Source organism: Leiobunum rupestre, chromosome 8, assembly GCF_980474605.1.
Source record: "Leiobunum rupestre chromosome 8, qqLeiRupe1.1.hap1, whole genome shotgun sequence".
Taxonomy (NCBI): Eukaryota; Metazoa; Arthropoda; class Arachnida; order Opiliones; family Sclerosomatidae; genus Leiobunum; species Leiobunum rupestre.
The window spans coordinates 48200003-48272091 of NC_143391.1; the positions used below are offsets into that span (position 1 = coordinate 48200003).

Here is a 72089-nt window from a genome sequence, read left to right on the forward strand (position 1 = left end):
TTAAAAGCGTTGAGGAAATCAATTTTCAGTAAATTTGTAGAATTGAGATGTGGGTGGTTAAAGTAGCGGCGGGCGGCGTGGGAAGGAGCTTCAGCTCCACCACGGGTGCCAAAACCCAACTGAGTGGGATGTAGAGAAGGACCAAGCGTGGGAGCAATATGCGAGCAGGTCAGTTTAGCAACCAAACGACGAACAGTATGACCCACTGCGATTGGCCGAACGCCGCCGTCCTTTTCCTTTAGAGTGCACAGGGAGGCACCGTACAATACAGGGCAGATCTCCCGAGGAACGAGACCGCCAAGCATCAGGTTGCAAAGATTGGCTTTCGGTCTTTTAAATAATCTTCCACTTAATTTTAAAGTCGCGTTTGTAGGTCACAACATACCATTCCCTACGTTTTTTGATACGAATACCTTTAGCCTCATTTAGTTTTCACGTGTGCACACGTGCTTCTTCTTGTTGAAGAACTTCTAACAAGTAAACATATTTGGAGGATTGTGTCCAACTAGACGGGTTGTTCCAACCTTCCGATATTTTGTTAGTCCGTGCGTGGTTCGTAAGCGTGGCTTCGTGGCAATTCCAAGTAGATGGTGGGAACAATGGCTGTTGTCTTCGTAATCGAAAACCAAATTTTTGTTTTCTGGAGCGGCAATGTCTTAACTGCCCTGAGACGTAAGTATATTCAAAATACTCTAAGACCTCTTCCGCTAGTGGTGGTACACAGCTTCTTAAATATTTCATCCCTTCACCTACGAGGTTCAGTGGTATTTTGGCCCTTGTCGTAAAGAAAGAATGGCCTTGGATTAGGTTCAGCTGTCTTTGTGTATTCGTACAGCAAAACGAGGTCCACAATGCAAACATGATCCTAAGGTCGGTCTTTTAAACGTACAAGGCGAAGATGTCTCCGGCACGAATCAGAACTAGGAAGCATTGAACGCACTTCATCTGGTGAAGTGTTGACAACTGCTGCAAGAATTTGATTAGGTTTGGCCAAAGTCGATTCAGCTTCAGCGACGGCAACATTTTGACTACTGCTTTCACGGTTATGGTGTCTTTCCTCCGAAGGGTTGTTGTAATTGAAATCAGTTTTGGTTGTAGCGGGGCAACCATCAGACGCACGCTTGTGGGTTTTCCAACATATTTTTTGGTAAACATAAATCTTTCAACACATTATTTTTCACCGCGTTTTTTATTTTTTTTATTCAAAGAAGGAAGAAACAAGGGCTGATTGAGTCTGAGAATACCGCGAGCCCGGCGAAGATTTTGAGGCGTGAGTGGGACGTGGGGAACAAATGCAGTCCGCTCGTCCACCTGATTAATCAGGGCTTTATATGTGTAACGGCCACGCCACCGGGGGGATACGTGGGGACAAGGGTGGGTACACCCGAGGCGTGAGTATTCCGACCAACCGTTGGGGGATTGGTGGTCGTCCTCACACGGTCATCCACAAACTACCAGACGCTTGGGATTACAGGAGTACGCCACTACTCCCGGCCATCGCCTTAATTATTAGTTATATCTTGGGTGTCCATCGGGCTATTTTAGATAAAGTGATTAATAACTGAAAAATACTGAGGTTTTAAGGTTAAATTAAAAAATGCGATTTTTGAGTATTGTACATTTTGACCTACACAGTGAACATTTTTTCCTTGGACCAATTTTCCTAGTTAAAAAAATTCTTGACATTTTCTCCATGGTTTATTGACTCCTACAATCCTTGAAAATAGTGGAGAATAATCTTTCATTGTAAAAAATGTGAAGTTAGGGCAATGGAGCTCTTTCCACGACAAAGAGAAGATATTAGGGTAAAAGTGGCAGAAATAATCTAAGTTAATCTTTTTGGTACAAATTTTTTGTACAATTTGTCATTACTTTTGTGTTGGTCGCATTATTACTTTTAAATAAAACTTCGCCGTTTATCAACCACGATTACCCTCATTGAGCAGTTAATTAATTAGAAGAAATTAAAAAAATTCAATATTGGATGCGCCTTTTTTTAAGGTAGAAGTATATTCGGAACGTCGTTGGTACATCTCAAACTGATTCACACGATATTTAGGTTTGAAATGAGCGAAAACTTTCCACGACTCCACATTAGAATACGATTCCACGACGATCGTGAATCATCACGTTTATTTTGCCAAAGAAGGGAATGTTTTTCGAGCATGACATAATTGTAGATTGCTTGTCTAATTGAGTTCAGTTTTGAGCATAGATGATGTAGTAAACTAAATATGCATAATAAATATTTTTTGAATACCGTGGCATATTACAACTTTTCAAATTGGAAAAACTTGTATTTCACGGCATTCAATTATCAAATGAAACGGTTGAAAGTACAAAACCATGGAGTAACAGATAATTTATATATAAATATCTTATTACAAGTTCCACACAATCCCAAAGGTATTTGCGTCCATCGACAGAGAATACCAAACCCTCGGTGCCCCAATTAAAATTTTGAGATTGAGTTACAAGAAGTTGATTTTGTTTTGCGATTTTTGGCTTCAAATTTACACACTTTCCTTAAATTAAATTGGATTTTGTCGAAAATAATATTATTTATTAGACCTCGTCAGTTGCCTACTAATAAAGTCTGAATAAAGATATGTGGATTTTAAGTGAGATTTCTGCCCAGTTCTGATAAGCGATATCAATCTCTCAGGTCTTTGTCTTAATTATAGGGACTTTGTGGGCTATTTCGGGGCCAAATGTTGGACACGAACTTTTCCTCACCCTGTTAGGGATAGAATGGAAAATGGTACATCAATCTATAGGTGATGTCGGGCCTTTGCGGTTTCAATTTAGGGCACTAGGGCGGACAGAAATTGGGCATTCGTTGTCCCTCGCACTACAAGGGATAGGAAGGAAAATTTTTAGCAGTAGACAGGGAATATCAAGCCCTCATGGTCGCTATATCATGTTTCTTACTTGGAGGCCCATTTCCACGGAAAAAAATTTAAGTCAAGTTAATTTTTAAGTTTTTTTTTAAATATCTTAAAGCGCTATCAAAAAGCTCGCGGAACTATAACCCCGCTACTGGAGGAAGCTCGGCGTCGCAGGCTCAGGTTGTGGGAGATTCCGTCGCACTTGACATTGCAACAACCGGCAGCGGTTCGAATTCAACAAAAACGAATTCTAATCAAGATGGTCCAACACCCAACAACGAAGAAAATTCAGAAATAGCAGATGCAACGACCGTTGCAGTTGCCAACGAATCGAATTTTACCCCAAATGATCAACCACCAAACAATGATGAAAAGGAAGAAGATACTAACGCAAGCAGTACTACCAGTAATGCTACAGTGTCCACTTCCTCCGTTTCCGTTACTGGCCAAGCTGATACCAGTACTGAAAAAAGGCTGCTGGTCCTAATAAAGGCGTTATCCACATCACTACACGATTGCGCAATGCTCACCAATAAAAAAAATTAGAATTTTGTGTGAATAAATAGTTAATAAGTAATTTTTCCATAAATATATAGAAATCAATCTTAAAAATATCAATCTAAGAGAGTACATGAAAAAAATAAAATATTCTACTGACAGGGATAGATTTGTTATATCTTTCTCATTACAGTTAGACCCCAATATTGATTTCGAAACCATTTTCTAAGCATCACTCCTCTAGACATAATAAAAACAATTAGCTACCAACCTTAGGCCCAAGTCACCTAGCGACTGATAATGACTTTAATCAGGTGGCCGGGTTACTATGCGTAGGAGGGTGGTGGCAAGCCTTTCAGGCTACGCGAGCCAACAGCTCCCTACACTAACTATTACCGTTAAACTCTAGAAATTTTTTTAGAAAGGGGAAACCGAAGAACTCGTTGGAAAACCCCTTTAATCAGTTGGGAGATAACTTGCAAACTCAACGCAGAAGGAGTTGTTCCGAGTTTTTACCCAGTGCCACAAGTTGGGATCGACCCCGGCACCACTTGCTGCGATGTGAAAGCGCTAACCACTCCGCCACCCAACTGACTTATCATTAAGTCAGAAGCCGAATTTTTGACTGCAAATATAAATTTAAAAAAAATTCTATCATTCATATTTACCAAACAATACTATTTAATTTTATGATGAAATAATTTTATATATAAATAATTATAATTCCAGAACACGTAATATTTTCTGTGCTAAAGCGTACTCAATTGATTTTTTAAGTTGATGTGAATTTCAAATGAAATAATTATTAAATTTATACTTCATTTCTATATGCCAGTGGCGTAGACTGCGGTAGCTGAAGGATTACTTAATTTTCAGTCATCTGAAATTGAACTTAGGCTAACAAATTTCTCGCTACGCTACTAATAAATTCTTAAATTTTATCATGTTGTTAATTTGACCTTTAGTTGAATGAATTGATAGTGTCTAAACTTTATATACAGGGTGTTACGGATAAGTATGTCAAAAATTTCAGAGATATTAGCTGCCAAAAAAAAAACAACCCAAAAATCTGGTACACCGACTTAAAACTGAGGAACTTTATTGTTCCCTTAACCAAATTGTTTTCATATAAAGATAATTTATTTATTTTATCTGTGAAGCGATAAAATTGATATTAATGGCAAAAGTTAATAATTTTATATTAAAGTATTGCTTATGTTACAAATAAAGTCAAAAATAAAATTTTGTCGTCACAAAAGCATTTAATTATCAAAATTAAAGATACGAACGCCAAATATTTTTCGAATTAACTAATTTAAAATTTAAAATTTTTCGCGTTTCATGGGACTTTACGCCTATAGCATAGTTAACTTAAAAACAACAACATCCACTTCTTCTACAATAACTTTTATTGTACAATAAGTGTATGTTGTTGTTTTTAAGTTATTTTATGTACAAGTGTCTTTATTAATTTTAATTTATAGCATAGTTCCCATTCCAAATGAAATTCTTCTAAGCTGATGAAATCTGATTACACAAATTAATAAAATAATAGAGGATTTAAGAGAGTTCCAGTTTCAATTATAACGTCATTGAAAATTGTCAGCAGATCTAGGTTAATATACGGACTAAAGATTTAATTATTAAATTATTTAAATAATTAACCAATTTACCTATTATATATCTTTATACCTATATTTTATAGCTTTTTAACTTATTTAGCTTTCCTTTATTAATTATACTTAAAACACAGTATAATTAAAAGAAAACGATTTGAAAGGATTCATTGAAGGTTTAAATCTTATTTTATTAATAAGCTATAGTTCGACCATTTTTTATTGAAATTTGGTAATATTATATTGTTTACTTCTTCGGTAATCATCCAGAAAGTATTCCTTAGACATTAACAAACGGGTATTTTGGTCTTGCTGCGACTTAAGTAATAGTCTTACTGACGCCTCAATTTAAATCGAGGGGTAAGTCACTCTTGAAATCAGGTGTACAAACAGAATGAAATCCGCAGTGAAATCACTGTGATCACTTGAAATCGCATGTAATCAGTAGTGAAATCCTAGAAATCACTGAAATCATCCTGAAATCTGTAGTGAAATTCTAGAAATCACTGAAATCATCCTGAAATCACATGAAATCTGTAGTGAAATCACTGATATCACATGAAATCAGTAGTGAAATCACTGAAATCACAAGAAATCAGTAGTGAAATCACTTAAAATTCTTGAAATCACCCCGAAATCAGTAGTGAAATCACTGAAATAGCTTGAAATCATGAAAATCCAAAATTCACCATGAAATAACTGGAAATCACCCGGAAATCATATTGAAATCGCTTAAAATCAGGAGAGTGACTTTAAAATCACGCGAATCATTATGAAAACATAAGAATTACTTTGAAATCCGAAAATCACCATGTATTTGACGCTAAATAAGCTTCGAGCTTATGAAAAATAGCACAATCTGCTTTATTTGTTTTGAACTAACAAGGTGTAACTCATCGATTTTGTTTAAATTCAGGGATTAAGTAGACCTTCATGTAACTTAAAAAACCCAAAGGGAAAAAATGCGATGGACTCTAGTTTTACCATGGCAACCGAAAACGTTTTAGACAACTAAAATAATATATTTATCTATGTAAATTAACATGGCAAAATCGATAATTCTAAGGATCCCTTATGAAATTATTCAAAAATGTTTTAAACAAAGGTGGTTAAATTTGGGTAAATATCCAATTTTGGGTAAACATCTAATTTTGCGTAAAATCTAATTTTGGGTAACTATCTTTTTTTGGGTAACTATCTTAATTAGAGTAATAATTTGGATACGTACTTAAATTTATGTAAATATTTTAATTCATTTTAATATGCAAGTTTGGTAAATATCTGAATTTGGTTAATATGCAAATTTGGTAAATATCAAAAATTGGGCCAATATTTAAATTTTGGTAAATATTTTAATTTAAATATTGAAATTAAATTGAGGTTAGTATTTAAATTTGGGTAAGAATTTAAATTTGGGTAAGTATTTCAATTTTAGTAAGTATTTAAATTTGGGTATTTAAATTTGATATAAATATTTGAATTCGGGTAAATATCTGAATTGTGTAAATATCTTAATTTGGTTAGCTTCGAAATTTGGGGTTATTCCACGACAAATCGACCAAATATTTTGGAATTTACCACCCTTCCTTTTTAGATTTGGATAAAAATTAGTCTAAAGGGTTATTCTGGTCGATAAAGCCGAATATATTTGGGTAAAAATCTAAATTCAAATGAGTAAATTAGGTAAAATTACTATAAATATCTAAATTCAGGTAAAATGGTAAACTTCATATCAAATGTCTAAATTTGGGTAGATTGATCAGGTACTGTAAATTGGGTAAATTCGTATCTAATGTCTAAAATTGTTTAGATTTATCAGGTACTGTAAATTGGATAAAATTTTATCAGCTACTGTGAATTGGATGAAATTTCATCAAGTTTTTAAATTGTATAAAATTTGAGCAGGTTATGTAAATTTAATTCGAAAAGCTTTATCAAGTACGTGTAAAATTCAAAGAATTTAGATAGTGAAACGATTTAAACAAATGTTATATTTAAAGTTAAACAATATTGTTTAAGATAATTGTAAATTTAAATGAAATATTTGAATGCATTTATTATTATATAGAAACAAATTTAGATATTTACATAAAATTAGATATTTACGTAAAATTAGATAGTTACGTAATATTAGATATTTACGTAAAATTAGATATTTACGTAAAATTAGATATTTACGTAAAATTATATATTTACCTAAAATTGGATATTTACCCCAAATTGGATATTTACCCAAATTTAACCACCTTTGTTTATAATGTTTTTTGAATAATTTAGAATCTTCGATTTTGCCATGTTAATTTACACAGATAAATATATTATTTAGTTGTCAAAAACGTTTTCGGTTGCCATGGTAAAACTAAAGCCCATCGCATTTTTTCCCTTTGGGGTTTTTTAAGTTACATGAAGGTCTACTTAATCCCGGAATTTAAACAAAATCGATGAGTTACACCTCGGGTAGTCTCCTTGTAAGTGCATGTTGAAATAGCAGACGCAGCACCGTAACCAGGATTTGATTTCAGGGCGGGCACTCTATGGAAACAAATAAATAAAAAATAAAAAATTGTACAAACAACCATAAGTTTAAGGGGGGGCACGAACCGAGACCCCCCCTGGTTACGGCCCTGAGCAGACGACTTTTAGATTTAAGTGTTTCGAGGTTGAAACCTGCAGCAGTTGTGTAGCTAGAATTTTGAATGAGAAGATAGCTTACATATATTCAATTGTAAACTCAACCAGTTAACATGTTTGTGGTTATTTTCACTAAAAAGTATTATAAATTTTATAGTGATACATTTAATCGTTCAATCAATGCCTGCTTACAAATAAGCCCAGCGACATATCTGCTATTTTTTTTATTATGATTCGAAAATGGCCGCCTGTATTTTTTGGCCCAGGGACGACTATATGTATTAAGACAGCCTCGAAGAAGGCATATTTAAAAATAAGAACTCTTAAGGAATCGAGTAAAACATGTGCAAACCTTAAGCACCTTGTTAATAATAAATGGTTCTTAGAGCAGGAACGCTGAATAGTAGGAATAAAGTGAAAAACGTAAAAGGAAATTACGAAAATGGAGATCGATCATCAAGAAACAGATGTAATCAATAATATAACCGAGAATCGGTACGAAATGAGTAAAATAAACTGGAATCACAATTTCATTAGTGAAATCAAATAAAAGTTAGTAAAATAGCCTAAAATAAGTGAAATCACCTATAATAACTACGAAATTAGTAAAATCACCTATAATCATTTTGAAATCAGTGAAATCACCGAAAATCAGTAAAATTACCGAGAATCAGTGAAATCAACGAGAATCACTTGGTAATCAGTGAAATCAACGAGAATCACTAGGTTATCAGTGAAATCACCTGTAATCTGAAATCCAGTGTACAACATTTTCTTTAGTGGTTAGCCCCTCGATTTAAATACTTTAACTGCCACTTTACTTAAAAAAGGTTTCTAACAATTCTAGACCAGTTTACCGAATTTTCGTTCAAAGAAAAAGAAAGTTTTCCAGAAAAAAATATACAGCGATGATTATTTGAATGATAATTAAAATGTATCATATCTACAAAGACGAGTGTCTTCAAAACGACAAATATTTCAAGTATAGTCCTATTGAAATTAATTAATTAACTATCTCCTTGTTCACGAGGGGATAAATATTTTTCTGGCTGTTTTATTGTCGACGTATTGGAAATTTGAGAGGCCAATCTGAAGTACAGATTTCGGTATAAAAAGGGGTCACATCGGAGCAAAGAATCACAAGCCACTACCGTTTGCTACCCTTCTTTCTATACATCATCTGTATATCTTTAAACCGACTCATCTTCGAAATGAACTCTTTGGTAAGTAATTATTTTATTCTGTCTGTTATAGATTGATTCGGCCTGAAATGCTTTCTTAAACACAAATTCCTTTATTTTCTTAAATTAGATTTACCTTTACATTATTTATTTTGCATTCAGTCCTAGTAAAAGTGTAGCTCTAAATTGGCCGTTAAAATTTCAGAGTTTGGCCAAAAGTATAGAATAGTTCGGAATAGCATTTCCTGTAATTGATAAAAAAATTTGAAGACATTGTTAACTTCCATATTTATGGTGGACCACCAAAATCCAAGTTTAGCGCGTGATATCAGACGACCTATCGATTTAGAACATATTCCGTTTAAATTCTAAAACAATTCATAATATGGCGGGAGTAGAGGCGTACTCCTGTTATCCCTTTCGTCTGGGAGGCAGAGTTTGTGGATGACCTTGAGAGGGCGACCACCTATCTCCCAACGGGTGGTCGCAATACTTCCGACACGGGTGTCTCCAATTATCCTTACTTTGGCGTGTAATGTTTCCTATATTTTAAAGAAACGGACGATTTCAAATTAGAATAGACCACTGGTCCAAAACGTCTGAATTGAAAGCTCTAATTTTGTTATTTTAAAGGTATTAGCTTTGGCCTTGCTGGTCGCCATCGCGGGCTGCAGTGCCTCCGTTGATGTTGGCCTTCCCGCTGTAATTGGACTTGGTTTGGGAGCGCTGTCTGCTTTGTCAGGAAAGGGAGCGGGTCTTGGAAGCGGAATTGGTCTAGGCAGTGGTCTTGGCTTGGGAAAGGATGTCGGCCTTGGAAACGGAATCGGACTTGGTCTCGACGGTGGTCTTGGAGTGGGAAATAATGTTGGTTTAGGAAGCGGAATTGGTCTTGGTCTCGGCAGTGGCCTCGGAATTAACAAGGCCATCCCCATCCCGGAAGTGTACATGCGCATTGGCAAGACCTTCGGACCAGCCGGTATCGGAGCCTCCTTCGGCAAAGATGTCGATATGGGATTCACCCGATTTGGAGTTGACAAAAGCTTCGGAGTTCCCGTACCCCATCTCGGAGTCTACAAGGGCATTAACACAGGAATCGGCACCGGGATCGTTATTAGTTAAAAACATGCAATCCATTCATTTATTTTGATGACATCAACATTTTGTACATACGCTCAGCGTTATCATAAGATAAACAAATAAAATAATATATTGATAGGTAAATTTGAATTTTTGTGATATATCAACTGATAGCAAGAGAGCTCCAGCATAGCTGTTAGTATTGGAATTCTAGGAGTTTTATGAATTCAACACAGTTTAAATAACCCACTGTCACCTGTTGCAACTTAAAAATAGTTTGTGTTATAAAACGTAGTATTGTTTTAAAACAGGTGCTAACCTAGAGTCTATTTACATCTTGTTCAACTTATAAAAGCGCACAAAGCGTTACTTCGTATTTCAGCGAAATATGCGATTTCCACTCCGCATAAATAAAAGAAATGCACGAGCACCCTTTATTCTAAAATATTAAGATGCGCGTGGAATTGTTTTAAACGAGGCATAAAATGAAATTATGATGAGGATATTTCAGTTAATGAAAAATAAGGAAATCCCGGAAGTTATTCTGTTATTGTATAATGATTGAATAAAGAAGGGGACAAGATAAAACTTATCATATCATAACTTTACTCTTTAACCCGGAATACTCTCATTGCGATACTTTAATTGTTTAAAAAAGGAAATTTAGGTTTATTTTGTTAATAGCTTTTTTTTCAATGAAAGTGTTTACTTTCACAAGTTAATTACAGGTCAAATTCGAATCCTCAATTGTCGAGTCGCGCAAAGACTTGGTGGTTATAAACGATGTGTTTCCGAATGCTTTGCAATAGAAGAAAATTAATTGAATTTCGGCAAACTTTAAATAAGATAAAAAGTAAAGTTTAAAGATAGTATCCGACTTATCGTAAAAAAAATCATTTTTTTAAAACTATTTGATAATTTGTTCAATTTAAGTTTGCCAAATCTCACGAAATAACGTTGTTATCTGGGTCTCTAACTATAGAATAATCTATGAAGGCACAAAATAAACATAAATATCTTAAGCAAATTTACTCATTCAGTATGTTTTTAATGATAGTATAATCTTTGCAGACGGCAAATAAAGTGTTCAATATGTTGAACAATCCGTTGACATGATGACAAGAGTGAAAGAAAGACGTCAACGTTCTAGGCTTCAATCGGGTTCGGAAACCAATGATATACTAGGTCAGCTTTACTTTAAGTATGAGGAAGCAGCGTACTCTTCAGGCATCAGTGGCTTTTGAAGCAGCGTTCTCTTCAGGCATCAGTGGCTTTTGAAGCAGCGTACTTTTCAGGCATCAGTGGCTTTTGAAGCAGCGTACTTTTCAGGCATCAGTGGCTTTTGAAGCAGCGTAATTTTCAGCCATCAGTGGCTTTTGAAGCAGCGTACTTTTCAGGCATCAGAGGCTTTTGAAGCAGCGTACTTTCAGGAATCAGTTGCTTTTGAAGCAGCGTTCTCTTCAGGCATCAGTGGCTTTTGAAGCAGCGTACTTTTCAGGCATCAGTGGCTTTTGAAGCAGCGTTCTCTTCAGACATCAGTGGCTTTTGAAGCAGCGTAATTTTCAGCCATCAGTGGCTTTTGAAGCAGCGTACTTTTCAGGCATCAGAGGCTTTTGAAGCAGCGTACTTTCAGGAATCAGTTGCTTTTGAAGCAGCGTTCTCTTCAGGCATCAGTGGCTTTTGAAGCAGCGTACTTTTCAGGCATCAGTGGCTTTTGAAGCAGCGTTCTCTTCAGACATCAGTGGCTTTTGAAGCAGCGTTCTCTTCAGACATCAGTGGCTTTTGAAGCAGCGTAATTTTCAGCCATCAGTGGCTTTTGAAGCAGCGTACTTTTCAGGCATCAGAGGCTTTTGAAGCAGCGTACTTTCAGGAATCAGTTGCTTTTGAAGCAGCGTTCTCTTCAGGCATCAGTGGCTTTTGAAGCAGCGTACTTTTCAGACATCAGTGGCTTTTGAAGCAGCGTTCTCTTCAGACATCAGTGGCTTTTGAAGCAGCGTAATTTTCAGCCATCAGTGGCTTTTGAAGCAGCGTACTTTTCAGGCATCAGAGGCTTTTGAAGCAGCGTACTTTCAGGAATCAGTTGCTTTTGAAGCAGCGTTCTCTTCAGGCATCAGTGGCTTTTGAAGCAGCGTACTTTTCAGGCATCAGTGGCTTTTGAAGCAGCGTTCTCTTCAGACATCAGTGGCTTTTGAAGCAGCGTAATTTTCAGCCATCAGTGGCTTTTGAAGCAGCGTACTTTTCAGGCATCAGAGGCTTTTGAAGCAGCGTACTTTCAGGAATCAGTTGCTTTTGAAGCAGCGTTCTCTTCAGGCATCAGTGGCTTTTGAAGCAGCGTACTTTTCAGGCATCAGTGGCTTTTGAAGCAGCGTTCTCTTCAGACATCAGTGGCTTTTGAAGCAGCGTAATTTTCAGCCATCAGTGGCTTTTGAAGCAGCGTACTTTTCAGGCATCAGAGGCTTTTGAAGCAGCGTACTTTCAGGAATCAGTTGCTTTTGAAGCAGCGTTCTCTTCAGGCATCAGTGGCTTTTGAAGCAGCGTACTTTTCAGGCATCAGTGGCTTTTGAAGCAGCGTTCTCTTCAGACATCAGTGGCTTTTGAAGCAGCGTAATTTTCAGCCATCAGTGGCTTTTGAAGCAGCGTACTTTTCAGGCATCAGAGGCTTTTGAAGCAGCGTACTTTCAGGAATCAGTTGCTTTTGAAGCAGCGTTCTCTTCAGGCATCAGTGGCTTTTGAAGCAGCGTACTTTTCAGGCATCAGTGGCTTTTGAAGCAGCGTTCTCTTCAGACATCAGTGGCTTTTGAAGCAGCGTTCTCTTCAGACATCAGTGGCTTTTGAAGCAGCGTAATTTTCAGCCATCAGTGGCTTTTGAAGCAGCGTACTTTTCAGGCATCAGAGGCTTTTGAAGCAGCGTACTTTCAGGAATCAGTTGCTTTTGAAGCAGCGTTCTCTTCAGGCATCAGTGGCTTTTGAAGCAGCGTACTTTTCAGGCATCAGTGGCTTTTGAAGCAGCGTTCTCTTCAGACATCAGTGGCTTTTGAAGCAGCGTAATTTTCAGCCATCAGTGGCTTTTGAAGCAGCGTACTTTTCAGGCATCAGAGGCTTTTGAAGCAGCGTACTTTTCAGGCATCAGTGGCTTTTGAAGCAGCGTTCTCTTCAGACATCAGTGGCTTTTGAAGCAGCGTAATTTTCAGCCATCAGTGGCTTTTGAAGCAGCGTACTTTTCAGGCATCAGAGGCTTTTGAAGCAGCGTACTTTCAGGAATCAGTTGCTTTTGAAGCAGCGTTCTCTTCAGGCATCAGTGGCTTTTGAAGCAGCGTACTTTTCAGGCATCAGTGGCTTTTGAAGCAGCGTTCTCTTCAGACATCAGTGGCTTTTGAAGCAGCGTAATTTTCAGCCATCAGTGGCTTTTGAAGCAGCGTACTTTTCAGGCATCAGAGGCTTTTGAAGCAGCGTACTTTCAGGAATCAGTTGCTTTTGAAGCAGCGTTCTCTTCAGGCATCAGTGGCTTTTGAAGCAGCGTACTTTTCAGGCATCAGTGGCTTTTGAAGCAGCGTTCTCTTCAGACATCAGTGGCTTTTGAAGCAGCGTAATTTTCAGCCATCAGTGGCTTTTGAAGCAGCGTACTTTTCAGGCATCAGAGGCTTTTGAAGCAGCGTACTTTTCAGGCATCAGTGGCTTTTGAAGCAGCGTTCTCTTCAGACATCAGTGGCTTTTGAAGCAGCGTAATTTTCAGCCATCAGTGGCTTTTGAAGCAGCGTACTTTTCAGGCATCAGAGGCTTTTGAAGCAGCGTACTTTTCAGGCATCAGTGGCTTTTGAAGCAGCGTTCTCTTCAGACATCAGTGGCTTTTGAAGCAGCGTAATTTTCAGCCATCAGTGGCTTTTGAAGCAGCGTACTTTTCAGGCATCAGAGGCTTTTGAAGCAGCGTACTTTCAGGAATCAGTTGCTTTTGAAGCAGCGTTCTCTTCAGGCATCAGTGGCTTTTGAAGCAGCGTACTTTTCAGGCATCAGTGGCTTTTGAAGCAGCGTTCTCTTCAGACATCAGTGGCTTTTGAAGCAGCGTAATTTTCAGCCATCAGTGGCTTTTGAAGCAGCGTACTTTTCAGGCATCAGAGGCTTTTGAAGCAGCGTACTTTCAGGAATCAGTTGCTTTTGAAGCAGCGTTCTCTTCAGGCATCAGTGGCTTTTGAAGCAGCGTACTTTTCAGGCATCAGTGGCTTTTGAAGCAGCTTAGTTTTCTGGCATCAGTGGCTTCTGAAGCAGCTTAGTTTTCTGGCATCAGTGGCTTTTGAAGCAGCGTTCTCTTCAGGCATCAGTGGCTTTTGAAGCAGCGTACTTTTCAGGCATCAGTGGCTTTTGGAGCAGCGTACTTTTCAGGCATCAGTGGCTTTTGGAGCAGCGTACTTTTCAGGCATCAGTGGCTTTTGGAGCAGCGTACTTTTCAGGCATCAGTGGCTTTTGAAGCAGCGTACTTTTCATGCATCCGTGGCTTTTGAAGCAGCGTACTTTTCGGGAATCAGTGGCTTTTGAAGAAGCGTACTGTTCAGTCATCAGTGGCTTTTGAAGCAGCGTACTTTTCAGGCATCAGTGTCTTTTGAAGCAGCGTACTTTTCACACCTCATTGGCTTTTGAAGCAGCGTACTTTTCAGGCCTTAGTGGCTTTTTAAGCATCGTACTTTTCTGGCATCAGTGGCTTTTGAGAGCACCGCTTAAAATTGTCTAAGCCTTCCTAACAAGAAAAATAAACAAACTATGGTTTTCGTGAAGTTTAAAAAAAATTGTGCTGTAGCTTCCCTGGAAGGGACAAACCAAAAACTTATCTGAACGTTCGTTCGCAAAATTTTCGATGAATTTACATTTATTTCATTCAAGCAAAAAAACAATCATCCCGAAGAAAAAATTTAAGTATGAAAACTTAAACAACATTGGACGTAATAGTTTTTTGAAATTTAAGCCAAATTTGAAACTTCATTATCAATGGTATAAAAATAAATTAAGATGTAAATACTAACCATGATTATTAAGTTATATTAATACTAAAGACAAAAAAATTTGGTTCTGATTATGTTTTCCTTGAAAGTGTAAGATAAACCGAAAAACATTATATTAGTAGGTACATTGTTGTGACATTAGCTAAAGGATTGGTACCTTCAGCTAGAGATACAGTACCACCACGTCCTGCAATGAAATTGCTTCTTCCAGTAACGTTAATACTGGCCGATTTGTAAATCTTGTGTAGTTTTAAATTTTTTTAATACCAAAAAGGGCTTTTAGTTCGATAAGAAATGTTACAAGTAAAATTACTCTTTTAGGAACTTTTACTTTTCAATATAGATTTGCGATTTCATATTAGTAAACGATGTCAGCAGTAATTAGACAGTATAATAATTATTTAAACTATTTTTAATTAAATAAAGTTGAAGACAAAAGCTATATTTAACTAAATATTAAATCCGGGTACACATTAATTTGAAAAAATGGCACTTTTCACGATTAAAGATTAATTTTGAAAATGTAGTTCGAAATTAAAAAACATTTGCTATAAGGTTACTTTAAATTCATTTGATATCGACTAATGGATTTAATTTAGCATAAATAACATTATTTTACCATAACATATGTATAAAATGCTCTCATTACCGCTAAAAATTACATTTTTCAATAGTGTTTTGATAATTTTTTAAACCAAGGGTCTGGTCTTCCGCCTAAGCATGCCTTTACTCATTTGAATGGTATAATTTTGGATAGTAATGTTATTTCCAATAAAGTTCCAAGGTAATAATTGCTAGTTTTACCATTAAATTAAGTACCGCAAAGGTAAAATGCTTACGTGACGTTCAAAACAATTGTTTCGAAAAAGCACAAAGACCAAGGTTGTCCAAACAAATCCTTAAATATAAAATGGAAAGATAATAATAATTATCTTTATTTGGTTAATTTTTAACATTTATACGCTACAAGAGATATGGGTTAAGTCAATGGTGGACTCTTAAGCCGCAATACAGGCATTGAACAACCAATATTTTCAGTATAGTTAGTATTTACATTATTTATGAGACTTATAATTGAATGAGTTGATTTTGAGTAAACTTCCAAGCTATGTAACTCCAATTTTTGTTATTGAGGAAATTAGGAAAGTCTTATCGAATGGAACGTATTCACCCCTTCATAGCAAATTAAAATAATTTTAATATTACTGCGGGACCACATATTGGATAAGGCCGTTCTTTTCCTAAATTCGATAATTTTTTTATTTAAAGATATTAAACGTGGAGCTATTTAATGATTTTTATATAAATTACAAAATTTTATAAACATATTTCTTTAAAGATAGGCGCTGCGTGCGCTAAACATGAAGCATTATCTAAGATTTTTAAAGCCTTTTTGTAGAAAAATAAATCTGTTTAAGTTGATGATCAACATGTGATATGACCCCATAAAATGATACCATAAGCTCTATGAAAAATGCGAGTGGCATTTAATAGTTCCCGGTTTTGTCTCAGGAGGTAAATAATAATTCTTTTACTATATAGTCTATGTGGGTATCCCAAGTCAAGTGTTTGTCTATCGATAACCCCAATTATTTAGCTTCAAATTAATACCGTAACGTAAGTACACAATTTGTCCAAGGGCTAATTCTTTGTTCAAAGGATCATACAGTATTTAATTTAAAACAATCGATAAAAGCTTTGAATTGTGTTACTGTTTTTTTTTTAATTATACGCAAGTATTGCTATTTGAGTCCGGTGGAGTGTATCATCTGCGTATAGAGATATATTTTAAATTTGTGTCCAAGTATGTTAAGTCATCCTGAAAAAGATTGGACAGTAAAGGCGATCAAATTGATCCTAGAGGTATATCACCTGAGACCATTTTTATCATAATTATTTCCTTCTACCTTTGATTTGCTTATTAGGTTCTATAGGTTACTTTTTATCAAGTTAATAGCAACTCCACGTAGACCCCTAAAGTTTAGTTTCTACAAAAGCATTTCGTGTATCAAAATGTAATGCCTTTTTAAATCGGATAAAACCACCATGACATATTTTTCCGCATCAACCTCCTCAAACATTTCGCTATGCACATTTAGCTTAGAAAGCATATTAAACTCAACAGGTTTTTTTAAGCCATTTGTTTGGTCAGAATCTAACGAAATTCAACAGTAGTGATATAGTTAGATGGTTTTTAAGTATCCACTTTTTTATAGATAACAATATCTATTATTTTTTTTATAATTGGTGGATATCGTCCGTATTTAAAAGATAAGTTAACAAGATAAATAGGAAAAATATAAAGACAAATTTAATTAATGTAGGTCGGATACGGTTGAATTTGGAAGCAGAGTCCTAACGATTTTTAATAATCATAATTTAAATCAAATAGACAGCGAGAGTTTGGGTTTCCAAATATTGACATGAAATGGAAAAATCAATTCCAGAGTTCATATGCCTCGGTGTGTTGAAGGGGTCATTGGAGATTGGAATACTCTGCTTTAATATTTTTTATCTACCTAATATTTTATTGATAAATTTTAAAGGTCTTTCGAACTAATGATTTTTGCAGGTTGTTTAATTTAATTTTTTTCTCTAATTTCGTATTAAACTATTAAATTAATAACTTTTTTACTTACGTATTTTGTAGCTTAAAATCTCAGCTTTTTAGCGTTGGCCATCTTTTTTTTGATTTTCAACTCCCTACGTACCGTAATTTTGCCGCAATCACTATACCATGTTTAGTAGTTTTTCAAAAAAATAGGTCGGTTCACGTAGCTATACCTCAAAAACTAAATTCCTGAGATATCTTTCAGCGCTATTTTCGTGTTCATTGGGTCCATTTAACATAATATCAACTCTCATATTTATCTCTGATTTAATATCTTGGCGACAACATCATCTTTAGTTTACCTCAACAAACGAAATTTCAGTTAAAATCGCCATTTTCAAATATTTTTTATTAAAAACCTAATTTATATATTTCGGAAAGAAAACTTTCTAGTTACTCACTATTACCTATATTTATAGTATAAATAGTTTCGTTGGTCTATCTTGAATAGGTTTTGAGGTATTCGTACGCACATACCGAGATTTTCGGTATTTCGAAAATGTACACCCAAAACATCATTTTTTCAAAAAATCATATTTTAAAAACTACGTTGAATTTTGGGCTAATAATTTGGATTTCCCACTAAAAATATATATATTACTGACGTGTAAAGTAACGTCGAAATCGCGCATGGTGCCGTGGGAATTTTTTTCCGAAAACGGGTGATTTGGCATAGAATTACCCAAATAGAAAATACGAAATTTAAAATTATTAGAACGCTCACGAAACGTAAAATATACATGCGAGATTCTATTTTATAGACAAAAACCAACCCATTGTAATATAGGTCTTAAACAATCAAATTTATATGGAAAACAAAAGTTAAAGTGAAAACCAAAACTATAAGTGAAAGCACTAATAAACACTGCGTGGGCTCATGACGACAACCCAAAGAAGCCGATAAAAACCAATGCAAATAAAAAATCGTAGACATGAATTATCCCCCACATTATTAACACTTTCGATAGACGAAATAAAACAAGTAAAATAACCCATAGAAAAATATATAATAATAACCCAAAAAGTAACAAGTTAATTCAAATACTCAGGAATCAAGAAAAAGTTAATCTAAATAATCACAGTAATAAACATTGTATTAGCAGAAATATGCAATAAAAATTTATAATAATAACCCAATCAAACAACAAGGTAATTCAAATACTTAGAAATCCAGAAAATGTCAATCCATATACCCACGGTTAGGAAAATAGTAATAGAAAAAACCAAAAACCCCTTACCTTTAACAATTCCAGGCTTATAACGCACACAAAAAAAATCTTAACTGAATAGTGAAGGCTAAACAAAAGCGCTTATCAAAAAAAATAAATCAACGTAACCACTTTAATAAAAATGCGCTAACACCAGTTTGACCTTTACAATTACATACGTTAAAAAATGTAAGACTTTAAAAACTATTAATAGGCCGATACTAATTTTCACATGCAAACTCTTTTGGCAAACTGTACGCATGTTTTGATATTTTCAGAAAAAGCCAATAGTTTGCAAATCCAATACTAATTTGCGAAAGACTTTGGCAAAATTTTATCAGATATTGATAATTTCAATTCTATGAACCTCAGATATCATAGTTTGCAAAAATATACTATTTTTTTCTTAAATAGAGCTAACACCCAAGGCACCACCTTCGACCACATAAGCAATGTTGCTTGTGCGTGATCAAGTAACAGGTGGCCGGGTTACAATGCGTAGGAGGGTGGTGGCAAGCCCTTCATGCCACGCGAGCCAAAAAGCTCCCTACACTAGCTATTACCGTTAACCTCAGCAAGTTTTTATGGGAAGGGGAAACCAAAGATCTCGGTGGAAAACCCCTTTAACCAGTGGGGAGAGAACTTACAAACTCTACGCAGAAGGAGTGGTTCCGGATTTTCACCCAGTGCCACTAGCTGGGATCGAACCCGGCTCCTCTTGCTGCGAGGCTAAAGTGCTAACCACTCAGCCACCCAAAACATTTGGTGGAAACCCTGCCATTTGGACGTTGAGACGTTTACCGTAACCCTCAGCATTCGGTCAGTCGCATAAGTCAAAAATTCATCACGTACAATCGCAATTCGCAAAAGAAAATAATACTACACCCAAAGATATAAAGAGGGCTCATTTCCCTAATTCCAAGAATCTGCAAACGCGGTGATTTCAAGAAACTGCGTACGCGTTCGCAGCCCAGACCCACAAACATAAGTCTATTTATTTGTACCCCGCTGCTCCGCCTTAAGCACTACAGCAGCCTACAAGACTAATCAGGCCTGGACAAAAGTGCCTTTCGCGAAACAACGTTCGAACAGTGAGACAAAAATCGTGACTGCCTCACATATAGCAAACAAACGCCCTCATCATATGGCCCAACAAAAGACGACACTATGGGCTGGCCAAAACCCACCCTCGGACAGCTGAGGACTAGAGTGACTTATTCTTCCACTGCAAACTACCCTCCCCAGTAGGGTATAGAATGTCGAGTATGGAACACCCCTGAGGTTCCAGTGACGTAGCGCTTCGAGCCCAACGACCCAGAACGCCGGGTATGGAGCCCCCCAAAGGTTCCAGTGACCCCATTAACCCACCAGATAGGGACCCACAGACATAAGTATATGTATTTGTACCCCGCTGCTCCGCCTTAAGCACTACAGCGGCCACCTAAAACAACCAGCCCCGGACAAAAGTGCGCTTTGCGAAACAACGTTCGGCCAGTGAGACAGCCATTTTGACCGCCTCACATATAGCAAACAAACGCCCTCATCACGGCCCAACAAAAGGCGACACCATGGGCTGCCCGAGACCCACCCTCGCACAGCTGAGGACTAGAGTGGCTTCCTCTTCCACTGCAAACTACCCTCCTTAGTAGGTCACAGAATGACGAGTGTGGAACACCCATGAGGTTCCAGTGACCCAGCGCCCCGATCACATGACCTTGAGAGCCGGGTATGGAGCCCCCCACAGGCTCCAGTGACATCATCACACCACTAGATAGGGACAGTGGGAAGGGACCCACAGACAGACAGACCGACAGAAACGGTTATTGTAATAACCCTCCTAGGGACTAGTCCCCTCGGAGAGGTATAAAGTTTATTTTTCAATTTTAGCCACGAGTGTGTATTTATTTGAAAGATTGTTTTAAAAGGGAAACCAATAATATATGTTACCAAAAATTTCCAAAAAATATCAAATGCTAAACCTAGATCATATTAATTGTACATATCTTGCCATTTAATATTTTTTATTCTATATTATTTGCGTAAAACAAGTTCTTTAAATTGGCTTTAATAATTGGCTAAGCTAATACCCAAGGAACCACACAGGCCTAAATCACATAGTGAATTTTAAAGCCAATAATTGGTGGCCGGGTTAAATTGCGTAGGAGGATAGAGGCCAGCCTTCCATGCAACGCGAGCCAACATCTGCCAACACTAACTGTAACCTTAGCAAATTTCCTTGGAAAGGGAAAACTCCTCTAACCAGCAGGGAGATAAATTTCAATATCAACGCAGAAGGAGTGGCTACGAGTTTTCACTCAGTGCCTCAAGCTTGGATCGAATCCAGCACCTCTTGGTACGAGGCCATAGTGCTAACCACCCTATCACCCCACCTATTTTTACTGTTAATTGTAAAGACATTTCCATATGAAATATCCAGGCTATTAAACTCTTAAAAAGATATGCTACTAGAGTATCTAGCCCCTGAAAGTTTTCCAGAAATTAACGAGGAACAAGCGAGTACCTACATCAAATGATGTACCATTCTCCTTTATATCATAAACGGAGATACACAGCCAATGCAAGGCAATTCCTACCGGTGCGAGGGTGGGTTATGCCTTTGAAGCCACAAAATTGGTCGAGTGACAACGGCAGTAACTGCTACGAGACAACAGCAAAGATAAAAAAGTGAGAGGTCATGACGCACGAGTCTTGATACTTAATTGTTATATCAGAATAGAGCGTACGTAAGTTATAGGGTTCCGCAAATTTAGAAATATCTCAATTAAAATTAAAATTGCTTGATCGACCTATAAATATACATTTTGTTATAAAATGTGTGTAGATTTCGAGCCAAAAATCACCCAAAAAACTTGGAAAAAGGTTAATGACCCACTTGTGGAGGAATCGTTATTAGCATATCGAGTTTAATCCTGTAATTTGACGTATCAAAAGCGATGAAAGGGTTTCGTCCTGAACAGAGGTGAATTCGAAACTGGTCAAACAAAGGACAAAGAAAACTATGGCATTTTGTGCAAAACAGCCAAACGAAGCTCATACAATAAAAACAATAAACCTTTCTAGACGCTTATTGCATTTCTCAAACATTCCATGGACCAAACTAAACAGAAAGAAACAGTTTAACGGAAGTATTTTGCGGAACGAAATATGGCATCAAGTATTAAATCTTCAAAACAAATAGTACTTAAGCAATCAAAAACGTAAATAAATAATTAACTGTTAAAATGTTATACGAAAAAATGTACAATGATAAATCTTTGTATCGAACATGTTTTATTTAAAAGTGCAAGATGAACAAGACAATTAACAGAGAAAATTTACTATAGTTGGTACATTTCTGTAAGTGTAATCTGTCTTCAAATCCTTAGCAACCTCCTGTGGCGCAAGTTTGAGTGCTTATTTGAGCAGCGCCACCGTCACCAGTTCCAAATCCACCCGCGGCAGAAGCGGAACTGGCATTGCCGTTACCAGCCGAGGCAAGGCCACTAGCATTTCCTGATCCGGCATTGCTTCCCAAGTCGGTACCTACCGAACCTTGGCCACTGGTTGTGATATTAGCTAAAGGATTGGTCCCCTGGGCTTGAGATCCAGTACCACCAGCTCCTGCACCGGCAACGCCACTCCCAGTCACGTTATTAGTGGCCGACTGACCTGCAAGCGATTTCGAGATTAGAGTTTTAGATCGTGTGTAGTTAATAATTATATTTTACAAGAAAAGCGCTTTGATATTTGATAGAAAATGTTATAAATAAAATTTACAATGCACAAAATTTTAATAAAACTTCGCCTTTCAAAACATATGCGATTCAATATTGCTCCGCAATTGAACACTAAACGTTGCTTTATTAATACCATAATAATTTCCTTCTAATCGCTTGAACAAAATCATTATCCACTCTATTGCCAGATATATAAAGGAAAATATTTCAACTATAGTCCAGATCTTATTGTTCCAGGAAAATAAGAACGAAAATGTTCACTTACCCATGGCTAATGCGATGAAGCATGAAGCGAAGAGGAGAAAAACGAAGGGTTTGAATGAGGAGATCATATTTGAAGGATTGTTGTAGTTTCACAGAAAACGAATAATGTTTGGTTAAAGCGTATTAACACAAGGAGTAATATGTTCTACAGACAGTTGAACGGCTTTTTTATACGGTTGAGTTAACCATTAAATTGAGAACCACGAGGGCTAAATTATCACGTTTCGTTCAAAACAATTGTGTCATATCTAAATGTGCCATCGAATTAGCGCACCAACCAAGGATAACCGAACAAACGTGTATACTGAAAATGGAACAACATCATAGTTTGTCCTATTTTAGGTGGTATAACCTTTTTATTTCGCATTCAACCTTGTTATTTACTACACAGATAAATACATTCTTCGTCTACAGATCATTAGTCTCGCAATAATTTTGACTGATATATGAAGTAATTAAAAAAATTACTGCGAGAGAAGTCGAACAATACGTTTGGTTAAAAAATTGCTTAATTGTCACCTTGTCTCTAATATAATCTACATTATGTGAAGAAATATTTTGTAAATAGACAATATCAACTATGAAAATATCTTGGCATTGAAGCTGGGGTGGTGCATCTTTCTCTGAAAGATAACCTTTTTTTTGAAGTCCACAAATACATTCGTTATCTTTATTTGTATACTCCCGCACAAATGCAACTGATATAGCCAAGAATGCCTTCAATAACTATGAGAGGATACGGATTCTTCGTATTGTAAGATAAAAATAAGTAGCCATTTGGATTAACGGCAGATAAATACAATTTTCAATTGAAAATAAATGACAACACCCGGAGTGGGGCATAATTGAACAAAACATTTTAAAATAAATCATTTCTTAAAATTTCGATCATTTTTTATATATACTGATAAACGTGCTGGTTTTATCTTGATGGGGTTTATAGTTTTAATTCGATGAAAATGTGTCATTTTTTAATTATTTTAGAATTCAATTCCTTATTAATCTTAGTTTAGACCTTTTACTCAAAGATCATATTAATGTAGTTTTATGGCTACTGAGTACACGTTTTTATCTTTTGTTACCTTGTCTTTTTTTATCTTTAACGTGAATCCTAAAAACGTTTTTGATCTTTATTAGCGACTTGCAATATTACATTTTATTCTTTACTCCATGAATTTCTAGTAAATTGAGAAACCAGTTTCTATATTAAAAACATTCCCACTTAAGTAAAAGCTTCTACAGATAAGACATACTTTGAATGGTCTTCGGAACCATTTTATTTTTTTCGGGGATTTTTCTTCTTAGATTAATAACATATTACGTTAAATATCAAAATAAATTCAACTTTAATTTGTCATTTAAACCTACTTTTTAAATTATTTTATTCTTTATACACACATCTTGCATAATTGTGAAGAGTTATTTAAAAGATTCCCAGGTGTATTCTCACACAGATTTATTGTTTTATGATTTGTATCATCTGAATTATTCACATGTGTCGTCATCCGATAAAAACTTGAAAAAGTTTTAAAAATTAAAAACATCCAACAGCTATTTCTAATTAATTAATTAAATATCCTAATTGAATTAACTATAAAATTTTTCTTCATTTTCTTCTAAATCCATTTTGTTACAACTAGTTCATTGTCAGTATAGCATCAACTCTAATGACTTGGAATTTGAGAACACGAATTTTGCCGTCGGCTACGCCGGGTAACCCCAGAGAAAAATTAGCTCTTGGCCGATTTATCTTTGGTTCGCCCTCAAATTTTATGCACCTAGCGCCATGACGCGGCGGGTTTAATTCAATCTAAAACCTATCCCGTAGGATGCAAGGTTCCTAGAAAAAAGCTACGCTTACAATTTGTGGGATGTCCTTGTGCAAATCTTTCTTACCCAGGTAGCAAAAACACGTATTAAACACGAGTAATATGATAGTGCGGTACACGTGTGGAAGTCACGTGGGGAAAACGGCGAGCCTGTCACCCTCAAACACGTGTTACAGCACGATTTGATAACGTTTTTCGCATGTGTGCATACACCGACCGTCCACGTCTACATACACCGACCGTCCACGTGTGCATACACCGACCATCAACGTGTGCATAAACCGACCGTCCACGTGTATATTCATCAATCGCTACGTGTGTAAATACGCACCATGCACGTGTTTAAAAACGAACCATGCACGTGTTTAAAAACGAACCATGCACGTGCTTACACACCCAATATTACGTGTTTAAACACAAATCGTTCTCGTGATCATATACTGATCGTCCACGTGTTTTAACACCGGTAATTTACGTTTGGGCGCCATTCAATACACGTGTTCGAACACATAATTTGTTCCTGTATAACACCTTTAATTGTACGTGTTCAAACACCGCAGTAACATTAAACGAACATCGAACTTCCATTCTTTAACCCTAGTAATTCTCATACATTCATAAATGAAAATATTGCGTTATTGAATATTAAAAACACCCACAACTTTATCATTTTAAATTTTTTAACATACTCGCCTAAAATTAAAAATGATTTATAAATTTTATGTCCAATATTATTTATAAACTTTCGAATAAAAAATAATTTCAAATAATTTTTTAATGATATGAATTTTTCAATAAAAAGCAAATTGAACAAAAGCCATTATTTTTAGGCCAGTGAATCCAAAAGTGGGCCGGTTTCACCTTTTTGGGGCTCATCAGTGCTGTGTAGGAACTCTGGCTATCCTCGGATATCTGCCGATATCAGTAAAACAAAAAACATTCAGAGTGCCCTATATGTGAGCAGTCCATTGCAACTTATAGGGAAATTCTTCACCAATTATTAAATGGCGGTCGCTATTCAGCAGACATCTTTTACGCTCGGGCTTCCTTTGAATTCCAACTTTAAGATATTTTTATCAAAAGTCAAAAAATTTAGGCCAGAGATTCCAACAGTAGACAAGAAAAAGACGTACAACGGTCAGAATACACACAATCCTTCTAATGTGTTAAGTTTGTTTGAGCTATTCACAGCAACCTGCAACGCCGGTATCAAAACCAAAATATATCCACGGTCACACATTACTTATTTACACTTATTTGTTACTTCTAGTCATACTTTGAAAGCATCGAAGATTCCTTCAATCACTATCACTCTTAATATTTAATTCTGATCACACTTATTTGTTACTACTAGTCAGACGTTGAGTGTCACACTTATTTCTTCTGGTTATACGACAAAAACTAGTTCAATCAGTTTCATACTTATTTGTTACTTCTGATCATACTTATTTGTTACTTTTGATTATTTTACCCAAATTTTATCATTTTACCCAATTTTAGACGATATTAGTTGGCTTAACATGATTTTATCCAATTTGAAACATTTTAGGTCAATTTACCCAATTTTGGTCTTTTTTCCCTTTTTGGTTAATTTATCCAATTTTTGTCGATTAAAAAAAATTGTCAAAACCCTTTTTAGGTAAAATTTTGTAAATATTTCTTCATTTATAAAATTCATTGAAATTTTACCCAAACTTGATGAATTTCTACAAAAAAGGCCAAATTTAGCATTTTAGTTGATATTTGAAATTTTGTTTTTGATTTTTCGAAAACTTTTCGACGGACCGAGCGCTAAGGGTTACGTTAAAGGTCGTAGAATCCAAATGGCAGGTATTCTACCAAATACTCACGGTAAACGTCTTATTATCAATTTATGAAATGGTCGGGTGCGATTTGAATCCAGGCCCTTCTGCCTGACATGCGAGTGTTCTACTATAGAACTACGGAAGCCTATTAAGCTTCACTGAAAATTATAAATTTAGCTTAAGTGGAAACGTATATTAATAGTTAATAGATTTTAACATTTTTTTCTTCTTTAAATATAATGATGTATCGTTTTCAATTTAAATTATTGCGTAGATAAAATTCTACCACAGAAACACCAACACATATTATACTACAACAATATTTAGAAAACAGCTTTGGTAAATGTCCGTTTTCCTTTACGCTTTTATAAACATATTAACGTCAATTTATTCTATGATATTTTTAATATTTATAAATGTCATAAAATAACAAGTTGGCAAGTCACAATTTACCTCTCATCGTAAGAATTGTCCCTAGTGGTATTAATTACTCGAGATGACCCTTAAAGATATATCTCCGCAATTCAGAGTTATTTACTAAAACCGTAATCCCGGTTCTATCCCTCCCGGTATAAAATTTTAATTATAATTAAAATAATTGAGATGAAACAACCGATTTTAATTTATTCAGAATATTATAAATAAAGTAGTTACAACAGCGAGTTAGACGTACTAAAGCAATGCACAATTTAATTTAACCCTATTTACAGTACAAGTTTATCAGTTGAATATAATACGAAACAAATTTTAATGAAAGAAATATCAACAGAGGGTATTTGTATTTTCTCGCTTACGAAATAGTTGCCACATCTTTAATGCTCATTTTATTTCAACACTCGCCCTTGATGAAGATACCGTAGTTATAGCTTTATTCGACATCTGGTAGTGGACGACTCGTAGACTTCCTGTTGACGTTGTGACATACCGTTCAGTTTCCAATATCATATAATGACTCGCACACCCAGGAAATCAATGACTGCATTAGGAATCGTAGATAACCAAATATCCACACCAATAAAAAATGAATTAACAAGAAGCGAAAAACTTGCCATTCGCAAAGCAAAGAAAGCCACTTGACTAAGCGTCAGCTCGTATATCAATGAATGACCGTAGGCGGAATAGTTAGGGCTCTTTATAAATAAAAACTAACGAACCCGGGGATTCTTTACTATCTGGGACAACAAAAGAAGAACTGATGAAGACACAGTTTTATTGTTTAATCTATACTAAGTAAAAAGAGTATTGGTACATTTTGATATTCCTCAGGGTATACGAAGATACAATTATTATTTGTAGACGAAACTAATGGAGTTTTTTATTATAATGTTTAAAAAAATTTCAACGGATTTTTCTTGTGTTTTTTTTTTAATTCCACCATCTAAGCGGGACCAGGGGTAAAAGTAGGGGATTTGGGTGGGGATATTTTCCTTGATTTTAGTAATATTAATATTATTTGTACTTTAATTTTTTTATTTTTAGCGCTTTGAGCACGTAGAGCACGGGATGGACCAGCAATTGTTTTAGCGTTTTTTTAGAATTTAGGCCAAAGTAGACGAATATTGGGAGATATCGTAGGTCTCGTTGGTATTTGGCCTACAAAATCGATTTCAACTCTGGTGCCTTATCGTTCTGTGGCTGGTTTTGTTGTGTTTATAAAAATAAATTCCCACAGAGTGTCGCATCATCTCTCGGCCTTTTGGCTAACAGTTAATGTGGTATCTGTTACGCTCTCGATCACATTACACTAACAAGGAGACTACCCGAGGCGGTTATCACCGATTTTGTTGAAACTCGGGGGTTAGGTAGACCTTCCCTAGTAGCACAAATCGGTTGGCCCGACTGCGGTGGTTAACGATCTGGCCGACTGGGTCGGTACGACTGTGATTTTTTGGACGCAATGACCTACCTGCCCAACTGTATGTTTTACAGTCGCTTTGTTGTTGGAGAGAGCAGTTGGCCAAAGGTTGGCTAGCCGTTGGCCAACCACTGATTTTACTACTGTTTTACCGTTAAAAACGACTGTTGGAAAAAGGTTGAGAAAGCAATGGCCAACGCCGATTTTACTGCCGTATTATCTTAAGAAATGACTGTTAAAAAGGGGTTGGATTACCCTTGGCCAACTGCGGATTTTACTGTCGTTTTAGTGTTGGATGTTTCAGGGAAACCGTTGTTGGAAACGAGGTGGAATTTGGAAGCTGACTATAAAAATACCGAACAACATATTGCACTCCAATGCTAAAAACAACCCTGAAAAAATTAAAATAAAACCTTGCCTTCCTAATAGTAATTTAAAACGGTATAATCGTGAAAATCATTTTATTACACAAAAAAATGAAACCATACAATTGGTTTAGAGATTGCATTTAATTTTTTTCTTGGAAAAAATAACTCATTTAGCTCGACTATTAATCACTGTCATCTGTGTCTTTCTTTTCTTGATTTCTTTTACTTCTACCGCCTTCTCTGTCAGGAGCATACTTGACCCATTTTTGGATTATGCCCTCTATTTCAAAAACTTTACTGCCCTTCATATTTAACTGAACAGCTCCTAAATTGGTTAATGGTTAATAGCTGAATTTTAAATGAGCACAGAATTTTAATCAAGATCGTATTTTACCAATTATGACATCTTTGAGTTTAAGCTCTTTAAACGCATATTTATTGTTAACTCCAATCCAATTAAATTTGAGAACCAGCTCGTGACACATCACATTCTTCAAAATCCTTCTTGTCATATCTTTCACCTTTTTCCCTCCAAAGGAAGCAAACTTTTTAACCTAAAAATGTATATTAGATTATTTATCTTTTAATTATCAATTGATTTTAACTCTTACAGCTTTGTCCTTCACATTTTCATTTTCAATAAGTTGTTCGAATTTTTCTACCTCTTCCAAAGTTTTGAAGGGAAACTCCGGACATCCGGGAATATTTAGATCTTCAAAATCAGGTTGAGCATTTCTGTCTTTCATGCAAATTTCAAGGGCTTTATCCATTTTTGCATTCAGATCAGTCAACATAAAAAGCACAGTTCTTTGAAATTTTTCCGGACTTAAACCTATGTTGGTTACAAATAAAAATTAAGAATCAATAGAAATGAATATACTATGTCATATATACCTAATAAATGATCACGTCTTCCAACATTCCTGACATTATAGGATGCTTTTGTACGAAGCGTGCTACTGCGGAATGTTTCATCTGTCCGGTAATCCTGCTGATCCGGATCTAAGAATTAAATTATTTTATAAGACTACAAAATGAAAAGGTTTTCGAAGTATTCAATGTAAATACCTTCGAAGGTTCTTGTTTTTCTCAAATCGTCACTCCCTTCATTCGATGAATATTTTCTCGAAGTCGAGTTATTGTGATTTTCAAGACATCTTGGTTCATATCGTTGTGAATTGTCTGAAAAAAGAAAATGGAAGCTTTAACTAAGGATATTTTTGAGAATAAGAATGAAATAAGCAACAAAATTTCGTTCAAAACCTTTGTTACAGTAGAAATTAACTTGTGGTCTTTCGGTATTCAGAGGAGATGGAGATGACATAAAGGCTGAAAACACTGGATTTGATGTTTGTGATGAAAAGGCAGCAACATTTTCTTTACTTGAAGTTTCTATATTTCCTACACTTACGCTAAGATTGTCTAGGTCAGATAGCATGCCTGGTTGTTGGTTATTAGTTCTAATGGTAGTAGGTAGAGTAATGTTATTATTTAAATTTACATTAGAGACAGTTAAATCAGTTAGAATTTTAGATGGAATTTTAACTTTTTTTTTAGGCACCACTTTAGGTTGCACATATTTACGAATTAATGTAGATCTTTTAAGATTAACTTGTTTAGAGGATTTATCTTGTAGTGGGGTGCTAACTAGTTTAGAAGAATAATCTTGAAAGGGGCCATATAGATTAGAAGTTTGTAGAGGAGTGGTGAGCAGTTTAGATGCTTGAACTTGAAGTGGAGTGCCAATTAGTTCAAAAGATTGATCGGATAGTGCGGTGCTAACTAGTTGAGACGATTGTCCTGGTAGTGGGCTGCTCATTAGGTTAGAAGGTTCATCTTGTAGTACATTACTACATATTGCATCAGTCTCCTTTTCTTTTGCTGTACAAGAAAAATATGTATTAAGATAAAAAGCTAGCTTGGCCATATCAATGTTTTAGATACTCATAACTTACATATCAATTCAATCGAAGTTTGAACGCTAGTGGCTGACAAGTCTGAAGAACTCTTACTAATCGGAAAATTTGGTGGTTTTGGCAACGATATTTGTCTCCTACCTGGTCGATTTTTAGGGCATTTTTTAAGAGATTCTTGCGTGTCATCTACGATGTTAATATCGTTAAATTTTATAAACTTTTGAAAAATAGATTTTATTATTCACCTTCATCAGAGTCTGACTCTTTGCAGTTTGCTACTTTTTCATGAGCATATTGCCGTTTAAGTATTTTTCTTTTTCCACCTCGGCCAATGTCCAACTCGCTTGAAAGGTCTGAAGTATATTCAGATCTCGTTAGAAGCTCACGAGCTTTGCTATACGGCACTAATAGAAAATATAGAAAGTCTTTTTTAAGAGCTGCCTTTTCGCTTTTACTACTAAATCAAACTTACTAGTTTTGGTCATTATTTTTCCATTATATAGCTTCCAGTCATCATTCGGTGTAGCACCATCTGTAATTAATTTAATAGCTTCGTGTTGTCGTGATGGTGGCCAATAACACGATGACCTATTTGGGCACCAAGAATAGGGAACAGCTTCCACAGTATCTTCCCCATCAAAGTTGAATATCACATACATTTAAACAAAAACCAAAGATCCTTCAAAAATAAAATATTGCCTCTCAGCAAGTGCAATTAGAAAAGTTATCAATCTCGCGAGAATAAACAAGGAAAAAATTTAAACACTAATACTAAACAAAATTGTAACACATTTTGAATGTTACCACTTAAGTTTTTACAATATAAAGGGGATATTAGTAGCGGTGCTAAGATCAGGCTTGGAATTTTTAAAAGGGTAAAACATTTGGTTTTTGGGGCTACCGTTGACAAGATGACTGAGGCATGATGGTGCTGTCTTGGTTATTAGTTTAGTTGATTATTACTATTTATTATTAATTTTCAATTGGTATTACTAAAATTTAAAAAAAATTCAGTTGAAGTAAATTTTTAATTAATTTTCAAATTTAAACCATTTGTGGATATGAGTGGATGTGTAAAATATCTTAGCACCGCTACTGACAGATACTAAAAAAGTTAAAATGATATTTATGCATAATGTAGGAGGGGAACTATGGTAAACAATGAGTTGTTTTTATTTGGATAATGAAAACACTTTCTTTCAATTAAATCTATGGGATAGGTTTTTAGTTGCTTGGATACTCTAGCCACAAATATTCCAAGCAGTGATGAACGCAATGGGTATGTAAAACTGTTGTCATGAAATTTACATATATTACCAACAATTGCTATATCTTTATTTTTGGATTGATAAAGGCTTTTTATTAAAATAACATCGCCAGTAGATAACTGAAAACAATTGTCAGGTGGATACGTAGATATTGTGTAAATAGGGGACACAAATTTTTTGAAAGATTTCGCATCATCAGGTAAATTGGCTCTACGGTCTCTAAATTCTTTTTTGAGCCCATAACGTATACCCTTTCTTTTGTTTTCTAAAATATTTTGACATTCACCCAATCTTTTAAAAAGTTGTTGCAATGGCTTATTAGGAGATCTTATTTTCTTTTTTAAAAGCTGCAAAAAATTTTCAAATGAAAAAGCACTAAAGAAGTCCAACGGACCAAATCTTTGTACGTCAGCTGCTAAGTGTGTTAGGGAATGGATATTCCAACTGACAAATGCATTTCCATAAAAATCTGGGGAAGAAGAGACAAACATCTCTAAGAGATCGCCGGCGTAATTTGAGAGATTTTTACTGTGAGTCGGAGAAGCTAATATATAAATGGCACACTGTAATAGTCTAAAATGATTGAGTACATCTGTGGAAAGAATACCCTTTCCCAAAACTGGACCAGTATACAACAAAAACTGTCTAAGTTCTGTTGCTTTCCAGCGATCGATGTATTTAAGTGCTCGCGGTTTACGGGCAAATTCACATGGAATATACCCTCTACAATTTTTGAGTTTCTCTGAAAAGTGTTGAACCAATTGACTGCTAAGACGGACTACTAATTTTCCCTTTCTTACCCAACTATGTAACATTCTTCTCATACAACCAAGGCATACCAAATGCATATAGTCAAGGGGAAAATTGGCTACCATGTTAATATCTAGCTGTTCTAAGGGAGAAGGCCTACCAGCTAAATGATGCTCTTCATTATCCTTGTTACGAAATGATTCGTTAGTACGAAGTGTGACAAGCTCATCCGAACCTTCTAACTCCAAAAATACAGTGTGGTTATCACATCTAAAACCTCTAATTGTACACTTATCACAGCTGAAAAACCCCGTATGTCCCTTTGTACCTTTCACTAAAGCCCTAGCTGGCGTATCCAATATAAATGGCCCATGTAGATTGCAACTGAATGTTTTACCCCCGTAAATAAAACCATTTGCATTAAGCTCGTCTAATTCATTTATAAATGGCTGCATATACTCGTCAAGAATTCCCGGTTTAGATTCCCCACAAAACACCCCAACAGGAAAAATATTGCCTAGTACACCTCCAGAGAAACTATAAACCCCTGCCAAAATTGGCCAAAAATTTACATTAGAACTTTTGTATAAAGGTAGGCCATCTATATTTATAGCAAATGAAATTTCATCAGCATAATTCGGGTGAGAAATTATAAATTCTGTCAAACCTCTTTGGAAACCAATGTGCCAATATTCCCCATTAGTTAAAGTTAATATTCCACTGCACTCTCTCTGTGTATGTAAAAGACTTCTAGAGTCTTTCGGTAGCTCATTATGGCCATGGGCACGAAGAATTTCTAGTAAGCTATTCAGCCTGACAGAATCTAAATTATGATTAAGGGCCCAGTTTCGAATGTCCTCTTTCAAATCTAATAAGCCATCTTCAGTTGTACTACTATCGTTAATCTGAATATCAGAACTATCATATGAGCTTGGAGACCCATTAGATAGATTTTCTAGACCTAAATAGCCGTTATCATTTTGCTCCTCACGATCGGTTTGTTCAATTGCCCCATTACTATCTGATGCTATAGAGTATTCAACTATATCTAAATTTGGTTGATAGTCTGGTGGTTTTTCATTAAAAACTCTATCTAAAATGCTTTGGACATAATTAGCTCTATTTCTTCGCATCTGCCGCTGACGTAATCCCCTGGGGATATAACTTTTATCAAAATCTTGCGTAGACTCATTACCGTTATTCATTTTAAATATAAAACAGTAGACCATGAAATCAGTACAAAATTGTATAGCTACTATTCAAATAGGAAAACATTATTTATTAATACTATGAACTACTTAATAAATATTCAAATTTAATGTTTTAATGTTAAGCACTTACATGTTAATTAACTATAGCAAAATATATTCAAAAATACCTCAAATATCTAAGCGACTGAATACCCAAATAATTTCAAAATTAATTACCTTTACAAGAGTTTGAAACTTGTGAAAAAAAAAGAATGAAAATTTAAAGTTCCACGATACAGTATAGATAAATGGTGAACCTTCTACCACGTGCTGTAAACAGGAATATTTAAGGTTATAACGTTAGGCAGTGAAATCTTAATTAAAAAGCTATAACCAAATATATTTAAAATAACTATAATAATTGATGGACTGAATACCAAATTAATTTGAAAATGAATTACCTTTAATAAGAGCTTGAAAATATAATGGAAATTGTTAAGTGCCACGAAAATAGCTGAATAGTAAAATGGCGACCCTTCTACCACGCGCTATGGAAAAGAACGAAAGAAAATTTCCTTATGAAAGTTTCGTCTTCCTCTTGACCACTGCCAATGTGCGATAGCTCATAAATAAAGTTGGCCGTGTAATCATGGTAACGTTTGCTTACTCTTGTCGATGGTCCTGCCATCTGTAGCTCATCTAAAAAATGTCACAATTGTTATAAAATATATTTTTACTATATTAAAATATTTAAAACTACGAAATAAAATAACTTACTTATAATATTATGATATTTATTTTTGTTAGCGATTCTTGTAATAACTTGTCTTCTATAATTTGATCTACACGTACGCTAAATTTTAGCTGATTCTGGTATGTTCAAAGTATGGAGTTTGCCCGTGATATAAACGCGATTTTAAAATATTTGGCTTTCACTATTTCGATTAAGTCCAAAATTTAAGTTCTAAAGATATTATGTGTAATAAAATAAGAAAATATATGTACTTTCAAGGATTAAAAGTATTAATATTGCATATATTTTAATATTATATTATTATTAGATATAATTTAAAGTTCATTTAGGTGTGATTTTACATTTATATAATAAAATTAAGTACAACTCGATCATTTAAACTTAATTAAAATGTTTAATTAGAAATTTATATTGATTAAATTTTTTTTATTAAATACAATACTTAATAATAATTAATAGTACACGATAAATACATGGCTGTTATTGATAAAAACGTATTTTATAAATGAAAATGTAGCAGTCGGTTTACTAGTTGGTTTACAGGTGGAAAGAACGCTGGCGGGTTCTGTGTCGTTTTATGGGTGGTAAGAAAACCAAACCAAAATCTACAGTCGGTAATAAGTCAGGCGCTGACCACCAGCCAACTACGACCGCATTTTCAACGGTCTGACTCTTTCCCAACCCTAAAACGGAAGTGCTGTGCTACTAGGGTTATGATAGTATGAAAATTGCCAAAGGGAAAAATTGCAATGAGCTTTAGCTTTCCTATGGCAACCCAAAATGTTTTTGACCTCCCCATTTAAAAAAGCATGGGATTTTCTGGGTTACCCAATTTTGTAAAAATTTAACCAAAATTTATCAATATTAGCCAAAATCATTGATCAATTTTACCCAAAATAGGTCAAATTAATCTTTTTGGGTATGTTTTGAAAATAAATGTGTTTCAAATTTTTTAAGTAAGTAAGTTCCCTGTGAAACTGAGAAAATCCCATGCATTTTTAAATGGGGATTTTTTGTTTTGAGAGATCAAAAACATTTTCGGTTGCCATGGGAAAACTAAAGCCCATTGCAACTTTTCCCTTTGGCAATTTTCATACTACCATAAGGTCTACCTAACCCCCGAGTTTCAACAAAATCGGTGATAACCACCTCGGGTAGTCTCTTCGTAAGCGAAAAATGCAGTATTCACTACGTAATGCTAATAGCGAATAGAGCCTTCTATTTAAATTAAGCCTACAATAGTTTCTTAATGGACAGGTTATAGAATCTTCTTAACCTTAACCTAACCTTACTTAAGATAACCTAACCTTAACTTGGTTTCCCTCCTTTACCCGCCGAGTACGTTTACCCTGTGCGCAATTTTTCATATGATGTTTTTAGAAGCAATCATAAATTAAGAATTTTTTGCCTTTGTAAATAGCTTACTACGTAAACAAACCTGCCCGACAAAAAGCTACTCAATATTATAGGGCGGTACGTAATACGGCAGAAACCTACCAGAAATACACTATATGTAACCCGAAAAGACACTAAAGTAGGCTTAATTGAAAGAGAAGGCTCTGTTTGCTACTAGCATTACGTAGTGAATACTACACTTTTCGCTTAGTCGAGCAGCGATCACTGTGCTCGAGAGCGTGACAGATACCGCATATACTCGTAGCCAAAAGGCCGATAGACTATGCGAAACTCTGCGGGAATTAATTTTTAAAAACACAACAAAGCCAGCCACAGAACGATAAGGCATCAGAGTGGAAATCGATTTTGTAGGACAAATACCAACGAGACCTACGATATCTCCCAATATTCGTCTACTTTGGCCTAAGTTCTAAAAAATGCTCAAAAATTGCACGTCCATCACGTGCTCTACGTGCTCAAAACGCTAAAAATAAAAAAATTGAAGTACAAATAATATTAATATTACTTAAATCAAGGAAATATATCCCCACCCAAATCTTACTTTTACCCCTGGTCCCGCTTAGATGGTGGAATTAAAAAAACAAGAAAATTCCGATGAAAAAATTTTAAACACTATAATAAAAAAACTCCATTAGCCTCGTCTACAAATAATAGTTGTATCTTCGTATACCCTGAGGAATATCAAAACGTATCAATACTCTTTTTACTTAGTATAGATTAAACAATAAAACTGTGTCTTCATCAGTTTTACTTTTGTTGTCCCAGATTGTAAAGAATAGCCACGAACCCAATTGATGAACTGCATTAAACATCTTTATCAGTCGAGAAAGCGTTTAAAATAAATTACGAAGTAATGACGACCCAGTTAAAAACCAGAACAACGTAAGAGCACGATGTATCCAACTCGATGTTTTCTTCATAAATGAAGTATTACCCTTGCAAATTAATACGCCAACAAAGACACAATAGATAAAAGAAAAACTGAAAAAAACGAAATAAATTACAAAAAACTAACGGGTTCTACCCTTTAATCATCTTATCTGCTGACTGCGCTAAAACAAGATTTGACCTTTAAATTTTCATACGTAAGCAATTTAGACTTTAACAAGTTCACATAAATTAAAAAAACAAAGCTCAATGGAAAATATCCACAGATATTGTACTCATCCGTTTAGTAAAAAACCCGCCTTATCATAATGGTTCCTTTACTTTAATATTTTCTCTAAGGAAATCAATGGCTCGGCGGTGAACTATCAGCATGGTAACGATGCGACCCAAGTTCAATTCCTGATCACGATCAAATTTTACATTAAAATACTGAAATATTTAATTTACGAATACCGTGAACAATTGGTGGAAACCCTGCCATTGGACGTTGAGAGGTTGCCGTTACACTCAGCACGCAGTCCTTTCCAAAAGTTAATAGGAAGTTGAAGAGAAAAAGCCCATACCAACACAACACAACAGACAAACTAAACAGACTCAACACTCACAAACGTCATAACACAAACTCAACACCCACAACCGTCATAACACAAACTCAACATTCACACCCTACACATAAACATTACAATAACGAAATATTCAATCACGCTGAGTTAAAACTGTTGCGACGGTGAGCGTTAACGAAAAAAACCATTCAAACCCAACCGCTAGTTAATCCGTTAACGCTCACCGTCGCACGGCGGTTTTGCCAACCCTTCGACTTCGTTCCCTAATTCCTAGCAACCGCGAACGCAGAGATTTCGAGAAACTGCGTACGCAATGATTAACCTTTGCACGGAGAGGTAAAAACGTGATGTATATTTTGACTTGCCAACTTGTTTTTATTAAGATAAAATATTCATCGTTCGTATCTAGAAGTATTCTATCGTCTCGATTTAAAATAATGACAAGGTGATTAAAATTACACAGATAGAGTAAAAAATTAATTTATTTGATTTATGGTTTCTCAGAGGTTACCTTACAACATAACATCGATCATTGTATTTAGAAAAATTGTTCGAAATGGCCCCCATTGGCGTGTAGGTAAGCTTGGACGCGTTTTCGGAAAGATTCTTGAACACGACGAAAGATTTCTGGCGTGTCGGATTGTGTCACAGGCGTCAATTATGCGTTGACGTTGGTCTTCAACGTCTCGAGCTTCAGTCTTGTATACCAAGTCCTAAATATGGCCCCAAAGATAGAAATAACTCGGGTTTAAATCAGGAGATCTGGCTGGAAATGCAACAGTTGCACCTCGGCTATCCACCTCTGAGGAAACTCCGTCGTGCATAATCCACATTCGTGGTCTTACTGCGAGCGGTACATCTTCAAATAGCTCTGGTAAATTGTCTTGTAGAAAGGTTTAGTATGACTCACCAGTTAGTCTTGGTGGTAGAAAATAAGGTCCAATTAAATGATCGCCAACAATTCCTCACCACACATTGAGACTAGACTGTACTTGATGTGACCTAACGGTAGTCGCGTGCGGATTATCTTGCTGTCACTCATGACCAATTGTAAATTGAAGATTCCAGCACGGTTAAAATTAGCCTCGTCAGAAACTAGTATCGTACTTAACCAATTGGCATCGTTAGTCTGCTCCTGAAACCCCTGACAAAATTCGACTCGTCTTTGATAATCGGCCTCATTTAAATATTGAACCACGGTAACCATTTGTAAATGGAATAGGTGGTACTGGTGTCCTCGAAGGATACGCCATACAAGTACATGGTTGACTTGCAATTGACGTCCAACTTGCCTCGTACTTCTCGTAGGATCATCCTCGAAGAAAGTTAGTACTTGTTCTTCCACGTCTACTGGAACGTCTCTTTGTGTAGTAAAAGGTCCCGTGGGTTGTATTTTTCCTGTTTCTCTTAAGCGTCTGTCAACCGCCGTGAGCGTTTGACAACTTGGAAGTGGTCTTTGAGGATGATGCAAGCGCCGCGCTTCCACAGCATTTCCCTGAGCATTCGTGAAGTATGCCATAGCATAGCAAGTTTAAGATACGAAATGTAAATTTAGTTATTAAGGCTTCTCAATTTATTGTTAATTTGAGCATTTTAATCGTCCAAAAAAACGTCTAGAACATGTGTTGTAGACTTAGCCTGTAAACTAAAAACATTGTTTTGTGGGTGACAATTTAATGAGACCATTGATTACACAAGTCAGGTTCATTCAGTTTACTAGCTTTTGGGAAAACAACACGGAGATGAGCTTGATACGTTCCAAAATGCCTCACAAGATATTAAGTTTTTACTTACTTATGACCTTAGAAGAATAAAAAAAGGAATTCAATAATTTTCTTTTTTGAATAAGCGTAGTCACTAAGAAAAATATTGTTATTGTTAAAATATATTTCTACACGTAGCTTACTTCATTCATTTTAATAACGCACTTTTGATACAAGTTTTGTTTTTTTATCGAAAAAGATAAGAAACCATTGCTAAGTAAATGGATACTATTGGATTCAATGAATAATATAAACTGCACATTTGCGCGTTTTTCGACGTTTAAGAGGCCAATTGTTGACAGCGGATACGGTACAATTTAGGAAAACGTGTAAATTTGTGCCAGACATCTCTCAAACACCCTGTAAATACTCGAAGATTCGCCTTGTTCGTGTTTACGCTAGTTTATGATAATAGTAATATGAAGCTACACAAATCATCACAACAGTCAGGCGTCCAACGTGCACAAAGCGTCGTAAAACTCACGTTAGGATCACTTTTTAAGGCATCTTGACGATTAAATCGATTTACAAATTATCATGGCGGTATTATCTCTTGGTTTTACCAGCGCGTCAGCTCTCTATCCCAGGCATTGCTACCTATGGTGCAATGCGTCAGAGATGCTGAATTTGACCGCTCTGTACACGTGACCTCCCTTTGTCCATCCTTGGGGTTAAACGGCTTGATGGAATTTTTTATGACATCGACGATAACAGCCCGTTGTTTTTGATGTATAAATAGGGTCAGGTTAGGTTAGGTTGATGTACGCGCGCCGTAGGCGCGTATGCACCGTTAAATACGAGGGCTCTGACCACGTTCACGGCCCTTCTATTGCTAAAAATTAGGTACAGAGTTCGTTTTTTTAATAGGTCTTTCTATTAATTATATCCGAGAGAATATTTGGTTTTCTACGTCACTGCGCTCAGGTTTTTTTCTGTATATTATTTTTCCGGGCTTCCTTTGAAATCCAACGTTAAGATAGTTACATCAAAAGTCAAAATTTCAGCCAGAGATTCCAACAGTAGACCGGTTTCGCCCTTTTGGGGCTCATCAGTACTGTGTAGGAACTCTGGCTATCCTCGGAAATCTGCCGTTGGATTTCAACGGAAGCCCGAGAGTAAAAGATGTCTGCTGAATAGCGACCACCATGCAATAATTGGTGAAGAATTTCACTATAAATTGTACTGGATCGCTCACATATAGGGCAGTCTGGTTGTTTATTAGTTTTACTGATATCGGCAGATTTCCGAGGATAGCCAGAGTTCCTACACAGCACTGATGAGCCCCAAAAGGGCGAAACCGGTCTACTGTTGGAATCTCTGGCTGAAATTTTGACTTTTGATATCCAAATTTCGCCAACTTAAAAAAAATCGTTGCTTATATTTATATTTTATTAAGCGCTTTTTACTTCCTTATGCTGGATAGTAGAGGTAGATAAATCCACAAAGGTTTGGTCAAAATCTGCTCCTAGCGAGCAACAATGTTTACGAATGGACATTAAATTTCCCATTGTAGTATTACAGTTTTGATTGAATAAAAGTATTCCTTAGGGTTAAATGTTTGAAGGTGACGCGTAATCATCCCGATTTTAAACTTATGGACAATCACTTTCTTAATGATAAGTTTGGGATTTAGTTTAAAGAAATTTAGTGTTAACTAACATGAAAAAATATTTTTACTTTGGTTTTTCACAACAATTTATGTATTTAAGTCAAGTTTCAATGTTATTGATATCTTTATCATTTAAAATTTTTGTAATCAGAAAATATGTCGAAGAATAATAATGAAATATATTTATTGCGTTTCCAATCTGAAATGAAGCAATCCTATGAGAGACACCTCTGTCTGCCTTGTGAAAACTCTATTTTACCATTTTATCTCAGTTATTTATAGTTTGGCAGACAAAATATACATTTTGCGTCTTTGACATCAAAGGAAAATTCTAACAGAAAAAAGCTAGAATCAGTCACTTTAAGAACAAATTTGATTGGCTAATTTTAATAATGGAACATCGTCTGATTCATAGCTCTATTTCGGTAGCTACGTACCAATAAAGAACACTTTATGGACGAAAGGTGTCTAATCGACAAACATTATTTTTATCTTAAACTCAAATATGTCTCAAAACATCGTGGGCAAATTAGATTTCGCATACTGATTCCCAAATTCATGTATCGGTGATTTTTTTTCAGAAATCGGTTTCTTCTTCAAAGCACCCCGGTATTCACGGAAAACCGAATATAAGGGTTTATTAAGGCGTAATCCGCGGTAGTTTTCGGAAATAAGTAAATATCTTTTATATCTGTTTTAGATGGCACCTCAAAGTTTTGTTAGAAATGATTGAAAAGGGTAGTTACGTAATAGACAATTATTTCCTGCTAAATAGGAGAAACAAACACAGCACTTCACAACAGAAGAACGCAACCCTGACGGGTCGTCCATTTTATTTTGTATAGTTTTCATTTCTTAGATGCTCTAGCGCCTGCTGCCGTCGGATGGGGAAAATTTGGAAATTGTCTTCCACTTTCCGAAAAAAAGGGGAATCGTAAACGCTCGTTCAATGAAATTTGTACACAGCACTGCGTTACCGTGTTTAAAGGCTAACTGGGCTCTCCTTGTGTTGGGCTATTGTGTTGGTTGCTACTAGGTGCTACTATCCAATGTCAGAAGCAGAGATTGAACCCGCATCCTCTTGCTGTGAGTCGAAAGTGCTAACCGCTCCGCCACCTAACCACAATCGGTCTATACATACGTGTTTCATTTGAGTAAATATTCGTTTTTGAAACCATGTAGGGATTGACAAATTTCAAAACGTATAATTCTATACTTCAAAGCCATAAAGAAGGTCACGAAAGAATCACACAGTTTTGAAACCCCATATTAAAATCCGATATTTACTGCCCATGCCACCCGAGCCATTAGCTCCCTATACTTATAATTACCGTTTACCTCAAGTCTATATGGAAGTGAAGTTGGATTCGCTGCTGGAGGACAGGGTGCCGATGGAGCCAGCGCGAAGGGTGAATGGTGAGGTGGGGGGCTCCGTTCCAATGGTAGTGGCGTTGGGACGGTAACCGAAAGGTCGTAGGTTCAATTCCTGCCTAAAGTTATTTAATTATTCTCAGTCACTCTGGTATGAAACCACACGCAGAGGTATTCCTTGTTTTAAATAAAACTTATAATTGTATTTAATCCTGCATAATAACAAATAACCAATTATCATTGTTAAAGAGACACTTAATTTTATTATTTTATTTTTCTAGTTTTTCTCTTAAATAATTATCGGATTAGCTGCCTTAAGTTGCGGATATACCTTTAAGTAATTAAACATAAAATTTTAGATTTTTTTCTTGCATTTCCTTGACATCAAATGAACCAACATGGAGTACTTAATTTGGTGGTGGCGTAGGTAGACGCGAGGCCGTCCTTGTCTACCGTAAACGAGACCTAAATCTAAAATAGCAAGTGTCATTTTTCCATGGGATCCACTTATTTTTCTGAACTCGTACGCAAACAGATAACCTTATTTCAAAACAGATAACCTTCTTCCAAAACAAAGTCAAAATACCGCCTCTATTCCGAAGCGTATTATCAAATAATGAAAGTGGTAAAGTTCGCAATACTGTTTTGATGGTGAATCCAAGGAATCTATTAAAATATCGATCACTGTCGTTTTATCATTTTAGGATGAGGGATTCAATAGAATGACCAATTTACATTCAGTCAATTGTCTTCAGTCAAACCCTAATGAAAATGGGTCGATTGTTTTCAAGAAAACCACTAGCTGTGGCATTTGGGGCCATTTATAAAGTAATAAAGGCAAGGATATGTTTTTAGGCAGGTCATTTCACTAGTAACAAAAAGAAAAATTACGTAGAACCTACTATCTTAAATACGTTATCAAGGAAGTACAAGAAAAACAAAACAATATATATCCCTAGTACTTAAGTATTCTATTTAATAAACCCGAATCCACTTTTTTTTGCTGAAGATCTCCTTAGAAGCGACCATGATGGGCATTATACCTAAAATGCACCTTTAATGGGAAAATATTTTGCTGTTTGGTGGTGCTTCATAAATTTCATGTTTTTTAATAGGTGCGTGTTGTTGGTTGATTTTTAGAGTGAAAAGACTGTAGTAGCTTCACTTTCTTAAGCATAATATGAACTCGTGTGCCTATTTGGTAGGAGTTCAAAAATAGAACCGGGGCGCTACCTGGCTACGGCCAACTTCAATTTCATGCGTTATTGAAGTTGGCTGTAAACAGGTCGCTATAAATGTACGTCCAACTTTGATGTTTATTGTGATTGAAGTTGGCCACACGAAGGTAGTGATTTTAAATTGTGATGGTACTTTTCTATAGCCTAAATTCTTTATAAATTCACACACCCATTATTCGAGGCGGCGAGGGTAGGTTAATTAGGGCTGTACAAAGTATTCATCATTAAATGATTTGACCAAATTATTTGGTCAATTTTAGGCTTAACTTCTATTGGATAGTCTTTTGTGAACACAAATCTATACTCATATTTCATTTTCTCGATGGTCTCTATTTGTAAGGCTCATTGTGGCTTCATTAATGGTTTGCCATAATAGCTTCGGGAAGTTCGGGTTCATAGTATCATTTTTAATTTTATCCCTTCATATAGCACTGATTAGCCCTTGGGTAATCCAAGGCTTTAATTAAGTATTTTTATGGGATATTTGAATTTTACCTCTTTTAGTCGAACATTCAATAACTGTTTTATATACAGGGTGTCTTCATTCGATCGGCCCAGGCATATTTCTCAAAAACTATACATTTTAGAAATGTGACATTTTCAGTATGTACTCACTCGGTGGAGATCGTTGTTATTTGTGAATTTCAGAAAAATCGTGAAATATTTAACGGTTTTAGAATTTGTAGTTTTTGAACGCTAGGTGGTAGACGAAAATATTCAGTGAGTAAGTTGTAGAGCATACTCGAAAACCTCTTATGCAGTTGGTATGGTCTAAATCGTACATATTGTCACTGAAATAATTGGTCATGAAAAATAACAAGCTGGTACTACCCAAATATTTTTACGCCTCATGTTATTGTAATGATTGTCTGTGAAAAATGAACATGTTTTGAGCCAAATCAAAGTGCAATTTTATAAGGAATTACAGTAGGACCCCGCACACGTTTGTTTTCTACGGACAAAGAGTTGGTGTTTTTTATTAAACAAGAAAAAGCAGGTTTTAGGCGCTACATAATGTCTAATTTATGCCAACTGAATTTCCGAAAGCTTTGTTTTTGCACTTCTGATTCGTTTAAAATGTGGATCGGTTTTAGTAAATTTAAAGTGCCACCGCTTTGTTTGAAAAACATTATCTCTACGTAGTCCGGTAAAAAAAAGTATGAAACGTTATACTCGTGAACAGCGGTCCAGGATGGTTGAGTTAAGTAGGAGTGTCCAGGATCTTTGAGGGTTTTCAATGTACAGGTAGAAAGGGGGTCGGCAACGGAAATCCCCGCTTCCTTCCCCCCCTGTGTGTAAACTAGGTCACTTCCGGCAGGTGGCGACATTGTGGGCGTGGCCACGGGTGTCAGGTTACTCCCGCCAGGTGGCGCGCGCGCTGATTGGCTGGCGCGGGGACCACGTGGTAACTACGCGGCGCGGGAACCACGTGGTTACTACGCGACGCGGATACTGCGCGCTTATTGGCTGTCGCGAAATTATTCAAAATGGCGCCGATTGGTTGGCGTTTTGGCGCGAAAAGGGGTCAGTACTCCTTTAAAGGAATTCCCAGGCTCGCTATACTCGGGCATTGTTAAAGTGGTGACAGGTTTGATTGATTGAGCAGGTGTTTATCGAGGAATGCGCCGTTGCGAGGTTACTCCGCGCGCTGTTAGAGACTCGGGGAATGTGTGACCTTGTAGCTATATAATAAAAACATTTTTTGGCGGGAATTTAACATGGCAAAGGCTTAACATAAGTTTGTAATTCTCTTTTAACGGTTATTATATGAACTCTTAGTAATTTGGAAAATTCACGTGATTTGGCCGCCATCTTTAATGTCGCATATTCAAACGGGTTCTGTAGGGTGACCATCTTTGTTATTTTTAGGAAATTTACCATATTTACGTCAAATTTTTAACGCTTTTTAAACAAGTTGTTCCTAACGGATTTTTATATCGTTACGTACCTAGATGACTTGAACTTGATTATTATGACATATGTATCATATATTACCGTCACGTAACTTTTAATAACGACGCGAGGGAAAGCTTTCTAATTTATATTGAATACATTGCCACTATACGAAATATTTACATAAATTAAACAAGGTCGGTTCGCGCTCGTGAAATTTAAATAAACGCTAATAATGCAGTAAAAGGCTAAGCCTAACAAATACTTTGTCGTCAAAACTACTGTTACACTTTTTGTTATAATCTGCCGCGTATTGACTTAATAATAATGGTATTTTATAGCGTCATATGAAATAACGGGCGGAAATAACTTACTTACGAGTTTAAGGTGAATCCTACGAAGCAAGAATTACATTTGTATAATAACCAACAAAACATTTACTAATAAAAAAATTATAAACTGAAAATGTTTTTGAAATATATTACGTCATTTAAATAATGACCAATCAAATCCCTTACGTCAAATGGACAATGTAATAGTTTTATGTAAATTTATAACGCTACCAAGTAAAAACGGTTTTAAATGTGCGGTAGATGGCCAAGTCAAACAGCGATTTATAGTCCTCCTGTATTCATCCATATTATAAATATAACTCTTAAAATATAACTTAAAAAACGCAGCCGATACATTTAAGCGATCATACAAAATAGTAAGAAATCAATTTCATTACACGAAACATTTGTTTGATTTATAATACATTTTTAACGGTCTGCTACGTTTTACTTTCTGTGATGTTAATATGTTTGGGTTTTAGTTCTTTAACAATTAAACTATTTTACATCTAAAAAACCAATGTGTTGCTTATTTGAATAAAATTGATAATAAAACTTTTTTACAAAACTCAAAAATGAATAATACAATGTTATAAAATAATTTTCACTCTGAACCTGAAATTAAATATGTTTGTCAAATTGTTATCACTTTTTTTTAAATTATCTTACATCCTTCTATGTTTAAAATAAAAAACTCTGATTTAAATTTAAACTTTATTTTACAACATTTGTTGTTGACACAAAGGAACTATCGTTAAAACATTTAACACGCTATCAATAAAAACCACTAACTCGTCTATCGCCTTTAAGAATCCAGTTTTTGGGGGTCGTTCCAAAAGAATTTCGTGAGAATTATGCTCTTTTTGAAAATATCTCATTCTTTGTGCATTCAAATCCATTTCAAGTTGACGATCCATTTTTTTCAATTCTTTATTTATATGTTTAATCAGTTCATAGTCCTTGTTTTCTTTATAAGTCATTATTCCACAACAAAAACAAAGCGAAACTAGTTTGTATAAAACGCGATGTGGTTAGTTCAGTACAGGTCGAACACAAAGGAATCTGATTACTGATCTGTCTCTCCACGCCGTTAGTGCTCCTCTGATTACCGCGAACTATATCTCTCTCCACGGCGTTAGCGCTCCTTTAAAGGAATACTTTTCTCCGCGTTTATCTCCATTGTTGATTTATTTAGAACAGGTGTTGAGCGGAGAATCCCCCGTTGCTATGGTGACTTCGGCGCGACGTTTATTTGAGTATCAACAAACTTAGCAAATACCTTTAGATTGTTTCAATGTTAAATTCGTTAACCTCGCAGTTTGAAACAAGTTGTCCCTATATTAAGAATCAGCTTGGTATACAATTTGCAGCTCTGGCCTTATAAATGTTTCACGGTATACAATGTCTTTACCCACATTGTGTACATTTAGTAATATTAGTTTACGTATACCCGTAACCTTTTGGTTATACCAATCGACCATGGTTAGGTAAATATAATGCATTTATAAGTTCGCGTGTTGAACACATAATAGTATTAAGAACTTTCTAATTAAATTGAATACATTGCCAATATACGAAATATTTACATACATTAAACAAGGTTGGTTCGCGCTCATGAAATTTATATAATAGTAAACTTTGTAGGGTAAATTACTTGACTTTGTAATGGATATTTCAATAACCGTTCATCATTTTAATAGATCAATGACGGTATAATTAACAACGTCTGAATTTTCGTCGCTAAAAGATATGTCCATAAAGATTGATTATAAAAAGTTTAATACGCAGGTATCTATGGATTTGGATTACCTAAACAAGTCGCCCCTATATGAATTTTTAAACGGTTATTCGTGTTAAACGTGTACATTGCTACTATAACTTTTTCAAAAAGCAGCATTCGATAAGTATGACATTCTAATTACCGTCAAATACAGAGCTAGAAGTTACTTGGTTAACCATTTTTAGGTTATTTTTATGGTCAGTTATTTAGCGTTTCACTCCTATACGGTTCAATGGGAATTATTATTGATCGCTATGGTCAGTTATAATAAGAATGAAAATAGAGTTGCAATTTATTCCGGCGATATGTACTTTTAAATTTTAACAGATTTGACATACATTATAAAGTCTAGCACCTTATATCCTATGAACAATATTTTTGGAAAAAGTACAGCTAGATAAATGGCCAAAAAATTTTTTACATAACCGAAATACTACATTATTATTTAATTTAATAGACTAGTTTCTTAATCTTTCAGGACTCTTTTGTTAGTAGATTTCTGTAGTTATTTATCATAATATCGCGGTAAAGAATACGTTTCTCAGTATAATAAGCGAATAAGAAAAACAAATTGTTGGGTTTTACGACTACCTATCGCGGACTAAAGGAGTAGAATCTACAAAGTATAGCAACCTTGTAAATTAATCCTATAATTCTTCTCTCCTACTTCAGTCTTCTGAATTGAAACGTCGTTGTCCTGTTTCTCCAACAGAACACGGGGGTTGAGAAGAACATACACGGTCTCGCTTGGGACTATGGTTTCACCCCGTACAACAAATTGGAAGAATGCATGCGAATGGCTACTGACGGCTATGACCGCGTATTTTGTCAAGGAAAAGAAAAGTGCAAATTTTTATTAGAACTAATAAACCGCGAAGTGATAGACCTAAGTGGTGTAGGTTGCCCGGAGGTTACTGAATTGGATGAATACAGACCCAGGTTTACCACTGGATCCCGAGGCACTACCTTAGTTTATTATAAGATTAAAAATGATAGTTTCTTAATTTCCTATCATTCTCCCTAAGGTATCAGATTATGAACAAATAATCGCGTGACAGTCCTATTAACAGGTGTATTCAATTTGTCAAAATGATTAATTAGCACGAAAGCAGAATGAATCGGTTCTACCATGACTATGAGTTTTATAGGATCTTGGCGTAAATAAATTTCCTACTTCTACATATCTGTTGTCGTAAGTTTTAGTCAAGTCGATAAGTTGTTTGTGTTTGAAAGGGTATAATAAAATTTCTTTAGCAGAAAAACTTTAAATTCATCATTTAGTAATTGATTTGGGTAATAATAATTTCGTACATATGCGTAGAATTTCTCTTTGTAATATTTCCAATGGTACGATTGTAGTTTCATAAGTACCACCCCAGCCGATTATTCCGTATGATATAATTGATTGAATTAGGGCGTAATATACTGTTTTTAACCACGGTATTTCTAAAAAGTTTTTAAGTTGACGGAATTTATACATAGTCGAATTTTATTAGTGATATAGGTCACATGTTCATTCCACTTTAGATTACTGTCTATTATTACCCCCAGATATTTTAGTTTATTTACTCTTTCTAACTTTAAACATTTTCCAGTGCAGTTTTTACAATTATTATTTTCGTGAATTTTAAATTAATGTAACAAATCTATAGTCGTTCTCGCGGAGAAACAAATGTAATTAGTTTTATTTATGTTGAGTGTTAATAAATTTTCCTTAAGTTTCATATAAACTATATTTAAATTTTCCTTAAGTTTCATATAAACTATATTTAGAGCCCTTTCTGTCTTGGAAAAATAAACCAGCCTAGGGAATATTTCAAGTTTTTTACATTATTTATATATGGTTTTCTTTATCGTCCTTCGAAGTCGGTCGTGTCTGGTCTGGCCGATCCCGATAGCTATCTGTTGGAGAAACAGGACAACGACGTTTCAATTCAGAAGACTGAAGTAGGAGAGAAGAATTATAGGATTAATTTACAAGGTTGCTATACTTTGTAGATTCTACTCCTTTAGTCCGCGATTGGTAGTCGTAAAACCCAACAATTTGTTTTTCTTATTCGCTTATTATACTGAGAAACGTATTCTTTACCGCGATATTATGACAAATAACTACAGAAATCTACTAACAAAAGAGTCCTGAAAGATTAAGAAACTAGTCTATTAAATTAAACCCAAAGCGCCACAAATCATGAAGCTACTTTTACATTAAAGAGGTATCAAACATTAGTTAAAAAACTTGTGTTCAAGTTGTTGTGATAACAAAACATGATTTTCGGTGAAATTACCCCAAAGTTTAATTGCCAATAACAATAATTAAAATATCAAATTGATAGGCTGGTAATTGTTTGCATGTTTCGTTAAAAAATAACTTGATTAACTGAGTTCTATATTTATAGTATTATTTATTATCTATAATAATGTAGTATTTCGGTTATGTAAAAATTTTTTTGGCCATTTATCTAGCTGTACTTTTTCCAAAAATATTGTTCATAGGATATAAGGTGCTAGACTTTATAATGTATGTCAAATCTGTTAAAATTTAAAAGTACATATCGCCGGAATAAATTGCAACTCTATTTTCATTCTTATTATAACTGACCATAGCGATCAATAATAATTCCCATTGAACCGTATAGGAGTGAAACGCTAAATAACTGACCATAAAAATAACCTAAAAATGGTTAACCAAGTAACTTCTAGCTCTGTATTTGACGGTAATTAGAATGTCATACTTATCGACTGCTGCTTTTTGAAAAAGTTATAGTAGCAATGTACACGTTTAACACGAATAACCGTTTAAAAATTCATATAGGGGCGACTTGTTTAGGTAATCCAAATCCATAGATACCTGCGTATTAAACTTTTTATAATCAATCTTTATGGACATATCTTTTAGCGACGAAAATTCAGACGTTGTTAATTATACCGTCATTGATCTATTAAAATGATGAACGGTTATTGAAATATCCATTACAAAGTCAAGTAATTTACCCTACAAAGTTTACTATTATATAAATTTCATGAGCGCGAACCAACCTTGTTTAATGTATGTAAATATTTCGTATATTGGCAATGTATTCAATTTAATTAGAAAGTTCTTAATACTATTATGTGTTCAACACGCGAACTTATAAATGCATTATATTTACCTAACCATGGTCGATTGGTATAACCAAAAGGTTACGGGTATACGTAAACTAATATTACTAAATGTACACAATGTGGGTAAAGACATTGTATACCGTGAAACATTTATAAGGCCATAGCTGCAAATTGTATACCAAGCTGATTCTTAATATAGGGACAACTTGTTTCAAACTGCGAGGTTAACGAATTTAACATTGAAACAATCTAAAGGTATTTGCTAAGTTTGTTGATACTCAAATAAACGTCGCGCCGAAGTCACCATAGCAACGGGGGATTCTCCGCTCAACACCTGTTCTAAATAAATCAACAATGGAGATAAACGCGGAGAAAAGTATTCCTTTAAAGGAGCGCTAACGCCGTGGAGAGAGATATAGTTCGCGGTAATCAGAGGAGCACTAACGGCGTGGAGAGACAGATCAGTAATCAGATTCCTTTGTGTTCGACCTGTACTGAACTAACCACATCGCGTTTTATACAAACTAGTTTCGCTTTGTTTTTGTTGTGGAATAATGACTTATAAAGAAAACAAGGACTATGAACTGATTAAACATATAAATAAAGAATTGAAAAAAATGGATCGTCAACTTGAAATGGATTTGAATGCACAAAGAATGAGATATTTTCAAAAAGAGCATAATTCTCACGAAATTCTTTTGGAACGACCCCCAAAAACTGGATTCTTAAAGGCGATAGACGAGTTAGTGGTTTTTATTGATAGCGTGTTAAATGTTTTAACGATAGTTCCTTTGTGTCAACAACAAATGTTGTAAAATAAAGTTTAAATTTAAATCAGAGTTTTTTATTTTAAACATAGAAGGATGTAAGATAATTTTAAAAAAAGTGATAACAATTTGACAAACATATTTAATTTCAGGTTGAGTGAAAATTATTTTATAACATTGTATTATTCATTTTTGAGTTTTGTAAAAAAGTTTTATTATCAATTTTATTCAAATAAGCAACACATTGGTTTTTTAGATGTAAAATAGTTTAATTGTTAAAGAACTAAAACCCAAACATATTAACATCACAGAAAGTAAAACGTAGCAGACCGTTAAAAATGTATTATAAATCAAACAAATGTTTCGTGTAATGAAATTGATTTCTTACTATTTTGTATGATCGCTTAAATGTATCGGCTGCGTTTTTTAAGTTATATTTTAAGAGTTATATTTATAATATGGATGAATACAGGAGGACTATAAATCGCTGTTTGACTTGGCCATCTACCGCACATTTAAAACCGTTTTTACTTGGTAGCGTTATAAATTTACATAAAACTATTACATTGTCCATTTGACGTAAGGGATTTGATTGGTCATTATTTAAATGACGTAATATATTTCAAAAACATTTTCAGTTTATAATTTTTTTATTAGTAAATGTTTTGTTGGTTATTATACAAATGTAATTCTTGCTTCGTAGGATTCACCTTAAACTCGTAAGTAAGTTATTTCCGCCCGTTATTTCATATGACGCTATAAAATACCATTATTATTAAGTCAATACGCGGCAGATTATAACAAAAAGTGTAACAGTAGTTTTGACGACAAAGTATTTGTTAGGCTTAGCCTTTTACTGCATTATTAGCGTTTATTTAAATTTCACGAGCGCGAACCGACCTTGTTTAATTTATGTAAATATTTCGTATAGTGGCAATGTATTCAATATAAATTAGAAAGCTTTCCCTCGCGTCGTTATTAAAAGTTACGTGACGGTAATATATGATACATATGTCATAATAATCAAGTTCAAGTCATCTAGGTACGTAACGATATAAAAATCCGTTAGGAACAACTTGTTTAAAAAGCGTTAAAAATTTGACGTAAATATGGTAAATTTCCTAAAAATAACAAAGATGGTCACCCTACAGAACCCGTTTGAATATGCGACATTAAAGATGGCGGCCAAATCACGTGAATTTTCCAAATTACTAAGAGTTCATATAATAACCGTTAAAAGAGAGTTACAAACTTATGTTAAGCCTTTGCCATGTTAAATTCCCGCCAAAAAATGTTTTTATTATATAGCTACAAGGTCACACATTCCCCGAGTCTCTAACAGCGCGCGGAGTAACCTCGCAACGGCGCATTCCTCGATAAACACCTGCTCAATCAATCAAACCTGTCACCACTTTAACAATTCCCGAGTATAGCGAGCCTGGGAATTCCTTTAAAGGAGTACTGACCCCTTTTCGCGCCAAAACGCCAACCAATCGGCGCCATTTTGAATAATTTCGCGACAGCCAATAAGCGCGCAGTATCCGCGTCGCGTAGTAACCACGTGGTTCCCGCGCCGCGTAGTTACCACGTGGTCCCCGCGCCAGCCAATCAGCGCGCGCGCCACCTGGCGGGAGTAACCTGACACCCGTGGCCACGCCCACAATGTCGCCACCTGCCGGAAGTGACCTAGTTTACACACAGGGGGGGAAGGAAGCGGGGATTTCCGTTGCCGACCCCCTTTCTACCTGTACATTGAAAACCCTCAAAGATCCTGGACACTCCTACTGAGTTATACTACGGTGATGGACATCGAAACGCACGTTTAACAAGTCGGTTGTTTCAAATGTTATATCCTGACAGTCAACCAAATCACCACACTTTTCTCCGAGCTGTTGCTGACTTCGAAGGAGACGGCAATGTGAATTAGAGGTGAGTGCGGCGTAGTATTTTTAAAACCCACCCGACCCAGGCCCAAACCCGAAATTTATTTAAAAAACACGCCCACTCCACGCCCGTAATTTTCAAAGCCCACCCGAGCCCGGGCCCACCCGAAATCTACTTTTAAAACCCGCCCGGTTAACCGGGTACCCGGTTCAGGCCCAAAAAAAAACGGTTTGGATTTTTCATATTGTAATGGTATAGATCAATCAGCTCTTAGCTGTGTATAACAAAGTAACGAAGAAATAGCATCAAACAATTTTAATGATTAATATTTTTCATGAATAAATGTCAAGTCTGACAGGGTTGATCCCTTTAATTCCGTGCACGGACAGTAAGTGTAAGGCCAGTCCTGGAAAAAACTCTTTCGTCACAGAATTTTCCTAGCAATTTTTTGTAACATTTTGAATTCAGTAGCATCCCGCCAAAATTTTAGAATATCTAAGTTTTCATCTATTTCGTCATCTAAATCTAATATAGACGTTGAAAGAAATAAATGAATTGCGTTAAAAGTAGCTACACTTTCGGAAAACACCTTTCTTAATGCGCAGCTTAAGTGAGGGGTTGGTCACTCCGCGAACTCGATGTACACTGTCGGACCTCTGACTGTGCTAATAAGAGTTCGTGAACTCTTTAAAAGCCGTACCTTTAACAGTACTAAGTACGCGAACTCGGTGTACAGGTCATCCGACAGTGACTTACCCCTCGTGCTTAAGGTACTGGTTCAATTCATAGTCCCCATTTCCCTCAACGTCCGAGTCTTCGAACTCTTCAAATCGAGAAAGATTTGCTTTTTCTTTAGAGTGGCTTGTAGACATTATAGATATTTGCGTATCTGAGTGATCTCTATTTTCTTCCTTAAGTTCCTTTAATATTGATCTTAGTAACGTTGACGCTCTCTCTCTCTCTTTCGCGTGTTGATCTGCAAACTTTAGCTGCCGATACCTAAAAGTATAATACCATTATACCCAGAATGTATTTATTTATATTTAGAAAGAATGGTTACGTAGCGACAATAGACGGGCAGGGGTTGCAGCGATCGTCACCGGCGTTTGATTCCATCGCGTCGAGTGACGTAAATAATACCGAGTCAATGAAATACCAGGACTTTTTGATTTATTTTAAGCAACAGGGCGTACTGGGTGAGTGGAGGGACCAACGGGCCACCCGTTGCGTCCTCCACTCCCCGGTGGATTGAGAGAAAGGCTAACAAACGTTTCGAGTCGAGACGTTGGTTAGCGTTTATAGGTATAAACAAAAACATTCGTGATAATACCTTGGATGTAACATACAGGTATCGTAATGCATGTCATCTAGTTGACAATACTCTTCAAAGCAAACGCTGGCCTACTTCTTTAACTTTACAATTTCGTCGGAGTCAGACGCCCGAATTTCTATGTGGGTTTTCAACTTGTGGATCCATAGCGCGATTACATGGAAGGTAGGGTATTTGTCTCTGCTTAGTTTTTCGTTGAATGGTTTGAGAAAGTTTACTACTTCTTGTATCACAGTATCGTCAATCAAAGCAAGCTTATCAAGCTTGTCTTTTTCTAGTAAGATTTGCTTAACCTCGTGTGTTGACTTTATATGGGATTCCAGCATGATTAACTCGCTATTCCAACGAGTTGTCACGTCTTGCTTTAAACTATACTTGAGTTTTGAATTATATCCAGATCGTTTAAAGTACGTTACTAATTCTTTGACACTGTCTAGGGAGCCCTGAATTTTTGGACAGTCATTCGCCAATCGGAACAATTTCTTTGGTATGATGGGCTTCCCTTTCTTCTCGGCTTCAATTACCTTTCACTGGTCAGATAAAGCTTTATTGTTCAAAGTCCATTGTATTAGAAAGTTTAGCCTGTGACAGTTGCAATGGAAACGCTTTGGGTAAACATTTATCATATTTGATCCTCCATCAGTTATAAGCACTGAGTCTTGCATTATTTGCCTCAGCACGGCCATATTTACCTAATATAGTTGAACATAATCGTCTAAAGTTTGCTGTAGTTTTCTCATTTTCTAAGAATTCTTCCAGTCATGTTGGACTTTAAAACCCAGTCTTCGGTTATGTAAGGCACGGTGAGGGACAAGAAGTTTCACTGCTTGAATTTATCGGACCACATATCAGTAGTAAAGGCCAAAAAAGGCATCGACGGCGCTGTATTTAAGATCTCTTTCAATTCTTCCTCTTTGGTTGCTCTAAGGGAAGGCAGATATTCCTTTTTCAAAGTTGTTCTGTGATACCTTGATACATCTTGCTGACCGTACGATGAACCAAAGTTAACCAGAGCTTGCGCAATTCTTTTGAATCCCTCTCTTTCAACAGTTTGCAATGGGCGTAAATCTTTTGCGAGTCCAATTAAAATCTCTGCATTTAATTGTCTTACTGCATGATGTGGCACTAATTTATTTATTCGTTTCTGACTACCATAATCTTCTTTAGTATTGGTTTCACGACTTTCGTCAGTTACCTGTGCTTTCCTGACTTTCTTTGATATTGAGGCTCCGCCTCCGCTACAACTGTGCCTTATCAAGGTTGACGTTCCCTTTTGCGGATTGGAAGCCAATACCGTGGGGCAGTCATTGCACTTAGAAAAATTAACAGGACTTTGGCCAACACAAATTATCTTGAACCTTTGCCAAACATCAGACTTTGATCGTGAGCTGTTTTTAGCCAAATACGTAATACGCGAACTTCCTTGTGAAATAAGACTTTCAATGTCTGTTTTCCTTAGATTGTCCGTTTCAGTTTGTCTGACTTCGTCGACAGCAGGTTCGGCGTCAAGATCTACCTCTAAGTTATCCATTTCGGAGTTTTCACTATTTATTGCCCTGGTTTATTAATTGGTAAAAACTAACGTTTCACTACTAAAGATAGAGCGAGACTGAGAATCTGAGACTCCTTTAATTCTAATTTCCTTTACAATAAACGTATACTAGGATTTAATTGTTTTCCCACGGTCAAAGTTCCAAATATATTTGTATACACCTACATTTAGACATTTTACCATGGGAAACTGGGTAGCTTATAAGCCGACCTTGGAGACTGGAGTGACTCACGCTTCCCGTCCTTTCGTACTTTGCAGTGAAATACGAAATAAAAAGTATGTATTCAGAATTGCGAAACCGCAACGGACTTTAAAAATATACCGGGCAATTTCAGGCTAAAGCCAAGTGAAAATCAGCCTTAACAAATCACACTTTCAAATTCAAACTTAATTCGCAAATATTCAAAGAAGAAGCTTTATGAATGAGTCGGGTCTGGGCTTTTATAGAGAAAAACCCGAGCCCGACATAGTTGATACCCGCCCTAACCCGAGCCCGCCCGATAAGCAACTTCAAAAACCCGCCCATTTCAGGCCCGACAACATTTTTACCCACCCGGCCCAAGCCCCGCTCAAAACGGGCGGGCTTGGGCGGTTCAAGCCGGGCTTGGGCGGGACCCGGTTTAACCGGGCACTCGACTCACCTCTAATGTGAATCCCAGATTCCGCGGACCTGGACGTCATAACACTAATATAGAAGACACAGTCATCGCCTACTTTCTCGCTTACCCTCGAGCAAGTATAAGAATGGCATGCTCCGATCTGGAGTGTCCTTAACCACCATTAATTTAACCCATTTCGTGCCAGCCTCAACCAAGCACTTCACGATGGTGATCAGCGCCTTAGGTTGGATTTCGGTAACTGGTTCAGTACCATGGCGGATGCTAACGAAGATTTCCTCCGTTTGATCCTGGCGTTCGACGAGTGTTCATTTGGAAGGGAATGCCCATTTAACCACCAGAATAACCTTATGTGGAGCGATGTAAATTCGCACTGGGGATTTACACATCACAATCAAGTACAATTCCGCTTGAACGTCTGGGCAGGTCTAAAAGGTGATCGCGTCATTGGGCCATTGTTTTTCCCGAATCGGCTAAAGGGAGTGAGCTACTTGTCGTTTCTACGAAATGAAGTAGCAGATGCATTGGAAGATGTCCCTTTAGTCAATCTGCCACGCCTTTGGTTCTTGCATGACGGTGCACCTCCTCACCAGGAACGACATGTCATGCAATACCTCAACACGGAGTTGCATGAGCGTTGGATTGGGAAGAATGGTCCAGTGCGATGGCCTCCTAGGTCCCCAGGTTTGACACCGCTGGACTTTTACCTGTAGGGATTCGTCAAGAAGGAAGTATACAAGACGCCAGTCACTAGCGAAGACGACTTGCGCCAGAGAATCATTGCAGCGTTCCAACTCATTACTCCAGATATGGTCCGTGGTTCGTTTCAGAATATGCTTCATCGCGTACGGATTTGTATAGCAGTGGACGGTGGCATTATTGAACCGTATTTGTAACAAACTTTCTGTAATTCCTTATTATAATAATTGCACTTGTTCTAACACTTAATTTGTAATGATTTGGCTCAAAACGTGTTCATTTTCACAGACAATCATTACAATAACATGATGGTTAAAACAGTCGGGTAGTACCAACTTATTATTTTTCATGACTTATTACTTCAGTGACAAAATGTACGATTTTGACCATACCAACTCCATTAAAGGTTTTCGAGTATATGCTCTACAACTTACTCATTGATATGTATCGTCTACCACCTAGCGTACAAAAACTACAAATTCTAAAACCGTGCCTGGGCCGATCAAATAAAGACACCCTGTATATTTATAAAATTATACGTTGTATCGTTTTCTTGTAAAACCAGGGACCAATCTTCCTATTTTATGTAAAAAGATAATACATCATAGTTGTAGTAAAATATTTCACGAGCGTTCATCGAAGGATTTTGCATAGTGATCAGTTAAGTTTGTTTCATATATTGTAGCCTGGATTTTCATATTATCTTTTTTCTTAAAAAAATATGATCTATGCATGAACTAGTAGACTCGGTAACTCTAGTTGGACTATTAATACAAGTTAAAAAAAAGCGCTATACAGAGCTGATAAATTATCAAGGACAATTGAGTCATGTGAATTAATAATTATATTGAAATCTCCAATCCAAATAGTGTTTATGTTTTTAGTTAAGGCAGGGAATTTTTCATAAACGTCTTTTTCAAAATTAGAAACATTATTACTTGGAGAACGGTAAATACTAATAAGCCTATATACTTGTTTATTCGGTAGACATATATTGAAACATAGTGATGATGCCTCTACTTGAAATATTGTAAATTCTAACTTATTTTTTTAAAGATAACAATACCATCATTACGGTTTGCGTTGGTCTCCGAGCATAAAACATAGTAATCTGTTAGAATAAATTGGTTAATATTTACCATGTTAACCGTTTCTGTCAATACAATTATATCTACATCAGTCAATAAAGGGTCATTAAATAGAATATTTAGTTCATCAAAATGCTAATACAGGCTACATATATTTAAATGTATAACTGAAAAATTACATAATTTGTTTTTTCGAAATTCTCTTAAGGAACAACAGAAAATAATATAATTAAGTGTAAGAAATTCATGATTGTCTTGCATAATCCTCTTTTCTCATAAAAATTTTGCCGTTATGTACCCAAACATTAATAATTAAAATATTAAGCAGATTGTTTAGCTTCATAAAGGATTTTTTGTTCATAGGGGTTAAATGGTCATTTAGAAATATTTAAGATTTTTTAGGGATTTATTTACTTCTTTTGCCGTTAGGTTCTTGAAGGACTTAACCAAACATCTCTTAATTTCAAGAACCTTCTGGTAATAAAAATAACTCTTGGGAGTCTATATACAGTCACAATTTCATTTAAATCATAGATTAATAATAATAATAATAATAATCAGCTAGGCTAATGCCCAAGGCACCAATGGCATTTGCTATATCATTTATAATTACGTTTAGATCTTCGTTTTTACTAACTTTTTTTTGTGACAGCTATTTTTTTCCACTTTTTTTTCTAATTTTATTTAATTTATCGAGTTTTGCATTCATATCTTTAATATATTTCATAAGTTGCGAGAACTCATAACTACTTTTTCTTTACACGAGTCACATTTCCAAGTAGCCTTTCTCGAACCCATTCTTTTGAAAGATTCATCATTTTTTTATGCCACTACATATCGGATGGTAGAGTTCCTGGCAGAGGGTACACTGGATCATGTCTTAAGAATTTAATAATGGCTTAGAACAATCAATACATTGAGACCATGAACATTCCGACTCTATGATGATTCCTTGATCTAACATCTCTGCGATTTACTCTTGCATGATGCGTCTTTCGTATTCAGAGTGTCGATACGGATGTTGATGGATCACGGGATGATCTCCGGTTTCGATGTGATGCTTGATTAGGGGAACTCATCCTATGTCCCATGGAGATGTCGCGAAAAGCTCGATAATTCGTTTATAAGGCTATTTATTTATTTGCGTTCAGTTCGAGAGAGTTTGTCATTGATGTCCAGGTTTGTTAAAGGGCTGGGAATTTGGAACGCTGGTGCATAGTTGGTTATGAGCTCCGAAACTAAAGAGAAAGCCTAGTGTCCTGACGTCCCTTATAAAGTGGGCTCCTTGGATGACGCTACCAGTCTCCTACCCAATTGGCTAGAGGAGAAAGCCCGCCAAGAAATCATTGCGGACTCACTGTGGTGCAATTGATAGCGTCAACGGTAATTTTACCCCGGTCGAGTCAGAGATCGCCACTTTCGGAGAATTCCTAAGGTGGACAACGCGAGGGAGGATTATTCACTTCTTTCCTCCCCGGCAGCGTTGGCCCAAAATAACGAGATAACTCACTGAATTAAAGGCTTTACACACAGGGTTACCAGTTGGGCGAAAAGTCGCCCAATTTGGGCTACTTTCAAACTGATTGGAGACAAAAAAATGCGGCGATTTTTGGGCTCCTTTCAGTAGATCTATTTTTTAGGCTCGCCCGTGCTATTTTCAAAATTGGTCGATTACATGTTTGTTTTCTGTTTTTTTTTAAACAAAGATAAGAAAGTGACAAAGTCAAAAGTGTAAATGTGTAATGTTTAAATTGCCAATTACAGCTACCAAGCCATTTAAATGTGCTTAGGAAGTTAGATAGAATTTATCCCGAATATGAACTAATAAATGGCCCCCGAGTGTTGAACGATTTGCCATTAGATTTTTTTAACTGCACGAAATGGGAGTTGGAAAGGCAACTTCGATCGCTCAATTCTCTAGTCTGGGAAAATAAAACAAATGCAAATGAATTTTGGATAGACGTATACCGTTTTCAAGATGCCTCGGGAGAGCACATAATGAGGGAATTAGCTGAAGTTGCAATTAAGCTTTTAAGTTTACCAATTTCTAACGCACAAGTAGAACGAGTTTTCTCCCAAGTGAACTGGACGTAAACTGATCTTAGAAACCGAATGAATCTCGATTTATTGTCTAGTATATTATATGATAAATTCGGACTAGCGCGAATAAACATAAAATGTTCGGAATTTGTGCCTCCAACTGAACCTTTATACGCATTCAACCAAACAATGTATAACCAATTAGTATAATGTAACTTCTAAATTTTTAAATAAAATGATTGGTCTGATTTAAAAATGTAGTTTAAGTGAGTTTTACCACACTACCATTTGGTTATTAATGTTTTACTTTGGGCGACAAATTGGGCTACTGAAGAAAGACTGAATTTATTTTGGCCGACAAATTGGGCTACTTTGAAATAACGTTTGGGCGACTTTCTCAAAAACGACCTGGCAAATGTGTAAATCCCCACCCTAAAATAAGGCATCGGGTATGAGGTCAAGGTGATCCATAGTTCCGTTAAAGTGCAATTCGCCGCTATCAAGGGGAGATACGTCGTTATCCCCCTACAACAGGGTGCGCAGATCGATCGTGACGACGGATCGTGACACTCGTGGGGGTAAGACTGGGGCGGGAGCGGCACCAAGCTCAGTGACCGGAATCGGCATGAATGACCGGGCAACGGGAACCCCTGCACCTTAGGGACAGCTACCGAAGAACACTCCCACGGAAACACTGCCCGTGTCTCAAGCCCTGGGCCTTCTGCCCACTTTCTTTTTTCGTCACTGGGACAACGTTTCCTGACGTTCCTGAGCCATTTACTCCTGCCATTGCCTACCAGACTGTTGTTGGCCTGCACCACTTCCGTAGGGAGCGGTTTCTCCGCTCCTTGACCGTCGAGATCGATCTCTCCGATCCTGGTTACTTAAAAAATGCGCAACAATCATAGCCAAAATTACGTACAATTCAAGGTATCTAAAATTCTAAGCAAGAAGTTAGACCTCCACCCAAAAAGAGTTACTAGGCTTTTGCCTTTGAACGCTTAGGGGTGTTCTTCATTACTCTCAACCCTTCTTAGCGTTTCCGCCCCCTACCGGTTTCGTCACACGGAGTGTCATCTCCTTGCCACGGTGGGGTGAAAGTCTTTAGCTGGGACACGTGCGTTACTCCGATGAAATCACTAGAGTTTGGGTCCCCCAGCCGATATGCCATAGAAGAGGTACTTTCCTGTACTGCAAACGGCCCCTAAAATTTATCTCCCAACAAAGCAATGATACCACAATTCGCGTCGGAAAGAAGATGAAATTTGTGCAAAACAAGGTTTCCAGGTTTGTGGAAATTAGCTCGATGGCGCTTGTCGTAGTGTAGTTTTTCCGTGAGCTTCGAATCCTGTTAATTCAAGCGTGCATGATCGATTGCATCATGCAGCCTAAATTTCAGTTTATCGGTGGACTTGCTTCAATTATCGGAAGTATTTCTTGGTATCAACTCCCAATCCAGGGTTACGCGAAGCTCTGGCCTAAGTTCAAAGTGGCGGGCGAATACCCTGTCGATTTGCTCTCGCCTGAACGCCAAGCAAAGGCTAATTCTGGGAGACGGGAGGAGTCCCAATCCTTATGTTGTTGGACATAAGAAATTATGATTGGCTTAATAGTTCGATTCATTCGCCCAGTCAGATTTGCCTGAGCGTGCATGATAAGGGGCCGTCGTCTTAGGGCGTATGCCGTAATCAGAACCGGCCCTTTTAAACTTTTAACTAGAAAATAGTAAAATACCGATGCAATATCAGTTACCACCTGACGTGGGAATCCATATCGACAGAAAACTTCACACATTTTCTGTCATATTTTATCCGTACCTCATTTTCCTAAGCGGGTAGAGTTCTACCTGCTTTTTAACATCATCTACAATGACGTACGAGTAGGTACTGATTTCCCTTGGCGCTTTGAGTGTAGTAACCCATTAAATGGGCGGTTTCCAATTCAAATGGCCTTTCACTAAGGACGCTAGAAAGTAACCTGGGAGTTAATTTCTGGGATTGCTTAAGTTTCCGGCACACATCGCAACCCCTCACATACTTGATTACGTCCCACCTTATCCCCGACCATGTGACTCGGATTTTTAAACGTTTAAATTTTTAAACCCCTGGTGGCCGGCAAGCGCAACGTCATAAAAATACTTAATGAATGGTACTCTGAGTATCTTAGGTCCCACCACTTTCCAAGCATTTTCAAGAAAGTCTTTATCCTCCTCATCCCAAGGAGTGATGGCCACCTTTTTCCATTATATACTGATCCACCCAAAAACCATTAGGTTAAAAATTGCAAGGTCTTTTAAACAAAAACGTCACGTCCTATATTACTCTAGGCCATAAAAGTAGTGAAATCTAATAACGGGCAAGATCTGTAATTATATTCCCATAAACGTCATAAACTGGACTTATTTATTGACAAGTGATGTGCTCTTAAGCAATATGCTAGACCTTGCGCGTCCTAAGTGTTTTACTGAGTTAAAATCCTTTGTACAACCAATTCTTAGCTAAGCTGGAACGATTCTAATGATACAATATCAGTTAGATAATTTACCAAGTTAATTAAAGAAAAAGGTCAGATAAAACGTTTTCTTCAGAATGTATAAAGAGTGAACAAATCATAAAATTTACAACATAGCGGACGAAAGGCAAGCATAACTATCAATAATTAGTTCCTAAAAACGATGTAGATGGCAGCATTACCTAATCACGGGACCATTTCAAACCTCCCGACTTAAAGTTTTCTTTCATTCTCGCAAAATAAAAACACTCGATAAAATTACTGAAACTGTCCGTACCAGAGGTGGGCAAAAAATTTGAGAAGCTTTCCTAAATGAACGCTCATTTTTTTTTCTATGCTTGATCAATTGAGCTAATGCTCACGGTAAGCGATCAGATTTTCACTCTCTTAAACTGAGCAAGCTCTAGGCGAGCGCGTAATATACCTCTCAGTCAGTTATGGTTCACGGCGCGTTGAGAGAGATCGGCCGATCTGCCTTCTAGTCTTCTCATTTTTAAGAAATACTCCCTCTAGCGGCGTGGCGGTGGGTTCAGATGAGAGAGATGACGGCGCGATGTGCAAGATGGCGCCGAGAGAGATAATATTTTTACCGCATTTGAACGCTAGCTCGACGTGGGTCTTGATCCCACTGAGGGACGCCGAAGTTTGTTTACGCCGGACCTTTTACAAAGCGGCGAGCAGACTTTTGGAAAATTCTATTATTTCTCTTTTATTCGTATACGAGTGGCTTTTTTAAATAAAAAAATACCAAGAAATTAAATGAAGTATACGCGGATCAATTTTCACATTTGATGGTACCAACTCGAAATCAACGAATATAGAATATATACAAGTGACATTTAATACATAAATTATATTTCGGGAACAACGAATAAATTTAATTTTATCTACTATTCAGGCCTATTCTCTGTAATGAAGCATATGTCGATTTTCCGAAAACAGTCAATCATACAAAATCTCGACACAATGCACTTTTTAAATATAGCTCGCAGATGGCCGTACTTAAATACTATTTTTGATATTTAAATATAAAGCCATCTCTTCTAGGTTTTATCTGACCTGCTCTGATTTTGTCTATTGATAGCAATGGTCAGGGTCAGTGCGATCACTAGACCTCGTCATGCCGAAAGATTAAATCCGATACTGTACCTTCTGGCTCAGTGGCGTAGACAAGGGGGGGTTTCCAGGTCCGGACCCCTTCCCCCCTTGGGCCTACCTTTGAATTTACTAAATTTCCACCCCTTCTCGATCCTCCTCTTAACATTCACATACTTAGACCCCCCTTGACGAATTTCTGGCTACGCCACTGCGCTGGCTGTCAAAGTTATCACCAATGCCCGTGAGAACCATGAGATCTAAATTCTGAGTTGACTGTAATTCCGTCGTGTGAACCATTTTTTACAGTGCGGGTTGCGCTTTCAATTACTTAATCGACTATTGTCTACTTATCGCGGCGTCACCCCTTTTTACCCTCACAGTAGCATGTCTCTAACTTTTAAAAAAAAAAAGTATTTAGGGAGTGACGAGTTTCCGCTTCCGAATCCTCCGTTTTCACAACCGCTCTATCATCATCTTTCATTAACCAAAGTCATACTTATGCGTATTACGCTACTTATGATGATATCTTTGAAATACTATAGAAATTTCGTTGAAACGTTATAGCAATTTACCAAGTGATATAATGCAATATAAATATTGATTGATATTGCAATAGTCTCAGACAATGAAGCAAGCCACCGTACGTACGATACTTTTTACCTTTGTAATATTTATTTTTAATACTTCGGATTATTGAACCTAGTCACCCCGGATGTCTGACAAGAAAGTCTGAAGAAATTATACCTCCTAATTTGTTTAAAGTTCAAAATTTAGTGCTAACAAATAAAATACCCAAACGTAAACCGACAGAAAACATTTGATTTATTTTAATATATTTAATTTAGCAGGTTGCCCAGGTCAGGTTTGTCTTTAATAGAAAGGGGAGCTCTTTACAAAGAATTGACAATGAAGAAGTCGTCAAATATCACCGAAAATCTCAGCAAGTGGGCCATTGTGGGGTCCGCTGGCTGCCTGCGAGTACCATTTATGTTTTGTGGTAGCAAAGTTGGGGGTATTACGGACGGTTATGTGTAGACTAGTAGACAGTAAACTATATAGTCCACTTCAGCGTTGCGGTTTTTTGCGAATGTCAACCAAATTATACGATTATAATAGAAATGAAATAACATTTTATTTTATATTGTTTTCACTTGCAATTAAAAACAATAATTTGCTTTAGATGTTTATGTTTTTATTAATCGCAACGTTTAACATGAAAATGTTTTTTTTTAATTTACGCCCTTGTTTGTTACCTATAAACAATTTTCAAACGAAAATTAAAATATATTAAAAAATATTAATATGAATATAAAATAAATACATAAATACGAATGAAAAATAAATAAATAAATATAAGAAATTACATAAATATAAATAAAAATGAACACGTAAAAGGCCTAGGATCACGCCCCCTTTCTCGAAAAAGGGCTAAGGCGTCTTTTTTGCTTCCCCCTAGTATAGTAACCCCTCAATTAACAAAGACGGCCTGCTCGTTTTCCTGCACCCACCATGTCGAAGGATTAAATATGCCATTGTCAAAGTTGTCAACGCTTAAAATGTACTTGAGAAGCGTGAAATCCGAATTAGCAGGTGACCGTCACTATCAATGGAGGGGCTACATGGGGGAAGCAAAAAATATGTTTGAACCCTTTTTCGACAGTGGCACTTTCCTGAAACTAGGCCTTTAATATAAATAAAAACTAAATAAATAAACACAAAAAAAATGAAAAAATACATAAATATGAATAAAAATAAATATAAAAAATATATAAATATGTATAAAAATAAATATACCTTAATATAAAATGAAATGTAATTTACTTAAAGCGTGTCATTTTCGCCTAATTTGTTTCTCACATTTTAGCAATGAAACGAAACCGAAATTAGTTACCGACATATGCCAAACGAGGAGGTAATGAACTCCGCTAATGTTCTACAATGGATCATTTTGTGTAAATGTTCCACTGTGGAACCAGGGAGTGGTGGAACTTAATATGTCATTAGAAAGTGCTCATTTGTTAAAAAATGAAACAATTATAAGCTGAATTTTTTTGTCATAATTGTTTCCCATTTCAAAAATCACACAGTCTAATGGCTGACTGACTAACAAAGGTGTTTTTTTTTTATTTTAGGAAGGTTTTACTCAGTTACAGGCAGTTCAAGGGCTTTTTAAAACAGATCTAGGTGATTTCAAGAAACGTTTAATGTCATTGACTATATATATCAGTTAGCGTAACAGAAAAATAATACATACGAAGAAATAAGTGCAACTTCGTTACTGCAAATTCGGTCATTACTAGTTTCTATCAAAATTGTCAATGACAATTTCCTTCGTAATTTTTAATTGGTTATTTCAATACGTAATAACTTCGTTTTCCTAATTCACACAAATACTAAATTCCAACGAAAATTTAAGGTGCAATTTCCCTAATAAGTATCACTAATACCCCATTACTAAATTTCTTACTAAATTTGGATTGACTTTAGCGTCACTAAATAATAACTTCGATTATAACATATAAAATACAAAAACACCATTTCCAACGGAAGAACCATAAAAAACGGCTAAAAGGAATTAGAAACTTTGTTGGTGGGAACTTACGTCGTTAGTTTAGGTTGGAAATTAATCGGACATATAAATTGAAACTATATTAAGTAAGTTGTGGAAAATTATATTATTTTTAGCTTATAATTAAATGGAAGGAATTTAATTTAAAAACATAAAAATTTGTTAAACAAATGTTTGTGTTTAATTACAATTGAAAACCGAATCTAAAATAAAATGTTCTTATATTTCTATTGTAATCGTATAATTTGGTTCCCATTCGCAAAAAAGTGCGCAACGCTTAAGTGGGTAGTATAGTCTACTGCTTATTAGTCTACACATAACCCGAGACATAACCTTCCCATATAATTTACGGATAGTGCCAGTGATTCGGGCTTTCCGCGCTGAAAATTCCCGTATCCAGAAAGCGACGGGTTGTCGTCCGCGAAAAGTGGGTTCGTACGAAAAATATTGGTTTAAAAACTTTCGTTTAATCCTTTCTTTTGTCGAAATCATCCCGGTGGCTCCAAGTCGGGAGGACACTTGACCGGGTTTTTTTTATCGTTCTTCATCTCGGACAGGGACCAAGAAGGTTGATATTTAACCTACTCCCCCCCAATTTACAATTATCTAGAATTGTTATAACAGATGCAAAGCAGCCAAATCGTCGCCATAAAGATCAAGACTCGGTAGCATCGCCAAGGTCATAACCTTTCGTAGGGAATCGGTCCGGAAAATGGAAATGAATGTGATGCCCTGCCTAGCGTTAAATCTACCATCCAAATTCCTTTCGGGGTAGGCATTCAGACCTTTTGTCACTTCATTTCATGTTTCTTCCAACAATTTTGCACGCTCAGAAATATAGTTATTTTTTTCGCTGAAACGTTTCATGTAAATATTTTGAAATTTTAGTTGCTTTATAGAAAATCTAATATCATATCTCGAATAGAATGACGGACATAGCGGAATTGCTCTCCATACTAGTGGTACTCGAACATTTCTCTACATTATCGATAGGTGGCAGTGCGACTACTGAAACTGGCAAATTACTGAAAGGAGACAAGTTGTTGACTGCAGTGACGTAATTACTGCAGTCAACAACGTGCCTGCTTTATTTAATTGTGGTTTTAAGGTAAAAGAGTAAATTTAAACAAAGAAGATAATATATTTTGATCTAAACAATTTATTTGATACACTGATTCTAATATTAGCCATTCTCTTTGAAATGTTTTATGGTTGTACAAAGGATTTTAACTCAGTAAAACACTTTGGACGCGCAAGGTCTAGCATATTACTTCAGAGCACATCACTTGTCGATAAATAAGTCCAGTTTATGACGTTTAGGGGAGTATAATTACCGATCTTGCCCGTTATTGGATTTCACTACTTTTATGGCCTAGAGTAATATAGGACGTGACGTTTTTGTTTAAAGGACCTTGAAATTTATAACCGAATGGTTTTTGGGTGGATTTTACGCCTTTTTGTTTAAAACAATAGAAGTGAAGTTAGTATAATACCTTTAATCGTAACAAAGCGGAAATAATGTTTATAAACAAAATTGGGAAGTGAACTTTTACGTATTAGGAATATTGAGAACTCCCTAGCTCTTTCGCCAACATTATGTACGTTTAGATATTGTTTACTTTAATTTTTTGAAAACGTGACGTCATTATGCTCTTTAATTAATTTTTCAATGTTAATAAATAGGCTTTGTACGATTGTTATTAAACTTTACACGTTTTGTACTGTGTTTATTAAGCATTGGCATGGTTTACTGCCCTCTGACGGCACACTGCCCACCCTGACACTGGCGCGACACTTCGAACTCACTGCACCTCTTTCACTTAGAAACAACCTATTAATCAGTAGCATTCGAATGTTTAATCTATTTCTGTAATTATATTCCCATAAACGTCATAAATTGGACTTATTTATCGAAAAACCCTATGGCGGACAACCACCACCCTGACACTCGCAAGACTATTGTTGTCGAACTCAGCTTCCCTTTTTTCCTACAATCCACCTATAAATATGTTGCATACTTAATTTTCAAGTATATCCGTTATAGCGGGCATTTTAACTTTTAAGACTATTTTTTCGAACACAGCGCCACGTTTTCACCTAGAATCAACCCTCAATCCTTTTGCATTATTTTTTTAAAATCGCTGGTCGCTCCGGTTTAGTACTTCTTATGTGTTTATTACTCCATGGTTTCATTACCGACTCGCTAAACTGTACATTTGTCGCCGTAGCTCAAACACTATACCAGATATGAACTTCTCCTTTGGAAGGACACAATGGGAGCTTAATTTGAAACTGTATACCAAATTGCATTTAAATCGGTTCAGTAGTTTTTGCTGTAGAGCGGTCTGCGAGAAGAAGAAGAAAAATTAAGCCTTACTTTGGCCCATTACTACGAAACGTCGCCTCAACCCGGTTCGATGAAATTCGTATATGTTTGTCGTGTTTTTGTAACCTTTCAAACGATACATCACTTGTTTTGATACGGCCTATAGTTTTTGAGTTGCAAGGGGGTAAAATCGGCTTCATTCTGACTCGAGATAATATAGCAAGTGCTCGGGTAGGTGCTCTACTCTATACCCGGACCTTGCATAGGGACTACCGTCCCTTTTGATCTAGTACTATCCTGGTTTCCAATGCCGAATTCGGACTTCCAGAGCTTCTAACCCGCTCTTAATCAACGAAAATCCTCCCTTACCCTAGCTCCCACTCTTGGAAGAGTTGTCTCCCTCCGCGGATTCAAAAAAAATTCCTTTGAAACCGCCAACGTCACCACCGCTTCCTTCAGACCATTCCCGAAATCGAGAGGGGCTCTGGTTAAAGCATGCGCTACAACATTCAATTTCCATGGGTGGTATCGCACCGCAAAATTATACGGCTGTAGCTCCAAGGCCCAGTGAATAAGTTTGTCCACTAGCTCTTTAAGGTGTCGTAACCACTTCAACTCTTTCGTTCACAAAGTCAGTACCCTCGAAGTACATTCGCAATTTCTTGAGGGCGTATACCACTGCAAGACACTTCAATTTCGTATAGGGGAAATGCGCTGTGCCGGTGCGAGTCCCCACTTACAAAGGCTATAGGTGTCATCCCTTTCCCGCCTTTCTGCTCTTACACAGCGCTTAAGCGCCTTACACTCGCATCGCATTAAATGATAAAATTCCTTATTAAATCCGGGAGCGCCAACCCCGCCGTGTTTTTAACCTGCCTACTTAGTTTCCACATAGTATTGGTATGGGTATCCGCCCAATGCCATTTGGCATCGTTTTTCAGCAAATCTTACAATGACCTGGCAATTCCCGCCATATTCGGGATGAACAGCTGATAATTCCCGATCATTCCGAGGAATGGCTGCAGCTCCGTTAAATTCTTGGGCTGAGGGAATTCCTCTATCACCCTAAATTTATCCGGATTTGGCTTGCAGTACCCCGGTGGGACCTTAAAGCCCAGAAGCCAACCCACGTCAGCGCAGAGCTGCACTGTTAATCCCGCTTCGGCTATACGCTCTAGAACAGGGGTTCCCAATTTCTTCTATGGAACCCTAAATTATCCACCTTTTTCTGGCGGAACCAATAACTCATTTTAGTTACTTATCTTAAAAGACTCTGGCCATAAACCAAGATGGCTGCGCTGCAAATTCTCGGAACCCCTGTGACCCTTTCGTGGAACTTAAGGGTTCCGCGGAACACGTTTTGGGAACCGCTGCTCTGGAACCTTTCGAATGTTAATCAAATGATCTTCAAACGATTCGGAATATACAACGAACACGTCATAAAATCTCAAAACAAATTTCCATTTGTAAGAAGCTAAAACGCTATCCACCAGACGCATGAACTTGCTTGGTGCGCTTTTCCATCCGAAAGGCATCTTTGTGAATTGAAAAAGACCCTGATGACAGACGAAGGTGGTCTTCAGTTTGTCACACTCCCTGATTATTATGAAAATCAGTCACAATCCGCGCACTTTGACCCTAGGTCCATTGTGCAACCCCCAAACTGTGACATTCGTAGGAAATTATAAATCCGCCACAAAGCTAAGAATCATATTTACAATGATGTTGAAGTCATGCGTCTCCAACCGGTGCATACCTAGAGGCTCAAACCTTTGAGTCGCATAGTAATCACAGCTCCAAAGAATGCGAGAGACAGTGTCCTCTTACGCTAGACAAGCCTTTTCAATTCAGTCATCACATTCTCCAATAAGTGTCTGTTAAGTTGGAAATGTCATGTAAGTAGGCCAGTTACCAATCTCATCTTCGTCTAAGAGAGTGATAGTTACTCTTTTGTCTAGAAGGGCCTGGGATAAACTCTTTGGCTTGCCTTGAGTTGAAGATACGACATATTGAGATCTGGCTGCAAACCACGCCACGGGGGATGGGTAAAGAAGTTTCTGACCAACTAAATCCAGCTTTTGCACCCTCCCTTGAACTAAATTGTGCACCCAAAGGACAAAAAGGAGATCTAAACTGCTAAACCAGTTAAGAAGTAATACCATACTGGTTAAGAGCATAAAAATCAGCCTGGCTATCCAACTAGATTTGGATAACCTTCCCGTGATGCTTCTTTTTCATACAAATAGCAGAGACTTCTGCTTAGAAAACGGTATCGTTATTTAGGCAGTACCAATCTGTGCGGCTTGAGAAGTCAACCTCAAAAGACTTACAACAGTGTAATTTAGCAGCCGAATTGTCAGAACCCATCTTCAGTACCAGTAGCTGACTAGAGATATCACCGTAGAGCTTAGTGTTACTATTGACCCAATTATTAGCCTTCCACCCCCCATTTTGGTTAAGTCTATAGGCACCAAAAACAGCAGTTTCCTCTATCAAAAGATGAAGAAAAAACATATTGAGGAGAACCTCTAGAGACGGAATTGCGGCTGTTCTCATAGCTCCTGTAATGCCAAGTTAGAAGAAACCACCTATGGACTGTGAGAAGGATGATAAAATACGCGAAAAAGTAGATTAGTCCATAATTAAAAGGGATAATATAGCTAAATCCTAAACAAATTTGAAGAAATTAAAAAACTTACTACTAACTCGTACCCAATAGGTCTTCGAGCAAAAAAACGCGAAACTCGGATCAAATAGATCTTCGAGTAATAAACTAAATTAAAATTAAATAAAATAGCCAGAAATTCCAACGGTAGACCGGTTTCGTTCTATTTGGAACTCATCAGTACCGTGCGGGAAATCTGGCTGGCGACTGTCAAATCTAAAGGAGAAACTAAGCCTAAACATTTAAAATTTCAAAACGCGTTGCATATAGCAACGGAAAGCCGAAAAGGGGGGAGTGTGGTGGAGAATAGAATATACGATAAGTTAAGTTAGAAGAAACCACCTATGGACTGTGAGAAGGATGATAAAATACGCGAAAAAGTAGATTAGTCCATAATTAAAAGGGATAATATAGCTAAATCCTAAACAAATTTGAAGAAATTAAAAAACTTACTACTAACTCGTACCCAATAGGTCTTCGAGCAAAAAAACGCGAAACTCGGATCAAATAGATCTTCGAGTAATAAACTAAATTAAAATTAAATAAAATAG

At 36.3% G+C, this 72089-nt stretch overlaps 3 protein-coding genes across 3 annotated transcripts; 1 reads left to right on the forward strand and 2 right to left on the reverse strand.

The window, feature by feature from the left end:
* The first annotated feature begins 8791 nt into the window (after positions 1–8791).
* On the forward strand, positions 8792–9933 carry LOC149933576 (uncharacterized). Its single transcript, XM_090155263.1, has 2 exons — positions 8792–8856; positions 9448–9933. The coding sequence occupies exons 1-2, from the start codon at positions 8845–8847 to the stop codon at positions 9931–9933; spliced, it is 498 nt and encodes a 165-aa protein (XP_090011389.1). The 5' UTR covers positions 8792–8844.
* Positions 9934–22064: 12131 nt separating this feature from the next.
* Positions 22065–22961, reverse strand: LOC149933577 (uncharacterized). The gene is made up of 2 exons (XM_090155599.1): positions 22704–22961; positions 22065–22370 (listed from the first exon to the last, which is right to left on the reverse strand). Exons 1-2 carry the CDS (start codon positions 22768–22770, stop codon positions 22084–22086), a joined length of 354 nt encoding a protein of 117 aa, XP_090011725.1. The 5' UTR covers positions 22771–22961; the 3' UTR covers positions 22065–22083.
* A 5729-nt stretch (positions 22962–28690) lies between these two features.
* On the reverse strand, positions 28691–34674 carry LOC149933578 (uncharacterized). The gene is made up of 13 exons (XM_090155956.1): positions 34461–34674; positions 34351–34382; positions 34145–34231; positions 33921–34013; positions 30948–31154; positions 30721–30879; positions 30515–30661; positions 29823–30440; positions 29628–29741; positions 29454–29561; positions 29171–29391; positions 28954–29113; positions 28691–28884 (listed from the first exon to the last, which is right to left on the reverse strand). Exons 5-13 carry the CDS (start codon positions 31132–31134, stop codon positions 28742–28744), a joined length of 1857 nt encoding a protein of 618 aa, XP_090012082.1. The 5' UTR covers positions 31135–31154; positions 33921–34013; positions 34145–34231; positions 34351–34382; positions 34461–34674; the 3' UTR covers positions 28691–28741.
* Between the last annotated feature and the right edge of the window lie 37415 nt (positions 34675–72089).

What these genes read in the sequence shown, in the direction of transcription:
- LOC149933577 (XM_090155599.1), bottom strand. Translation starts at nt 22,770, where the DNA reads ATGATCTCCTCATTCAAACCCTTCGTTTTTCTCCTCTTCGCTTCATGC. An exon ending in CTTCATCGCATTAGCCATGG is followed by an intron (nt 22,371 to 22,703) that starts GTAAGTGAACAT and finishes AATCGCTTGCAG; the next exon opens with GTCAGTCGGCCACTAATAAC.
- LOC149933578 (XM_090155956.1), bottom strand. Translation starts at nt 31,134, where the DNA reads ATGTATGTGATATTCAACTTTGATGGGGAAGATACTGTGGAAGCTGTT. An exon ending in AGAGTCAGACTCTGATGAAG is followed by an intron (nt 30,662 to 30,720) that starts GTGAATAATAAA and finishes TTAACATCGTAG; the next exon opens with ATGACACGCAAGAATCTCTT. An exon ending in TAATTTCTACTGTAACAAAG is followed by an intron (nt 29,742 to 29,822) that starts GTTTTGAACGAA and finishes TTCTTTTTTCAG; the next exon opens with ACAATTCACAACGATATGAA.